Source organism: Euphorbia lathyris, chromosome 6, assembly GCF_963576675.1.
Source record: "Euphorbia lathyris chromosome 6, ddEupLath1.1, whole genome shotgun sequence".
Classification (NCBI taxonomy): Eukaryota; Viridiplantae; Streptophyta; class Magnoliopsida; order Malpighiales; family Euphorbiaceae; genus Euphorbia; species Euphorbia lathyris.
Genome location: NC_088915.1, coordinates 46,045,408 through 46,117,496, shown reverse-complemented (window position 1 = coordinate 46,117,496; position 72,089 = coordinate 46,045,408). Strand labels below are relative to the sequence as shown.

General features: G+C 35.5%; 2 protein-coding genes across 2 annotated transcripts; both read left to right on the top strand.

The window, feature by feature from the left end:
• Positions 1 to 28,239: 28,239 nt before the first annotated feature.
• LOC136233476 (alkane hydroxylase MAH1-like) lies at positions 28,240 to 29,930 on the top strand. Its single transcript, XM_066023146.1, has 2 exons — positions 28,240 to 28,962; positions 29,039 to 29,930. The coding sequence occupies exons 1-2, from the start codon at positions 28,252 to 28,254 to the stop codon at positions 29,843 to 29,845; spliced, it is 1,518 nt and encodes a 505-aa protein (XP_065879218.1). The 5' UTR covers positions 28,240 to 28,251; the 3' UTR covers positions 29,846 to 29,930.
• Positions 29,931 to 66,658: 36,728 nt separating this feature from the next.
• Positions 66,659 to 68,245, top strand: LOC136233842 (alkane hydroxylase MAH1-like). Its single transcript, XM_066023534.1, has one exon. The coding sequence runs from the start codon at positions 66,659 to 66,661 to the stop codon at positions 68,180 to 68,182; it is 1,524 nt and encodes a 507-aa protein (XP_065879606.1). The 3' UTR covers positions 68,183 to 68,245.
• The last annotated feature ends 3,844 nt before the right edge of the window (positions 68,246 to 72,089 follow it).

The window sequence follows — 72,089 nt, the reverse complement described above, 5'->3', positions numbered from 1 at the left end:
CTCGCCCACAGAGCTTTTTGTCGCCCCTCGGACTTCTTCGCCTAGTATGGTGCCTGCGAGGGATCATTGATCTGGAATACCTTTGCCTAGGTGATGAACTTAGAGAAAAGGCCCTAGGGGTTCCGGAGGACTCCCCAATAGATTTTACCTCTCGGGTGGGATTTTTCCTTTCACCCTCATTGGCCTTCCACAATTGCTGCCGCAGATTGGCCATCTCTAGCTCATGAGTGGCTTTCACGTCATCCATCTCTTTCTGCATGGCCGTAAAATTTTGGGCGAATTTGCGGGATACTTCCTCCACTAGGAGCTGGTTGCGGGTCTAACCGGTGCTAGTGCTCTACATGCTGGTCAACCTTTTTATCGTTCCTCCGGTGGATTTCTGAATGGACTTGGCCGGATTGAGCCATTGCTGAATATTCTAACAGTTTATGGATAATTTCGATCCACGCTCACCGCACCAATGATAACTTGCTACCTGAACTTGGTCACGTGATTCGACCGTGATGATGATCCGACATCGTATTTGAGCCTATAAAACAACAAGCAAGTTAGATGGGGCCGGAGTCCGGTAAACTCACTCCGATGTCTAAGTCAGTTTATGATCAAGGATCAAATGGAAGGGAATAGACTAGTTTAGAGATAATAGTTAATATACCGAACCTTGTGTCCATACCTGTGTATTTATAGTGTATGGTTAGGTTTAAGGTTTGTCAGGTCCTTAGGAATCCTTACAAGCTTAGAATTTCGTATCCCTCAAGGATTCCGAATCCTGGAAGGAATCCTTTGTCTTGTAGGATTCTAGAAGGTCCTTTGATGTGTTGAGGGTTGGAGCCTTTGGTGATGGGCGCCACTTGTTTGGACTTTGGCCACATCAATGGTTTCTACCCTGTCGGGGCTGTTTGGGCCTTGTTACGCGTGGGCCTGGGCTATAACGAGGGTGGTGATGACCTCACACATGCAATATCGTTTAGCCTGATATCATATAGGGTAGATGAACATGGGTAATCATTTAGGGCTAAGAGGGTAATTACACATTCAGTGGGCCCCATTTTCTTAAGAGATATGTTAAAAATGGGTGATGGATAATTACCGGTTGTATACTTTAATGGGAGGTCACTGTAATATTGTAGAGTTTTGTGTACAAAAATGAAAGCTGTACAATAAAGTGTGAAACATGATAAATATTGTATACCTCGTATGTAATTTTATCCCAACTAAAAGGTGAATTGGGAATTACAGAAAATTAAGTTTAATGAAGTGCGTAGTAATAATAATAATAATAATAATAATAAACTTAATTATTTAGTCATCTGTATATAGGGATGGCAATGGGTAGGGTACCCGCAGGTAATGTCATTCCCAAACCCTTACCCTTTTATTTTTTAATTACCCGTACCCGTCCTATTACCCTAACGAGTATACTTTTTGCATCCCATACCCTTCTCATTGAATTCGCGGATACCCGCGGGTACCCTTACCCGTTAAGAATCAATAAATAAAAAAAAATATTACAAATTTAACAAACTATAAATTTAATAAGGCCTAATACACAAATAACCCCCTGAACTTGTCCAAATGTTGCAACTGCCCCCTCCAACTTTCAATTGTAACAACTTACCCCTCAAACTTGTCCAATTGTAACAACTTACCTCTTAAACTTGTCCAATTGTAAAACACAACCCCAAATTGCTGACATGGACTGCAATTAAAGAAACACGTGAAATACAAAATTTGCAACACTCGTGGAGTATGATAATCAGATCTTTGGCGTGATACGAATCCGGAGAAACTTTTTTACGGTTGCTTCAAATACCGGGTACCCTAGGGGGTATTCCCGTACCCGTCCCATTACCCTAACGGGTAATGGTTTTGATCATATACCCGTCCCATACCCTTTTATATAGGGTACGGGTAGTCCCATTAGAGTCGAGTAGTGCCGGGTACCCGCGGGTACACTACCCGTTGCCATCCCTATCTGTATAACATAAAAATCTAATATGATAAGTAGACCGTAATGTTTAGTGATATGTGCAACAAGAATTAAAGAAAAAGGATAAAAAATCTTGTATTGTAGTATGTGATATTTCCAATCGTAATCAAGAATTGTGGCAGGAGATGAGATTATATTTTTGTAGTCATTAATCATGTATATAGCATTGTAATATGCAAGTATATGCACATTATAAGAGTGCATACAAAGAATAAATAAGATATTTATGTGTTGTAACTTTTATTCTTCAGCAACAAAAAGGGCCACATTACAAGTCGAGCTCATGAAATTTGCAGTCACAGAAATTAGTTATATAAGAATATCATTTGAAGTAATAAATTTGTAGGTTTTAGGTTGTAGATATCTAATTTCCTTCTCTCATTTTATAACTGGTACCAAGAAAAACAGATTGAATAGAGTATTAATATATTTAGTATTAATGTAATTATACAAATGTATAAAGGGGTAGAATAGTAATTAGACATTGTAAATGACACTATAAATACATGTAAATACTATCATAATGAATAAGAGTGTTTTATTATATTTTACAATTGTCTCTCTTCTCATGGTATCAGAGCAATTGGTATACACTCTCAATTCTAGTTTTTAGTGGATCTATTATGTAATTTTACATATTGGATTCCATTATTAATCGATACACTCCAAATCAAACGGTTATCTCTGTTTTCTACGCGTGTTGGAGACCGAGATTTTGGTTGAAAATCGATCTAAGCCCTAGGACTCGCTGTATGCTGTATATTTCGAGAAGCATGGGCTGAATCACGGTCTGCTTCCTCTCTCGTGATCTCTGTATGCTATATCGGTTTCTACTATATCATTGGTTCCTGCAATTTTCTTCTGCAATTTTTTGTCCTGTTTTCAATCGGTAATATCTTCCTTGGCTGAATCGGTAATCTCTTTCTCACTTTACTGGCTGAATCGGTAGTCTTCAATATCTCCTGTTATTTCATTGATTGCTTTGTCTCTGATATTTCAATTTCCTGAATCGGTAATCTTCAAGATCCGGTTATCCGATTTAATACTGCTCCTTCATTTTTGGTTTAAGACTTCTGTATTTCCTCATTCTTTGGTTCTGATTTCCGATTTCATCTTGCTCCCTCACTGTTGGTTTCCGATTTCTGCATTTTCTGTACCGATTTCCTATTACAGACTGCTCCTTCATTTTCTGTATTACAATTCCGCCTTCTCTGATTGTCATATTTGATCAGTAATCTTTGCTTACTCTTGTTTCATCTCCGATCTATTGTAACTTCTTACTTCTCTACTTTCACTAAAATGACTGAACCCGGATTCATTGACTTCGAAGTTTCTTCGGACTCCTCTCCATCTCCATCCGCCATGGCTCAATCACCAGTACCTCCACCAGAATTATTCTTACCGAAATTACCTGTCTCTGCTCCGATTCCTCCAACAACGAGACGTGTAACTTTCGGTCAATCATAAAACATTGATTCTATGTCTCAACTGAACTCCAAGATACATCAACATAATTTTTCTGATACTGTTATATCTCCTACACCATTACATGAGATGAATAATAAACAGTTTCATGACGGAAATACTTCTAGACATCGATCCTCTTATGTTCAAGATGATCATACATACTCTCTACAGCTTACTGCAGTTGATAATCCAGGCACTGTGCTTGTTACAGTTCCATTGAATGGTTCTAATTACGTCACTTAGAGGCGAGCTATGTTATTGGCACTCTCCACTAAGGAGAAACTTGATTTTGTGCTTAGTGATGACTTTACCCCTGTTAAGCCCAAAATATACCTAAAATATCATTAATATTTACATCATTTTTATTACAAATCTGTGTTGTTTATATCTGTTTAGATTACTTTTACTTTCGAATATCTTTCTTTCTTGCAAGGTACCTAAATATTTGGTAAAATCCAAATAGGAACGAAAAAGGATCTAAAACAGAAGAAAAGCCCTACAAAAGGAGTCAAAGACGACGTAAATCAAAAGCGCCAAGTCAAGGACACGAACGAGAGCAAAGAAGTAAAGAACGCAGCATGCCGCGACAGCGAATCCCCCACCCGCGGCCGCGACACGCGTCCTTCAGCTACTTCCTCCCTTCGTCCAAAGCTCAACTTGATGCTCCCCCATTCACGGCCGAGGATTCCCATTCTCGGTAAGTGCAGAAATATTAATTCTGCCAAAGTACAATGAACACATGTTAAAATCCAAGAAACGCGTTCGTTCAAGTGGATAAAGACGTCCTTTCACAATGGACATGACTCTTCACAAAGGACACATCACTTCAGTCACAACCCTTCAACATCTATAAATAAAGAGTTGATATGGAGAAAAAAGAGGTGATGAAAGGTTATGAAATGTTATGAAATGTTATGTTATGTAACATGTTATGTTATGTTATGTAATGTAATATTGATAGAGAGATTAGTGCAGAGTTTATGTAGAAACTCTGACTCAAAAAAGAGTCAGAGTTTAGATTTTATTTCTGTTCAAAGCAATATGCTGTACACACATTGTTTACTCAATAATAACAAGTTTAGTAGCGTTTAGACATTGTTCCAGTTTAGTTTTGCATTTTGGTAGTGGCCGACCGAATCCCTATTACGAAGTTACAGCGAGAAGAATTAGTAAAAGGATCCGCCCCTGAGCCTGACAACCTCTAAGGAAACCCAAGGAAGGGACTGATCATCCGTTCACTTGCACGCCCTCGAAGGGTCCATGCGATTTCACTCTGTAAACTTGTATCAATTTATATTTCATCTAATAAAGTCCGTTCTATTCGACAAATCGTTATGCAGCACTTATGGTAACCAATCCAATATAAGTGAGGCTGGTGTTTTCATTAATACGTAGTTAAATTCAAAATCATTACAAGGAAACTTTGTTGAACACTTAGGCAAATTATCATCTCGAAAGAGTTTTAATTTGGTTAAGGGCAACTATCCCGAAAGGGTTTTGTCGCGTTCAAAGCCAATTAATTAGAGGTTCCGTCATTTATTTCATCATTATAATTAATACAAAGTTTAAAGTTGTTTTCTTTGCTCAATGCAAACGAATACATTTATTTGTTTTTCTAAAAAGTTCTAAACGTTCCTGTCTTGCAAATTCACTTTTAAATCATAAATAATTTCTAACATCTAAATACTCTAACCTAATTCTATTTCTAGCAATTTCAAAACCAAATCCAATTTCAAATAATGTTTATCTATTTAATAAACCTTAAGTCGTATTTAAACTAAATTAATATAAGTTTTCGTTAAAAAGCGTTCTCTGTGGGATCGATATTTTTATTACTACAAGCGAAACCGTGCACTTGCGAAAATCGCTCAACAAGTTTTTGGCGCCGTTGCCGGGGAACGCCAAATTTTTAACAAAAATTTATGTTTTTCGTGTTTTATTTCGAACTTTGGTTTATACATCTATTTATTTATTTATTTATAGTTTTTATTTATTTATTGAGGATGGTCACTAGGACTAAATCCTCGTTGTTATTTAACGTTTGCAATTAAATGTTTGCAGATAAGAAAATCCAAGTTTTTTCAAAGATAAACTGGAGATTTTGATCATCAGCATAAATTCACAGAAGGAGTCTACAGAAAAGAAATCCAGTATACAGATACATCAGAAAGGAAAGGAAATTTTTGAACCAGGATGTCAGACGTGACAGATATAATTTTTCCATAAAATTTACCTTTTTCCCAAACACCTTTACCTCTTTTCTATACACTTAACCCTTCACCAAAATATCATATCTCTTTGTTAAGAAATTTATTCAATTCCTACACTAAACCCAAATAATTTCCTTTTTATCATTCCATTAAAACACCTACATTTATCTCTCTAAGAAATAGCTAATCAAGAGTAGGATGAAATTATCTTATCCGCCAGGAAGAAATTGTATACTTTTAATATAGTTTTGAAAGTTTCGGTTCATGTGCGAAGTTTTTGCTCATGCGCAGAACCAGAAGTTCGGGCATTCAACCGAAATCATTAGATCCTTAATTTGAGAAAACGCTAAAAAAAAGGCCTAAAAAAAAGAAAATACCAAAAAATAAAAAATCCAAAAGAAACAAAAATATAAAAATAATTTCAAAGTTTGGGATGCAGTTCTACTTTTTGATTCCAAATTGAAATTATTTCCAGGTAAGTTTTCAAACCTTTTGTTGTTTATTTTTAGTCTTGTTTGTTGTTTTATTTTCATCTTTACTTATTTTAAATTTAATTTACATTTGTTTATGATTTTTTAATTTTTAGGTTTTCGAGTTTTAAATCAATAAAAATTTATTTAAGTCATGTTCTAAGTTTGTCCAAGCAAAAGGAAGAAAAAAAATAAATTTCTGAACTTACTGAGAATGTAAATTCTCAGTTGAGAATTTTACTTTCTTTGCCTTATAAATTTCTGAACTTACAGAGAATCTGAATTCTCAGTTGAGAATTCAGAATTTCAAAATTTCAAGAGAAATGAAGAGAAAATAAAAATTTCTGAACTTACCGAGGATTGAAATCCTCGGTCGAGAATCAGAATTCTCTGTAACATCAGCGAAAAAAAAAAAAAATATTAGCGTGCCGCGACCGCGGCTCAGTATCCTCGGTCGCGACACGGTGAATTCCTGCAGAATCAGACCTGTATTCTTCTTTTCCTGCAGACACAACTTTTCAGAAACCAAAAATTGAGTTTCCTCATCTTTAGGAGGTTTGATTAACACCTTTTCGCATCAAAACAACACCTCCTTTCATCCTATGATTTTATAAATAAGTTATTGAGGATCAAAGTTCTGTTACATTCTTTTCATCTCTGACAGAATAAATTTCTAATATTCTTATATCTTAATTAACCAGAAACTAAGTTCAGAGAACTTTGCTTCCTTACCTATTTTTCAACACCATGACTTCTCTTTCAGACAATAAACGTCCTGACTTATCAGCACGCTATGGTTGTTTCTTTCCGGTGTATAATCATGATGAGGGACGCCGTTATTATCAATTTCGATATACAATGCCCGTCGGGATGTTATATATGGACGAGTTCTTGAATGATGAACTCGGAATAAGCGACGATATGAATCGCTATTTGGAGAAATTGGGGTGGACTAAGTTTGCTCATATGAAATTTCCAATAATTAAAGATTGGATTCTGGAATTTCTCTGTTCTGTACGTTTTGTTAACAAACGTCGGATGCGTCTTAGTTTTCGCCACGACGGCAAAACTTACACATTTGGCTACCCAGAGTTACATGCCTGGTTTGGTTTTCCCCTACGGGATACATCCACACATCGTCCTGGCAGAAATATGACGTCTAGAGACATCTGGCGAATGCTAACTGGTTTTTGGCATTTCAATCCTAGTCTAGCCTACAATAAACGTATCAAATCCAATTCTATGGTTTATTTACATAAATTCTTGTGTCACAGTTTGTTTGGACGCACTTCTAGTAGTATGGTCCAAGACACAGACCTGTATGTCTTAGGCGACATCTTCCGAGGCAATACCGTGAATTCATCAAAGATTTTGATGGACGGTCTGGTTGCCGCTTCTAGGTTGAAAGGGAGAAAGTCAACGGGATATGGGAATATAATCTGTGGCATTATACTCGGAGCGAAAGGCTTAGTCGATGTTCCGTGGACCGATCCAAAACCCTTTCCATTTATGGATTATGAATACATGGAAAATGAGGGCCTGGTTAAAAATGTTTTTAGGATTGGCCCACAATTTCTTTCTGCAGAAGAAAGACAGATCTTTGTGCAAGCGAAGATTGATCATTATCGGGCTATGCGGATCCCAATTCAATGGATGACGCTTTAATTTGCCTTTGTGTTGTTTAGTATTTTTGTTTTCACACAGTATGTAAGTAGGTTTGTTTGTTTATAATTAAATTCATATTTATTTCATGCAATTATAATAAATACATTCTTTTTATTATTTCGTCTGAGTACTAGTTTTATGTCTGTTTAAATTTTATCAGAGATAATTAATCGATGACGATACTTCTCAGTTTATATTTGATATCTCATAAATCTATTAAATAAGACATTAATAAGTACATGACTAAATTAAATGTAAATGACTAAATAAAGATTCATCTAACTTACATTAATAAATGAACATAAATGCTTCAATTAATTTTAGTTCCAAACCTTTCCTATTCTTAATTTAACATCCATTAATTAAAGCATTTACATTTATTTTTCCATTAATAAGGATAAATCTTTGGTTTTCCTTATCATTTAATGTTTTACATTTATGTTTTTAAGTACAGATTACATTTTCAAGGAGTTCGGGATAGAATTTATCAAGAAATTACACAACATGGAGTTAATATGCAGAATTTGGGTGACCAGGGGGTGATCCGCGGCCGAGAATGTCAAATTCTCGGTAACTTCAGCAAGCACCGTAAGAAAATTCCGAGAAAAATTCTCTGAATACCGCGTGCCGCGGCCGCGGATGGGTATCTTCGGTCGCGACCAGCGGCCTGTAGAGCCACCAGTTCCGGATTTTTGACTTCAATTGAGCCAATTCCTATTCCTTCCATAACTCATAAACACCTATATTTTACCCCTATATGTACCTATCCCTTACACAAACCTAACATTACTTTCCATTATACCCAACTTACACAATCCAAACTCTTCCCCGTACAATTAAATCCACACCATATCACCTTTACTTTTACCAAATTTTTTATAATTCTTTCCCAACAACATTCGTAGCTTAAAATGCCTAGACAACGCAGATTACTCTTTCCCATGCTACCAAGGAATGGGAGGATTACATTTAGGGATTTAAGTTAATTTATGAAGTTGGGGATGAAGAGATGCGTATTCAGTTTGGACATATTTTGCCTCGTTTAGCCGAATTTAAAGTACACTTGTAGCAAACTCCTACAGAATAATAGTCCATGCTTCCAGTTTCAACACATAAGCATGTTACTATGCGTACTTTGATTACGGTTTTGCAAGTTCGATGTTGGTACTACAAGTTCACAGGGCAATGGTATTAAAGAGGATGGTATTGAGCAGACCCATTTTTTTGGGGATGACGATATGCATTATGATGATGGAAATGTTGAGCATGCAAAGCACAAAAGGCATGTTGTTTCCTACACACAAGCACAACAGTATGGTTAGATGATTTTGTTACAAGCATTCCAAAGATGATCCGTGGTGGGCACCAATATCATACTTTAAGGAGAGAACACACGTCAACCCGACGCCGGTTATTATCATTTTTCCGTCGTCACGGCGTAGTGACCACACCATCTCCACCGGATTCACGATCACGTAATCAGGTTATATCTACTCTTTTCTTTACTCATTTATTTTGATTTGTTACAATACTCCTATTTTATATTATGTTTGGTACAAATTTTAATATCTTAATTTGGATACTTTAATTTCATACTTTTTCTTTCTTCATTCGTATGATTTATTTTCGTATCATTTTTCGTGTTTTATCAATTTTGCACCAATGAGGACATGGTCCAATTTAAGTGTGGGAGGAGATATTACATATATCATTTTATTTTAGTACGAATAAATGCAACGAATAAAGAATAATTTTTAAGCAACAAATACAAATGCAACGTATATTGCAACACTTTTATAAACTTAACATTTTTATACATTTATAAATTAATCATAAGTTAAATTTTTTTTTATGATTATTTTTAGGTTATCATTATCGATAGAAATAATATATTTCTATACGGGTAATATTTTCAAATTTTTCACAAAATCTTCAACACGATTTTAAGTAAAAATTGTCTCGAGTAAATGTATTTAAGTAAAAATTCTTTATTTTTAATCTCTATTTCATATCATGAAATTCATGATACAATAGATCTTATTTTAAATTTTCAATTAGGTTTATAGACATTAAATTGAACTAACAAATTTTTAGCTCGGTTTTGATTTTGTCTAACATTAACACCAATTGAAGTTTTTAAGGAAACTATAGCCATAATACATGTTGAATTTTAAATCAATATAGGATGAATGTGCTAACTTTCTTTTTCCCAAGTTACAATTTACAATTCATAATCAATAAATCGTATTCTTAACTTTTGGCCACGATTGAGACCAACCTTATCACAGTCGAGGTATGAAAGGGAAGAAATAAATAAGTAAAGCGTACTTTTGGCCACGGTTGCGACCACCCTTATCACAATCGAGGTATGGAAGGAACGTTTAAATAAGAAAAAATTAAGCGTGTTTAAAGTTTAAAGTAATGATTGCATCCACCCATGGCATGGTCGGTACCTCTTAAGCGAACACAAATAAAATGCATATAAAGTTACGGTCGAGACCACCCTTATCACGGGCGTAACTAAGCAAATAAATTAAACTTAATAAATCATATATAATAATTCAAGTTTGGGAAAGGAAATTTGGTGCTTTGAAATGCCTTGAGATGAAAAACTCAATAACATGCGTGCTTACATCGTCCCGAATACTTCAATTTAAACATTGAAATACAAGACGAATGATATATCGTATTTATACTAAGTTAGTTTGATATTTTGCGTATAAATTTGCCATGCGAAGTTAGTCTTTTCGGCTTAACTAATTTAAAAGGTAAACACAAAGATATATGTTTTATTTTCAAAAAGAGATTAGTTAAGGAATAAAATCAGTGAAATTTTGCTCGGGACTAGCAAAAGATTAAGTGTGGAGATTTGTTAATCCCAAAATATACCTAAAATATCATTAATATTTACATCATTTTTATTACAAATCTGTGTTGTTTATATCTGTTTAGATTATTTTTACTTTCGAATATCTTTCTTTCTTGCAAGGTACCTAAATATTTGGTAAAATCCAAATAGGAACGAAAAAGGATCTAAAACAGAAGAAAAGCCCTACAAAAGGAGTCAAAGACGACGTAAATCAAAAGCGCCAAGTCAAGGACACGAACGAGAGCAAAGAAGTAAAGAACGCAGCATGCCGCGACAGCGAATCCCCCACCCGCGGCCGCGACACGCGTCCTTCAGCTACTTCCTCCCTTCGTCCAAAGCTCAACTTGATGCTCCCCCATTCACGGTCGAGGATTCCCATTCTCGGTAAGTGCAGAAATTCTGCCAAAGTACAATGAACACATGTTAAAATCCAAGAAACGCGTTCGTTCAAGTGGATAAAGACGTCCTTTCACAACGGACACGACTCTTCACAAAGGACACATCACTTCAGTCACAACCCTTCAACATCTATAAATAAAGAGTTGATATGGAGAAAAAAGAGGTGATGAAAGGTTATGAAATGTTATGAAATGTTATGTTATGTAACATGTTATGTTATGTTATGTAATGTAATATTGATAGAGAGAGATTAGTGCAGAGTTTATGTAGAAACTCTGACTCAAAAAAGAGTCAGAGTTTAGATTTTATTTCTGTTCAAAGCAATATGCTGTACACACATTGTTTACTCAATAATAACAAGTTTAGTAGCGTTTAGACATTGTTCCAGTTTAGTTTTGCATTTTGGTAGTGGCCGACCGAATCCCTATTACGAAGTTACAGCGAGAAGAATTAGTAAAAGGATCCGCCCCTGAGCCTGACAACCTCTAAGGAAACCCAAGGAAGGGACTGATCATCCGTTTACTTGCACGCCCTCGAAGGGTCCATGCGATTTCACTCTGTAAACTTGTATCAATTTATATTTCATCTAATAAAGTCCGTTCTATTCGACAAATCGTTATGCAGCACTTATGGCAACCAATCCAATATAAGTGAGGCTGGTGTTTTCATTAATACGTAGTTAAATTCAAAATCATTACAAGGAAACTTTGTTGAACACTTAGGCAAATTATCATCTCGAAAGAGTTTTAATTTGATTAAGGGCAACTATCCCGAAAGGGTTTTATCGCGTTCAAAGCCAATTAATTAGAGGTTCCGTCATTTATTTCATCATTATAATTAATACAAAGTTTAAAGTTGTTTTCTTTGCTCAATGCAAACGAATACATTTATTTGTTTTTCTAAAAAGTTCTAAACGTTCCTGTCTTGCAAATTCACTTTTAAATCATAAATAATTTCTAACATCTAAATACTCTAACCTAATTCTATTTCTAGCAATTTCAAAACCAAATCCAATTTCAAATAACGTTTATCTATTTAATAAACCTTAAGTCGTATTTAAACTAAATTAATATAAGTTTTCGTTAAAAAGCGTTCTCTGTGGGATCGATATTTTTATTACTACAAGCGAAACCGTGCACTTGCGGAAATCGCTCAACAACCCCTAGCAAAACCTCACCAGACTTTCATAGATGGCAGCGGGCTGACTGCATGGTAATGTCCTGGATCTTAAATGCAATTTCTAAAGATCTAGCAGATGCTTTTGTGTTCTCTTCTTCTGCTAGAACACTCTGGAAGGAACTTGAACAACGTTTTGGAGGCTCAAATGGTCCTCTTCTTTACCAACTGAAAAGGGAGATTAATGCATGTAGACAAGGAAATCTATCAATTGCACTATATTTTACTAAACTTAAACGTTTATGGGATGAGTTAGCCTACCTATGTCCTGTTTTTATGTGTTCATGTGAAGCTTCTCACATCTGTACTTGTTTAGTTATGCAGAAGATGACTGAATCACATAATACAGATAAGCTAGTGCAATTTCTTATGGGCCTTCACTCTGACTATTCTCCTGTTATACATCAATTGCTGCTATTAGATCCTTTACCAAGTTTACACAAAGCTTATTCAATGTTGCAAAATGTTGAGAAACAAAGGGAGGTCCATTCTGATCATGTTCAATTGGAGATTGCTGCTCTTGCTACAAAATCCTCTGTTCCTACTACATCTAGTAACTTACATGGTCAGAAAAGAGATTCAAGCAACAAGGCTGATAGGTTTTGTACTCATTGCAACAAGCCCGGTCACGAGAAGGATTCCTGTTTCAAACTTCATGGGTTTCCTGAATGGTTTCAGGAGTTTAAAAAGAAGAAGAACAAGAACTCTAAGACTCGTGCTAATCATGTTTCAATCCCAGGCGATACACCTATAAACGGATCTGACTCTGAAAATAAGGAAAACATGTCTTCTAACTATACCATGCCTCATGGCTTTGCCCAACTGGTTCAGACTGAAGTTCAAAGAGTTATGAAGAACAAAAATCCCTTATCATTTGGTGATGAATATCCAGTAAACTCCTCAATGCCTTTGGCAAACTTTTCAGGTTTTGCAGGTATATCTTCTAATTCACAATTAAATTCCACTTATTCTTCCAAATCTACTTCTCCTGTTTGGATTATAGATACTGGAGCTACATCGCATATGTGTAATATGCTTAACATTTTTACTTCTATTACTTCTAATAATTGGGTTCATTTACCAGATGGATCCAAAAATAAAATTACACATGTTTGTTCCATTACCATAAATTCTGATTTTATACTTCAGAATGTTTTACATATCCCTACTTTTACTCATAACTTGTTATCGGTTGGACGTTTAATACATGATTCTCATTTCTTTCTCCATTTTTTTCCCTCATTTTTGCTTATTTCAGGCCCCTCGGTCTGATCATGCTGTTGCTGTCGGTTTCTTTCAAAGAGGCTTATACTACCTTACAGCTCAATCTTTTAATCCTACTACTATAGCCACTTATGTTTGTAATAAAGTTGACAATACTCCATCTATTTTTCCTACTTTACCAATTACTAATGTTGTTCATGACAGTGATTCTGTTTTTTTGTGGCATCATCGACTAGGGCATGCTTCGGCATCCAAGTTAGCACATATTTCCGTTGTTCCTCCTGTTTCATATACTATGTCATGTAATATTTGCCCTATGGCTAAACAACACTGTCTTTCTTTTTCCCGTACTGATATATCTACTACTTTACCATTTCAATTGTTACATATGGACCTTTGGGGACCTTATAAATTAGCTACCCTTATAGGAGCTAAATATTTTCTGTCCATTGTTGATAATTACACACGTGCTACTTGGACTATTATTTTAAGTGATAAAAGCCAAGTTTTTAATGCCATTAAGTCATTTCTTGTCTTAATTGAAAATCAATTCAACACCAAAATTAAATAGATTCAGACCGATCACGGAACAGAGTTTCTTAATCACAATTGCCAAGTTTTTTTTTCAAATCAAGTAAATTTTCATCAGAAATCTGCGGTTTATACCCCTCAACAAAATGGGATCGTTGAACGTAAACATAAACATCTACTTGAAATAACACGTGCATTATTATTTCACGCATCCCTTCCTAAAAAGTTTTGGGGTGAAGCACTTTTAACCGCTACTTATCTCATTAATCTACTACCAACTCCATTATTGGATTGGAAATCTCCTTACAAAAAATTACATGGCACAAAACCGAATTATTCTTTTCTTAAGGTTTTTGGTTGTCATTGCTTTGTTTTTAATCTTCAACCATCCCGTGATAAATTGGATCCTCGAGCATTTCCCGGTATTTTTTTCGGTTACGCCTTGGATCATAAAGCGTATAAAATTTATAATCTTCAAACACATAAAATCATTATCTCCCGTGATGTTGTGTTCAATGAAATTTTTTTCCCACATGCTTCAACTCCTTCTAAACCTATACAAGTTGAATCTACCACATTTCCTATTACCAATATTATACCTTGTATACCATCTAATATTACCACCATAACAATTCCCAGTACCAATCTGTCCCCTACACCTATCAATTCATCACCCACTATTCCTCCCATTGAGACCACCATTTTACCATCTGATGTCTCTCCTCCTAATTGTCCATCTATTTCCTCTTCTCGTCCTTTATCTCCTCCCAATTCTACATCTATTCAACCCATTATTTCTCCTTCACAAAATTTGGAGCCACATAATTCTCCTACTTTTCCACGACGTTCTCACTTTGAAAGACCAATTAAAACCCCATCATGGCTTCAAGATTTTGATACAACTTCCCCTAATTCCTCTTCTCATATTTCTTCTTCTCCTGTTTTAATTTTACCTCCATTTAGTCAACCACATTCTGCTTTTATTTCCACACTCCACACATCTATTGAACCTACCAATTACAAACAGGCTGCTTCTAATCCACAATGGCTTCAAGCTATGGATGATGAATTAAAAGCATTAGAAGAAAATAATACTTGGGATATTACCTCTTTACCTCGTGGAAAGAAAGCTATTTCCACTCGTTGGATCTTTCGAATTAAACATAAACCTGATGGATCAATTGATCGATATAAAGCCTGTTTAGTGGTTCGTGGTTATAATCAAATTCAAGGTATTGATTATTTAGAGAGTTTTTCTCCGGTAGCCAAAGTTGTCACCGTTCGATTCATGATTGCCATTACTGCCGCCAAAGCTTGCCCATTCATCAAATTGATATAAATAATGCCTATCTCCACGGTTTCGTGGACGAAGACATCTACCTCCATCCTCCAGATGGATATCTAAAGGTTAAACCTGGCCAAGTATGTAAACTCCGTAAATCTCTCCATGGCCTTAAACATTCGGGTCGTCAATGGAATAAGGAATTCACATCTCAGATTCTCACTTTCGGTTTTACCCAAGCTTCTTGTGATCATTGCTTATTCACTTATACCCAAACAGATATTTTCATTGTACTTATCGTTTACGTTGACGATATACTTATTACCGGTAACTCCGAGGAGGTAATTTGTCACGTAAAAGATCACTTACATTCCCTTTTTACTATTAAGGATATTGGTCCTGCTAAATACTTCTTAGGGATTGAACTTGCTCGGGATAAACCGGGCATATTTTTATCCCAACAAAAATATATTTCCGACTTGCTTTCTGATACAGGTTTAGCTTCCGCCCACCCTTCTCCATGTCCAATGCAATCTTGTACTAATTTGGACCCCTCTCTTGGCACACCCATTCCCGCTCCCGATCAGTATCGAAAGCTTATTGGACGACTACTTTATTTAAATTTTACTCGCCCTGACATTGGTTTTGCAGTTCAACAGCTTAGTCAGTTTATGCACCAACCATGTTCTCATCACCTTGAGGCATTATTCTATCTTTTGTGTTACCTCAAAGGCACGCTTCATTATGGTTTATTCTATGGCGTCAATTTGGATTTTCGACTCACATCTTATTGTGATGCCGATTGGGGCAGGTGTAAAGAAACACGCAGATCCATCGGTGGTTACTGCATTTTTTTTGGAAAAGCTCTCATTTCCTGGAAGGCAAAGAAACAACCTACGATTAGTAAATCTTCCGCTGAAGCTGAATATCGTAGTATGGCAACCACCAGTTGTGAACTTAAATGGATCTCCTATTTATTTCACGAATTTCAAATTTCGCTTCCCTTACCTATACAACAACATTGTGATAGTCAAGTCGCTATTCACATTGCTTCTAATCCGGTCTTTCATGAACGAACCAAACACTTGGATATCGATTGTCATCTTGTTCGTGATCACATTACTTTTGGTTTTCTTTCTACCTCACATGTTTCTACCAAACTTCAACTCGCTGATTTGCTTACAAAACCTTTATCCGCAGCGGCGCTTCATTTCTTTCTTCCCAAACTGGGTCTTGTTTCCTCACAGCCTCCAGTTTGAGGAGGGGGTATTAATGTATTTAGTATTAATATAATTACACAAATGTATAAAGGGGTAGAATAGTAATTAGACATTGTAAATGACACTATAAATACATGTAATTACACAAATGTATAAAGAGGTAGAATAGTAATTAGACATTGTAAATGACACTATAAATACATGTAAATAATATCATAATGAATAAGAGTGTTTTATTATATTTTACAATTGTCTCTTTTCTCATAGAGTCATCTCATCTCATGGTAAGTTAATAACCAGAACAATCCTTGATCCATAAGAGTAATTCTTTTCATTAACAACTATTTCATAAAAATATTTAGATTTTTAATAATAATTTAGTGCATTTATGCATTTAATGCGATCATGCTAGAAACTATTTTTTGTTTAAATTTCAAACATGTGATGCATTAAAATGAATAAACTAACTATTATCTTCAGGAATGTTCACATGAACTTTAATGACCAAGTGAATTTGGTCATTCACTGTTAAATCTAGGATTATTAAATCTAAACCGTAGGATATGCTTTGAATCTCCACCTTAAAATTCTAATAAGCCTAGATCTAATGGTGAATGACCAAATACTGCATGGTCATTAAGGTCCATGTGATCAAAACCGAGCTTAGCAAACATATATATGCAAGCGTTAAATGAAAATCATGAAAACAAATTGAATTTACAATTAATTTTTGAATATCAGGAATTATAATTAGAAATAATTGTGCGAAAACACGAATTTGCTGAGAATTGTAGAGCTGAGAAATACTTAGACAGGCTCGTAGATGGGCCTGTGCAAGCAGGTCTACAGCACAGGTCCCCTAATTTAAAGAGGGCCCAATTTTTTTTTTTTACTTATTATATATAAGTTAGTAGCCCAGCCCAATTGCCCAAGTTAGTAACCATATATACATTTTTTACTTAAAGAGTTAAAGTTAGAGAAGAAGATGAAGAGTTTTGTTTTCTAAGGATTCTTTTATTAATTTATTAATTTATTAACGTTAAAAAACGGTAATTTTTTTTAATTACCATTAAAACAACCTCTCTTATTTAAGAATTATAATTTCTTTCTTCTCTTATTTGTTTGATCTTGTATCGAAATGTTATTGTCGATTCATATATAATACTTCGTATTTTTGGTTTATTATTACGTTTTGCACAGGGCCCCCAAAATGTCTAAGACGGGCCTGTACTTAGAAAGTTGGTTTAAAAAAACAATTATATATTTTGGAATTTAAATTAGAAGAAATAAAAAGGGAAATCAAAATGAGAATTTTTGGTGAGTTATGTTGTTGGTCCTCTTGAAATTAAATTTTAGGGAAAAGTGTCAGATATAAGGTGGTGTCCGCTTTTACATTATCGAAAATAATAAAAGGAAAGAAAATGCAGAACTAACAAAAAAGAATACATAAAATGAAAAATGGAAATTAAAAAATGGTAGTACTAGTAGTAAGAGCCATATTCATTTATTTATGAAGAGAAAATATGTTTTATAGTTAAAACTTAAAGCAGGAGAACATTATAAATTCTCTATTATTTTTTCTTCTCTGAATCGTAATAGTGTATCATTGAATGGCATGCGATATTTGGAAAATACTAAATATAGCAACTAATATTTCAAACAACAGTTTACATGTGGGGTGCCTTCACATTCTTTTTCTTTGATTTATTTTAAGAATATGATTAACAACTCACACCAACACTAAACATATGTGATTTTATTAGCTATTTCTCAGACCGTCGTTGTTTTTGCATTTTTATTGATTGCAGACCTTTTAAGATTTGAATATTGCTTCATATTTATATCATACAATAGCTTATATCATAGGGGTAAATTTATACTCACATATAATCTTTTTTGTGTGTAAAAGATAAACATGTCCGTAAAGAGATGTTTTATGTTACAGACTGTGTGTTGAATTGGAATTAATGGATATGACTTTGTATCAAAACATATAATAAGAGATTAATAGTAACTCAGAATTCTCTATTTATTTTCCTTGTCTAGAAAAGGAATTACTCTTATTGAATTGCTATTAATAGTGTGGAAGCGATACTTTGAAAAATTGGTGAAATAATAAGTATAGTAATTAATACTTCAAACAATGACCTATCCTCTTTCTATTACCATTCCTTTTCTTTTAGTAACATTTGGGTAGAGAAATTCCCTATATGTGTTTTCATAGGTAGGATAGGAACAAAATTATACTCTTCTCCAAAATGGGTTGGAAAAGGTAACAACTTTTGTCAGGATGACTATTTTTATAATATATTTTTAATTTCTAAAAAATAATATTATATAGTTTAATTAATGGGCGATTCTCTTCGTGGTTAATGAATCCCTTATTATTCAGTGGTTATAAAGTTTAACCATTGTAATTACTAGTTTAATAAAATGAAGTTTATTAAAAATGTTTTATAATGATGATGTGTCTTGTATATTGAATGATTATGAGTATGAACCATTTTAGTTGCTCTCTAATTACTTTTTGCTATAACTAATTTGATTAGCTATTTGTGTAAATCTGTTTAGTAAACCTTATCTTATTACTAATAGTTGTTTGTGTAAAATGATATATATATATAATCTTGAACAGTGGCGAATACATGATTACTCGGTTGGGGGGCCGATTTTACATGTGCGTTCCGAATTTTTTTTTTGTATATATGCGTGTTATAATTTGAATGGTCAAGAACCAATTTTAAGTATTAATGTACAATTTCTCAAAATTAACCTAGATTTCGTTTAATAGTCCTAATAGTAAAAAAAAAATGGATTTAGGGAGGGCCGAACATGTAAAAAAATTTAAAAATTTGATTTCAGATGGCCTACCAGGCCAAAAAAATTAATAATTTGGATTTAAGGAGGCCTAAGAGGCAAAAAAAAAATAGAAATTTGGATTTATGGAGGCCTAACAAGCCAAAAATATTAGAAATTTAGATTTAGAAAGACCTAACAAGCCAAAAAAATTAGAAATTTGAATTTAGACAGACTTAACAGGCCTAAAAATTTAGAAATTTGGATTTATGGAGTACCTAATAGGTCCAAAATATTGAAATTTTAAATTTTGGACAACCTTAACATACAATATATATTTAATTTTTTTATTAGTTCAATACTAGTTTCTAAAAAAATTATAACATTTTTACATTTTTTTTAATTTTTAGTTTTAAAATTTTAAAATTTAATTTAGAAATTCAGTTGTTTAAGTCTAAAAAATAAGAAATTATTTTTTTAATAGAAAAGACATAATAAAAATGAGTTCAAAAGTGTTATGAAATTCAGTTGTTTGAGTCTCAAAAATAAGAAATTATTTTTTAGTGAAAAAAACATAATAAAAATGAGTGCAAAAGTGTTATGAAAATAAATAAATTAATAATGGTAACATAGTTTTATAATGATTGAAAAATAAAATTTAAATAAATAAACACTTTCTAAAATAAATTGAGGTTGGGGAATTGAACCTAGAACCTTTTAAAAAAAGCAAATTTTTTTAACAATGAAATATTACTAAATAAACTACTCGTATATTCCGCTGGTAAAACGCGTTTTTCTTGTAGTGCATGGAAGTTCCGGCGGCCGGAGGGGCCCGTGCCCCCCTGTATCCGCCCCTGATCTTGAATAGATGTGGGGCATTGATATTTTATGGCTGTTATTTCTTTGAAAGAGAATTTCATTAATGTTGGGAGTCACTACAAAAAATTCAAAACAGAAAGCGAAACAAAACTCGAAATGACATCGTGATAAAACGGACTACGTTATTATTTTCTTTTTTAATAATTTATATTCTTAATAACCTTCTAAAAATGACCTATACATAAGCTATAATCTTAGATTTTTATAACGCATAAAAATATATTTAACCAATAAGATTATTCTAATTTTGCCCCAGATCTCTCTTTGCCAAAATTGCCAATCACTATCTTATCCCATAGAGATTTTAGACCTTTCACCTTTAGGATTAAATATAAATATAACCATTCATATATATAATTTATAATTTAATATATTAATTATATTTTAAAATAAAATATATGTTTCCATTTTAAAATAATTATCACATTTTACTAAATTATAGTAAATACTAAGAAAATAATTAATTTGTAATAAATATATAGAAAATAGACTAAAAATACTCTTATTTATTTTTTTTTGAAAAATGGAACCAATATCATTTAAGTAGAAATATCACAGTACAATGCATCAAGCAGAAAATCAGGAGGTCGAGATGACCAAACTGAAAACTCAGCCAAAGAATAAGATATACCCACTAACTGATGGGCAACCTTATTAGCAGAGTGACTAACATAAGTGACACTAATGTCATTAAAAGAATTTAACAGACACTTACATTCATCAAGAATAAGGCCATAAGGAGATATAAAAGATTGTTGCTGTAAGTGTTCAACCACCAAGGCGGAGTCCGTTTCAACTTCGCAACTGTTCAAGCCAAGGCTTTTTAACCAACTGAGTGCTTCCTTTACTCCCAATGCTTCCCCATCCCTAGGAGTAAAGTTGCCCCGTATATGCTTGGAGAAAGCATGGTGAAAAACTCCAGCTCTGTCACGAACAACGCCCCCTAACCGAGCAGCCCAGAACCTGCAACAACTGATGCATCAACATTAAGTTTGAACTCAAAATTGGTTGGTTTCAACCAGCGAGCCGAGGCCCGACGTTCATCCCCCAGAGAGCCATTCACCCATCGAGAAGGCTGCTTGTTTTTCCGACGCGCTTCCTTCCATTCATGAATCCCCAAGCATCCAAGGCGAAAGACAGTACTTGGCGGTAAACGAGTCCCCTCCCAAACGAACCGATTCCGATCAAGCCGAATTCCCCAGACCATCGTGGCCCACACAGCACACTGATCCAACGTTAACCTTCCAAAGACGAAATTCATCCAATCCAGAAAACTATCAAACTGATATCCGGTGAAATTGATTTCATTGGATTGACTCCAAATATCCACAACATGGGGACAATAGCATAGAGCGTGCAAAATAGATTCGACCTCACTATTACAAAGCATACACATGGGATTAATATTAACTTTCCTCCTTAGAAGTGTTACAGCAGTAGGAAGAATACCTTTCGAGGCCCTCCATAGCAGATTACAGACCTTTGGGGGAGCCTTCAACTGCCATAAACGGTTCCAACACCAATTAAATGCATCAGAGGCCAATCTCATCAAGCACTTATACGCACTTTTTACGGTATAGAAACCGTGATGCTCAGGTCTCCAATACCAGCTATCCAAGTCGGAGACGTTAGAAATAGGCGTACTGAGAATATTATGGCTGTCCTCTTTATTAAAAACATCACGGACAACTTCCTGATCCCATCTCCGACAATTCACCTCAAATAACGAAGCTACAGGTGCTGCAGCAATATCAGGATGGACCTCGGAGGTAATTTGTCCACTCGCATTTCCTTCCAACCATGGATCAAACCCAACACGAATGTTCAATCCACTACCCACTCGCCTCCTACAGCCTTCGCTTAACAGATCCTGCGTATTACGAATACTCGACTATACGTAGCTCAGATTTGAGCCCTTAGGAGCAGCAAGAAAGTCGCAATTCTTAAAATACCGGGCTTTAAACACTCGAGCAACAAGTGACGAAGGCGCAGACATAAACCGCCAACCCTGTTTACCGAGCATGGCAAGGTTAAATTCACAAATAGTCTTAAAACCCATCCCACCATACTTCTTTGGCTGACACATCAAATCCCATCTCATCCAACGGATACCCTTCCCATTAGAACACCACCAAAACGAATTGAAAAGTCGTTCAATCTCCTAGCAGAGCTGTATCGGCAATAAAAAGACGTTCATCGCATATGTAGGGATAGCTTGAAGGACTGATTTGAGAAGGACTTCTTTGCTAGCCCGTGAGAGAGTTTTAGAACGCCATGATTGCAATCTGGCCCAAGTTTTATCCTTGATGAACCGCAAAACATCAGTTTTACACCTGCCCACAAACGAAGGAAGACCCAAATACCTCCCCTGATTCTCTGTTTCAGCCACCCCCAATCTGTCACAAACATCTCTCCTGTCCTCCAATTTAACACCACTACTGAATAAGATAGCATACTTCTGGTAGTTCACCACCTGACCTGAGGCTAATTCATACTCATTCAATACATCCTGAACTACCACGCTTGCTGTATCCGAAGCCCTAAAAAACAGAAAACAGTCATCAGCGAAGAATAAATGGCTAACGGAAGGAGCGCCTCTCGCTATCCGACACCCCATCCACAGAGCTTCTGTTTCTTTCCTTCTAATTAATGCATATAAGATAAGAACAAACTCATTAATAATAATAATAAAAAAAGAAAACTAAACATGAAATAAGAAAATTTGGTCACCAGTATTTTGAAATGGAAAGACTAATCTATTTTACACAAACACAAACCCGAAGTTTCTATAGAAAAAGCCCAAAATTTTGGAAAACTAATTTACTATAACAAGCACCTAATTTAATATTGAAAAAATTATAAAACTGGATAAAAAAGGAAGCCTATTTACATATTTAGACCAATTACACAAACCATTACATATGTAGATTATATATTTGTGACTTTCTCAAAATATGCCGCGGGGCTAAAAACTCTAGCCGCTCAATCGATTGTAGGAGATAGTCTTCGATGGTCTCTCCAAAGTCACACGATGTGTGAAGAAAAGCCACACTCTGTGTGAATTATCACAGAATTCCAGGAGCTCAGCAAACCATTCACACGCTGTGTGGATCCATCTTCATTCCTTCCTTCATCCAACACCTGGGTCATACGGCGTGTGGCTGATGTTACATACCGTATGAGGTATTCCTCCATCTTAACTTGACTACTTTTAGGAGATGCCCACGATACCGATTGTCCCATGTGGCATCACTTTGTTTGGTTGAATTCTAGGTTTTGATTTCTAATTTTTGGTTAATATTTGATATTTGAAAATTTTGTTTGACAATTAAAAGTCTAGCTAATTAAAAAATTATTTGATAATTAAAAGTCCAAGGGGTTGAATTCCATTTGTTTTGTCTTTTATTGTGCAATTGTATTGATTGTATTTCTTTGTAAGTTTTAAAAGCTTTCCTCCAAATTAAAAGAAAATATAATTTAACTTTAAATAAAAATCCCATTACTAAAAATTAATATTTTATTTATTTATTTATTTGAATTATTAGATTTAATAAAGAGGTTGGGGTAGGTTGGCTAGGGACCAACCGAAATTTTTGAAGGGGCCAATGCTATATACCCATCATCATGATGAACTTTTTGGACGGATTAGAGAGACATATCCTAGCCATAGTCGGTTGGTCTCTATATACATTAATATTAGTGAACCAAGTATTATCACAGGGAATCAACTATTTTCCATTTACATTACAATGTAGATTTTTTTTTTTTTTTTTTTTTTTATAGTAAACCAAACACCCTCTAAGGTTTTTTCTAAAAATCCACGAAAGAAATGCTAAAGCTAGCGATAATCACAACATTTTATAGGCATGTTGCAATTGCGAACCCCATAATACAATTGTAATGTTGTAGAAGAGTTGTTACGTGAATGTTGTTTGTAAACATGCACATATGCAAATAAATGGTTATTACATCAAAGATTTGGTGATTGGTGATTGAATCTGGAATAAGAGTGATTCCCCATGGAAACTTGATAATTTAAAGGGCCTTGGGAAATTGACTTTTCTTGGATCTTAAGAAACTAAGCACTTGGATCATGAGATTGCTGGAAAATAGAGACATCATCAGGTGCCAGATGACATTTTCCAGCTAAAGGAGGAATAAGAAATACACTTGATAAAGTACCAATGTTCCGGATCTTGATAAAGTACCCATTTCAAGCTAAAGGAGGAATAAGAAATTGATCAATTCTTCAACTCCTTTTAAATATTACCAATCATAAAGCTCTAATACTCCTATTGTAGAGCTATTAATAATCCTCACACTCAATCAGCTCCTTTTCAATATAAAAATAATACCTTTAGAGACTGAAATCGTAAATTTTATATTGGGCCAAATGAGAAATTAAATTCTTTTCGGGGTTTCAATGAAGTTATAAAGTTTTGTGGAAAGAATTAAATTTTTTAGGTTAAAAATATTATTTTGATCTCATGAGAGACCAAAACTGATACAAATCGAATGTTTTTACTTACAAAGTTCATTTGGGAAACTACATACATATATGCATAAAGCAAATACTATTAAAGCATAATTTATATATCAAATTGATTTTGCAAGTATGAAAAATAAATAAATTATCAAAGAGTGAAGGATTTTATATCTCAATGAGTTACTTTTGGAGCGTGCCTCCGGTATCTAGTGTAGATTCAGCATCATGAGTCCTTTTGAGCGCTCCATATGTCGAGATTCAAAATGATTAAAATTGATTAAAAGTACATATTTTATTATTTCTTATTGATTTATTGAAATATATGAGAAAATTTAATATTAAATTTAATTATTAGCTCAAGAATAAACGATAAATTATCCTAAAATATAGGGTACACGTCTGTATCAGTATCCATTTAATACGAGATATTGAGGGCAAAACAATATGCATGGATTTACTAGAGACGTAATATGAGTGATGGTATGAATGGACGAAATGGATATCTGTTAGGCATGAAATTGACTAAGTTTAGCACAATATTTATACAAGAATTGGGGTGTTTTTCTGTTATATTGCAAGAATGAAGGGCTGATTAATGTTTTTTTGCAGATAAGTAAAGATTAAAGCCAAACATGCTGGAAACAGCTTGTTTCGCAACTGCCAAAGAGGAGTGGAGCCTTTCTATGATCCAGCGGTCAAACGCCGGATAATCTGATGACGGACAACGACAGAACAGAGGTGGGCGTGGTAGAGGCAGCATGTGGAAAGGTGTTTCAGTGGCGTTACCTAAAGTAGCATGATGACAAGAAGTTTCGACCCTTGAGTGTTCAAGGGTCAAAAGGATCCATAATCATTTCAGATTGTTTAGTTTTAGGTGGAGTTGACTTATTTCTGTATTATTTTGTAAGGATACTTTCGGGTACCAATATTGGCCCCGGTCTTTCTCCTTTAAATATAGGTAGCAAAGGGAAGACTGGGGAGATGGGATATTTTGTTTAGAACAGAAAAGTCACTGTTTAGGCGATAGAAGAGAGCTCCAATGGAGTTTCTGAATGTGAAAAGAACATCTGATTGCTCACTGCTTGATATGAGTGAGTAATCCACTTTGAATGGGCACGGCCAGTCCGGGCCGGTGATGTAAGTCTTATAACTTTTGCAATGAATATGTAGTATTTTACCAATGATGTGTTGATGAGGGTTTATATTTCTGTGCTTCGGCATTTATGCATGTGATAGATGAATGTTAGGACATTGCTTGCATCTTCACTGATATCTCTATCAATCTCGCAACCTCGAAGCAGACATGTTAGATGGTTGTGTCAAAGGTTTTCTTAACAGAAATGCAGCTTTGATCTTAATGCAATAAAGAATGTTTCTTTAGGACTCTATTGGTTCTAGTAAATCTTAGAAACTTAAGAACACACGAAAGTTGACTTAAGTGGGCATTAAAGCTGATACTTTGACTTCATTGGTATTATCACTAATTCGTTGGATTGTTGTATGACCTTGCACTACCTGTTCGGCAGTGCTTAGCCTGTTCTATCTTTTAAACTGTCATCTAGTTGTCATATCTTTCATAGAATTAACACTCTTTTGTCTTAACTGACCAACTCAAACAACCAACCTTACTAAGAAGATACCTTTATACACACACACTGTTCAGCAACGATTTTCTAATATAATTTTGGATCTCAATCCCTGTGGAGACGATACTTGACATATCACTTTATTACTTGTATCTAGTACACTTGCTAGAGTCTCATCGGAGGACAACAAAATCAAAGATTTATTTGAAGCGAAAATAACATACATGGATGATGAAACGATATACACGGGATCATTTGAGGCAAGGGACTTGAATAATGAAAATAACATTTTGGGATTTATAGGTAGTAAATTGTTGAATAAAATAGATGAAGAGACTAAATTGTTGAATAAAATGAAATTTAGGGACCTTATAATATATTATTTCTAATATAAAAGCTAACTAATGCTTTAAGTAAAAAGTTAGGGATCAATAAATTATTTATCCATTTTTTTAGGGTTATTACAAAACTAGACATTAGGAGAAATTGGTTTACATTTTTAGACTCATTTAGACATATGTTACTAAACTAGACTCTTCTAATACATTTTTTTTTTCAAAAATGCACTTACAAACTCCTCATCTTCTTCACCCTATCTTCTTCAATCTCATATTTTTCAACCCATCTTCTTCAACATCATCTTCTTCTTCAACCCATTTTTTTCTCAATCTAATAGGCAATTTAAACTAAAGAAGATCAAACAACACTCTAAAGAACAATGTTTCAATCTAAGAACAAAGAAGAAAATAAAAACAGAAACTAATAACAATGAAAAATAAGTACAAGTAAATTTTGAATGTTTAGAGTAAATTTCTTCAACCTCATATTTTTATTCTTCAACCCATCTTCTACATGATTTTGAATGTGTAAAGTACATTTAGTTAGCAAATATGATATGAGTTCATGTTTTATGAAATGAGAACTCATTTAGTGTTCTTATTTCATAAAATGTGAACCCAAATTATAAAATGAGAACCCATTTCATAAAACGCGAACCAAAATGATAATTTGCGAACAGTAAAAAAATTCTTACTTTTTCTACCTCAAATTCATTATCTGAGCTATAGATGACTAAAGTCGAAGTTATCGCGCACTGAAATTAGCTTAACATGTGGGTATACAAGTTGAAAGTTGGAGAAATTCTTGCAAAATTCAATGATATGGGAAGTTGGAAAAATAGGAAGTTGAAGAGTCTAAGAGTATTTTGGGTAGAAGGGTTAAAAGTGTCTAATTTGGTAATATATGTTAAAATAAGTCTTGAAAATATAAGGCTTAATACATCATTTGCCTTCTGAACTTGTCCAAAAAGCTTGATTGACCCATTGAACTCTCAAAGTGTTCCGATAGCCCATTGAACTTGCGTAAAATGTAATCAATTGATCACTCGGTCGTAAAAAAAGTAAGTTAAATGCGGAAGATGTGTTCCACGCATCTTAGAATGTTATTACATAATTAAAAAATAGATTAAAAAGAAAGTTATTGCTTGCTCAACTATACAACTTGTCTTCCCTAATATTAGAATCATCACTCCGATTTTGGTCGTTTTACTTTTTTTAAGACTCGTGGAATACATCTTCCACATTTAACTTACTTTTTTTACGACCGAGTGATCAATTGATTACATTTTATGCAAGTTTAAGGGGCTAACTGAACATTTTATGCAAGTCCAGGAGACTATCGGAGCATTTAAAAATTCAAGAGGCCAGCCAAGCTTTTTGGACAAGTTCAGGGAGCAAATGATGTATTAAGCCAAAATATATTGGAGCTCCACAAATTCATAGTTTTGTAAATTTCCTATTATTTTATTATTAATTGTATGAAGACTATATTGGATTAGTTTATTAATTATAGTTACTAAAAGTTGCACTTATGGCGTTGTCACCTTCATGAATAACCGTTTCCTAACCTCTTAACAATAGGTGCTCATTTGATCCTTGTGTACTAAATTTGCAACTCAAGTTGAGACAAAACAACATGTATATATATAGCAACAGTGAGAGTATGAGTGAGAATGAGGAAATGGCAGCAATAGGTTATGCAGGGATGCTCATAGCATCTTTTTCCATTGTTTTCCTTTTGATTATTTGGTCAAAAAGAAAGTCTGTAGTAATCAATTGGCCTGTTTTTGGGATGCTTCCAGGCCTTGCTTGGAACATTTCTCGTGTCCATGACTTTGCTACAGATCTTCTCATGCAAAATGGGGGAACATTTATGTTCAAAGGCCCTTGGTTTACCGGCATGGATTTTGTCTTAACTTCCGATCCCATGAATGTCAATCACTTTCTAAGCAGAAACTTCTCCAATTACTTAAAAGGGAATGAATATAAGGAGATATTCGAACCTCTCGGAGACGGAATTCTGGCTGTTGATTCTGATATTTGGAAAATTCAGAGAAGGATAATTCATTCATTATTTCACAACAAGAGATTCAAAGCTGCTGTTGAAAGAATATTGAATCACAAGATATCAAATGGCCTATTTCCAGTTCTTGAAAATGCTTCAAAATTAGGCAATGTGGTTGATTTACAAGACATAGTGCAGAGATTAACATTTGATAATATATGTATGCTTATAGTTGGATTTGATCCCAAATGTCTTTCAGTTGAATTACCTCGTGTTGCTATTGAGAAAGCTTTTCATGATATGGAAGAAGCCGGTCTTCATAGGCATTTAGTTCCTTCATCCATTTGGAAATTGCAGAGATTTCTTCAGGTTAGCTTTCATTCATATTTATTTATTTATTTATCATATGTTTTCCCTAACTAAGTAGAGTAGTTGGTTTTTCTAGGTTGGGAAGGAGAAAACATTCCGCATAGCTTGGAAAGTCCTTGAAAGTTTCGTTGTGCAGCACATTTCAAGCAAACGACAGCAGCAACTAAACCAGCTTGAAACAGACGATTTCAATGTGCTTACCTACTTCTTGTCAGAAGTTGAAGAAAATGGCATCAATATTAAATCAGACAAGTTTCTGACAGACATGGCTTTTAATCTCCTCGGAGCTGGGAGAGATACAATAGCAGCAGCTCTTGTGTGGTTTTTCTGGGCAGTAGGAACACATCCACTCGTGGAGAAAAAGATTTATCAAGAGATGAAAGATAATTTACAGATGAAAGAGAACCACACATTCAGTTTTGAGGAGCTCAACAAACTTGTTTATCTTCACGCAGTAATATGTGAAGTATTGAGGCTTTATCCAACTATTCCTTTCGATCATATGATGTCCATTGAAGAAGACACTCTTCCCAGCGGAATTAAAATTCCTGGAAATCAGAAGCTTATTTATTCCTTATATTCAATGGGAAGGATGGAAGAAATATGGGGGAAAGATTGCTTGGAATTCAGGCCGGAGAGATGGATATCCAAGAACGGAGAAATAGTTCATGTTCCGTCCTACAAGTTTATAGCATTTAATACAGGACCTAGGAGCTGTTTAGGGAAGAACTTGACATTTATTCAGATGAAAGCAATTGCTTCGGCTGTTATTTCCAATTACTGTTTTCAAGTTGTTCGAACTTATCCGGCCAAACCAACTCCATCGATTGTGCTTTATATGAAAGATGGTTTGGAGGTTAGGGTTTCCAAACGACATAACTAAACCACACTTTGTTTTCTTAATTAGACAATAATTTACTGTTGGAAAACGAATCAATTTCGTCTTTCTTGTATTACTTCTCTTCCTGCATCCATAAATATAATAATAATATTTGTTCCTAACAAGCTTGCCTCAAATAACATAAAATAAAAAAATAAAAATAAAAACTCAAAGGTCATCATTATATACCACCACATAACAATAAAAGTAGGCATTATAAATACCTAACTTTTCTCATACTTGTTTCAAAGGGAATTTATGGAAATTATTAGGTATCAAATGGCAGCCGGACATCTTCCTCCGTGCAAATTATTAGATATTAATGAAGGGAGAGGGAAGAACTCTCCTCCTCAAACCCGTCAGAATCTTCGGGCGTCAAGTAATATTCAGATAGATTTTGTGGATGACAATCCTTTACACCCTAGAGTGGCCCGGAACTAAAACAGAGATTGATATGCGTTGATAATCAAACTTTTGGGGCGAAATCTGGGCTATATATATAACACTACAGAGGAAAATGATTGAACTTTGGAATCCTATTGCGGGTTTCGAGATGATGGACCTTAAAGGCTTCCACTTAGTGAAATTCGATAATAAGTTGGATCGTGATCATGTTATCAATGATGGACGATGGCTAGTCTAGGGGCACTACCTTACTGTGCGGACTTGGTCGTCATCTTTCAAACCCTCTGATGCATTTATAGAAAAGTCATTGGTTTGGATTAGGCTCCCCTAATTACCCATGTTTTATTATGATGAAGATGCTCTGTTAGGACTTGCTGGAGTTGTTGGGAAGCTTGTATGGGTTGATGACAATACTGCATTGAAAGCAAGAGGAAGTTCGCTCGAGTGTGTAGAAGTCGATTTACAAAGGCATTTGATTGATCATTTCGACTTGGAGGGTTCAGAACAATGTTTGGAGTATGAAAGGCTCCATATAGCCTGCACGAACGGCGGTCGCTATGGTCACATAAAGACATCATGTGCCTTGCCTAGTGTCATTAAGCCAAAGCCCCTGTAGAACAATGTATGCGAATTTGGCTTCTGACCTTCCTATGCACATAAGCCCCCGAGTGAGAGTACTGACGGAGCAGTGGATCATGATATTCCAATGGAGTGGATGATAGTTCCGAGAAGAAAGTTTGCTAACAGGGGGCGAGGTTAAGGGAGAAGAATGTCTATCCAATCAAACAATGTTGTTGATCCCCGCATCCCTAATCCTTTTGCCACTACTAAGAGTGATGATTTGAGGGCCTCTACATCTTCTTCGAAGGGGATCAATAACACTGGTGGCAATGGACATGTGGGTACTAAAACTCCAATGCATGGTAACATGATAGGAAAAGGTGTTGCTCGATCGATATCGGGAGGAATTGTCGCTTTTGCTTGGGTCTGAATATATGTATTCAGTCACAACAGTTTTGCAAACCTTGCCTTTGATCACCAATATGAGGATATGAGGATTGACCCTGGGGATTTTGGTTCCAACTCGATAAGTGGGAAGGAAATAGGCCGAGGAGAATGTACTCACACCGAAGCCCCCTCATATCCTGTTCTCCAGCAAATTGACATGAACTCAAGCTGAGGGTAGAAAATACTCACTTTAGGACCAATGGACCTCAAAAGGGAGAGACTGCTTCAAGCCGAGTTAGTGAAGAAGTGGTTAGTGTGGAGGACTTCTATGCTACTGCTTAGGGGGAATATGTTGATTCGTGTCGATTTGTAAAATATTTTTTATGAAGTTTCTTTCTTGGAACTGTTCCGGTGCAGGAGGGGTTGAGTTTCATAGAGCCTTACATCACTTAGTTGGGGTCCATAATCCTAGTTGTGAGCACAGACCTTTCCGACCCTAATGATGAATTTAGGTTGCTTGTTCTCGGTATGTTATAAGGATTCCGCACTGCTTGTTCTATCTATCTTAGAGCTCAAAGTCAACTATTTTCCAATTTGAGCCTTACGCACTTTTCCGAGCTCAATTCGGGGGTCAAATGAAAGAGTTATGACCATCCTAAGTTTCCGAACGAAAACCCAATATGTAACTAGGGAAATAACATTAAATTGGGACAATTTTATTCCTGGGCCATGGGACAGTAAAGTGTCCGTCTCGTCTAGATAATTCTAACGGGATAAGAATCGTCGAAGTTGAAGGTCGGACAAGGCGTTAGAATGATCCGGGCCTCATTTGGAAAATGGGCATTTCTTCCCCTAACCATATGGTGGCCGATCAGCCACCAACATAGCCGATCAGCTACATTGTCAGTTGAGGCAGAAATTCCCCCTAACTTCCCTGTTTTGTGTCCACTCCTTTGGCAGTTGAAAGGAACGACTGATATATGATTAAAGAAAAAAATGGCAATTTAGAGGGGGAGAACGACATTTAAGAGCTCCAGGAAAATACATAGATTTCTAGGCTCCGTTTGTTTGGGGGAAAATATTTTTCCAATTTTCCAGTGTTTGTTTGGGCAGGAAAATAAGTCAAAGGAAAATAAGTTACAAGTCAATGGAAAAGCAATGAAGAAATAAGAGAAAATGTTTTACCCTTTTCAAAAGGGTAAAACATTTTCCCCAAAACATACGCGTTCAAAGAAATATTGGGAAAAAGTTAAAAAATGTAAAAATATGAAACACGAAAAATATAAATAATATGAAAACGTTACAAAACACGAGAATATGACAAAAAAAAACTCGCAAAAAACATGAAAATGTGAACAAATGCGAAAAATACAAAAACGTTAAAAAAAACAAACACTTGAAAAGGCACAAAACATGAACACGAAAAAGTGATAAAATACGAAAAATACAAAAACATGAAAAATACAAAAAACACAAAAACGTGATAAAATACGAAAAATACGAAAACCCAAAAATGCTAAAACACAAAAACGTGACTATACGTGAAAAACACGATAAACATGAAAATACGAAAAATGCAAACAAAACACAAAAACGTAAAAAACACAAAAACGTGAAAAATACGAAAAACATGAAAAAAAGGTGAATAACACGAAAAAGCAACAAAATGCGAAAAATAAAAAACGTAAAAAAAACGTGAAAAAGGGAAAAACCGAAAAGCTAAAAATGAAAACACAAAAAAGAAGAAAAAGTTGCAAAAAAACATAATAGCGTTGATAACACGAGAAAACATACAAAAAATACCGAAAATGTGAAAAAATGCTTTCGTGTTTTTATATTTATTTTTTTTCAACTTTTTTCCATGTTTTTAATATTTTTTTACTTTTCGTAATTTTCGCATTTTTCCACTTTTTGTGTTTTTAATAAATTTTTATAATTTTTTTTTTGTTTTTTCACGTTTTTCTGTTTTCCATATTTTTTCATGTTTTCGTGTTTTTAACGTTTTCGTGTTTTCCATATCTTTTTACGTTTTTTGTGTTTCGTGTTTTTTTTACATTTTCTTGTTTTCATGAGTTTTTTTACATTTTTTTTCTTTTTTTTACGTTTTCACAGTTTTCCACGTCTCTACATATTTTTTGTGTTTTAATATACAACTGAAAATAAAAAAAATATAGATAATCTATATTTAGTGGTTGGAAAATATTTTCCAGTGTTGTTGCCAAACACAGGAAAATATTTTATTTTCCTGCACAATATTTTCTCTGCATAAAATTTTCCAGAACACAATATTTTCCCCTAAACAAACGGGGCCCTAGAGTGAGAAACTAGAGAAAGAAAGCAAGAACAAAGCCTTGCTCTTTAATTTACCAACCCAAAACACCAAAGAAAGGTTTCAAGTCATTCTAAACTTCATAAAAAGGTCAGAATTGAGTGAATTAAGATCTTAGAGGGAGTTTCTAGAGAAACAATCTGAAAGTGAGTGAAGGTCATTAGAAGTGAGCGAAATCCTAGGTTTCCCTCACTGATTCTTCAGGTAAACACAAAATCAATCATCTTAATCCTTCTAATAAGTAATGAAAGGGTTCAAATCAATCATTTGAAATCAATTCAATCCAGTTCGAGTCCAGATTCATAAATTTGGGATTCTGTTCGTGGGTTTTGTTCGTGGTCCTATTCATCTGCATTCGTGAGTCTACATCCACGCAATGTCGGATCATATCACCATAGGTAACACCCTGAAGGGTTTAAAAGCCTTAGTTTAAGTGTGCAATTTGATTTCAATTTGTATTTGTCTATTATGGTTTCGAGAACAACACTCTACAGCAGGTGGCCGAGCCACTCACTAAGCTTATCAGCCACTCACTATAGCCCATCAACTCTAGTGGTAAAAATGTGGAATTTCTATCTTTCATCCATTTCATCAGGTTGAGTCTGTAATTTCCAATTTCGATAAATTTACATTCCGGTAGGCATAAATAGATGTTTAAATGCTTAAACACGTAAAAATGTAATTAATTACGGGTTAAAAGGTATTTCCGGAATAAATAATATATCAACTAGAATATGTAGATATAAATCATAGATCAAACTACATACTGATGTGATGAGTCCTACTTGATCGAGTCCGATGTCGTAGATAAATTCGAAAGACAGGCTCCAGTTTCCTGCAACTAATGTTTATCTATCTTGTAGGTTTAGTAGCTTTAATTCTTAGGTCTAGACTGGTTGTATAGGCTTTTGTGCAATGTTAATTTATTATTCAATATTTATTTATCACTTTCATGTGATGAATGACTATAAACTGAAAATGAATTAGATTATATGATGATATTCTAACAGAAGTCAAGTCAAGTCTATGCATTTATTTAAGGATCCGCCCAAGGTAACTGAAGAAGAATGGACAATGTATATGGATGGAGCATCCTTAGCTGAAGGAGCATGGATTGGTGTGGTCATTAGAGGACCCGAGTATATCAAGATTCATTATGCAGCAAAACTTTATCTTCCAGCCACTAAGAATGCGACAGCATACGAAGCCATGATATCGGGCCTACTTCTGCTGAAGGAGATAATGCCAAAACGCATTATAATTGATAATGATTCGCAACTGATCCTCAGTCAAATCACTAAAAATTATACGGTCAAAGATGAAACCTTACTCCAGTATGTGGAAGAAGTTCGTCATATCCTTAGCATCATGGAAAAGAAGGAAGTAAAATAGCAGATCAAACACCGAGTGGACCATTTGGCCAAAATTTCTTCCAGTTGGGACCAGCAGAAAGATCTCACATATTCGTTCGAGGTAAGATCAAAACCTACTTTTATCAAGGAGATTGTGGCAATAATAACACCCGCTATTGGGGATTGGTGAATCCCTCTTTCCCAATACTTAGAAAACGGAGTCTTACCCGAGGACAAGGAAGAGGCAAGGAGATTAGTAAAAAAGGTAGAACATTATGTTGTTATGAATGAACAGTTATACTGAAGATCATTCAACCAACCTTGGTTGAAATGTATTATGACAAATGAAGGTGTCCAAGTGTTACAAGAGTTGTATGAAGGCATATGTGGGGCTCATGAAGTGTCCACCATTCTCTTCAAGAAAGCCAGACTATTAGGATATTTCTGGCCCAATGTAGAAAAAGAAGCCCATAAAAATTATAGAAGCTTACCATAATTGTCAAATCCATGCTAATGAAAGCCATGTGTCTAAAGCCCTCCAATGACCCATCCTGGAAGGGTGGCCATTCCCAACAAGGGGAATAGACATAATAGGGCATTCCCAATAACGACCAAGCAACACAAGTTTGTAGTAGTAGTCATATACCACTTCACAAAATGGGTAGAAACAGACATAGGGTCATCCATCACTATAAATTAGATCATTGATTTCATAATGGCAAGTGTCATAGCCAGATTTGGAGTCACCCCCATGTAATCATCACTGATAACGGTACCCAATTCAACTGCATGGAATTCAAAGACTTCTGTAAATAATTGGGCATAAAAAATAGGTTCGCATCTGTTTATTACCTTCAACCCAACAAAATAACAGAGGTCACCAACCAAACCATTATCAAAGGAATGAAGAAAAGATTGGGCGAACTCAAGAAAAGATGGGCGGATGAACTAATCATTGTGTTATGGGCGTATGGAACCTCTACTCGAATGGCCAGCACTACAAGAAAATTGCTTTTTGGTAACAAGTTTTGGCAACAACAAAAAAACGTTGTTGCTAAAAACAAACTTTAGCAACGTAAGTTTCTAGGTCGTTACAAAATTTTGTTGCTATAAATTTCTTTCTGGTGGTGGTGATTATGGAAAAAATGTAACAACTTTGGCAATAATACATTCGTTGCTGTAAATTAAAACGTTTATAGCAACAACTGCATGTTGTTGCTGTAAATGAAAGCATTAACAACAACGACTCCATGTTATTACTGTAAATAAAAGCATTTACAACAACGACTCCATGTTGTTGCCATAAATGTAAGTATTTCTAGCAACAACTATATGTTGTTACTCTAGATTAAAGAATTTACGGCAACGATTACATGTTGTTGCTGTAAATGACAACATTTACAACAACGATAAAAACTTGTTGCATAAAAATTCAATATTTTAGCAACAAAAGAAGTAGTTGCAAAATTATTTTATTAACCTATTTGAGAAATTAAGTAAATACGTCTTTTTATAATATAAAGTAAATTAAATACTTAAAATAATATAATGAATTATATAATCAAAATATATAACATACTTCTCAAAAATATATACAATATACTATTTTATTTTATAAATATTAATGATAATAACTAATTTCTTTAAAACTTATATTCTATATTATGAAAGAATCATTTTTTCCAACAATAATGTTTTGTTGCCATTAAATTTTTTTATTTTCCCTCCATAAATATTTTTGGTGGGAATTGTTAAATAATCATTTTTCGTAACAATAATTTTGTTGCTAAACATTAAACCATTTATAGAAACAACTAAATGTTGTTGCGTTTAAAAGAACTATTTTAGCTACAACGTATGTTGTTGCCAAAGAAAATCATTTGATTAATCAAAATAATTAAAATATTTTAATGTATATTAAGCATATACATACTTTAATTATTAACTAACTATCAGTTAATGATTTATTATGAATAATATAAGTATAATTTTTTTTATTATAAATTATAAATTATATATATATATATATATATATATATATATATATATATATCATAAATTATAGGGTAAATAATTTATTAGTCCCCTAGTTTTTACCTAACACACTGTTTAGTCCCTCTATTTTGAAAAACATATTTTAAGGTCTCTAGTTTTTGCCAATATTAACTCATTGGTCCTTTTGTCTAGTTTTTTTTAAACTTGTAATCGTTATATTTTAGCATAAACAGATATATATAAAATAACAGAGTAATATGGTCAACTTGTATTGTACTGTGGTTGTCCTAAAAGCTAAGATATGTTCGGTTAAAAATCTAAAAAAAATAGATAAAAGGGCAACAAAGTTAATATTGACAAAAGATAGGAACCTTAAAATGTGTTTTTCAAAATAGGATGACTAAACAGTGTGTTAGGTAAAACTAGGGGACTAATAAGTTATTTACCCTAAATTATATAATAAATATATTATTTTAAATTTGATACATAAATATATTAAAATTTTATTATAAATTGATATTAAAAAATATTTAATAAGTACTTTTTTGGAAGAGAATATTTTATAACAGCATAAAATTATTAATAAAGAGATAAAGGGGCAAATTTAAGTTGATCAAAGATATTGAATATTAGGTGTTGATTTTGATTTCTGTCAGATTGAATCCAATCCGTTGATATAGCTTTTTCTTTTATCAAAACCCTATATGAAAATAGCACTCTCCCCGTCTCCTACATCTTCTTGTGCCGCCTCCTCTGTCTTCATCAAATCTATCCTGCCTCCTTCTACATCTTCTTGTTCCGCCTCCTTTTGTCTTCATCAAATCTGCGCTTTACTTGGATCTCAACGAATGGAATCTTTTGCGATCTCAATTTTCTTCTGCAATTAATTAGGTAATTTACTAAGCTCTCTATTATATTGAATTCTTAGTCTCTTTCTCTCACTCTCTCTCTCTCTATGTGTTTTGATCTCTCTAAATGTTGGAGAAGATGAAGTATTTTGAAAAGCTGCTAAATTACATGAGTAATCTGCGAAAGAAACATCGATAGATCGAGGAGTCGTATTTTGAATTTTCTTTCTACACAGGCGCTTGCTTAATTAATTATTTGAAATGTATTTATGAGAAGTATCAAACTGATGCTGCATTTTCTGTTTGACTTCATTAATCAACTTTAGTTTAGAATTTTCTGCTATGATGTGTTTCGGTTTCATGGACTGGATCTTTTTTCATATGAAATAGTAGTCCTGCAGTTGATCGCACTAGTTAATTTGTTCAAGTATGAACCAATCATCTTCAATCACTTTGAAATTTAATTTGATATATGTGACCTCATTATTCAAGGCAGAAAAGGTCTTTTTCTTGTTGATACAGAACAAATGAATCAATTAAAAATGATTTGAAAGTTCTCTTCAGCTTTCCTTTTTTATCATTCTATTCTCAAGTGATCAGAATCCTCAACGCTGAGCCCAAAGTGAGCTCTCTAAAAAATTCCAATGGCTTCAATCAACATACTCTTATGTTTGGTTGCATTTTTGTTTGAAATTATTTCTTCTTTAATCGTCTTATCTGATTGTAGTCTCTCAATATGTAAAAAGATTCTACCTTTGCTTGCATAATTTTTTTTGAAGCTTTTTGAAATTGAATATCAGATACGAACTTCTATTAATTGTGATACTTTGACGTGATACTAAGAGCAAATGCTTGTATGTGAATAAATATTTCCTCAGGTTACAAGTTCTTAATTCTGGTTTGAGAAGATTAGCTGATGAAAATGGGCAACTATTTCCTAAGGAATTCCTCAGGTCCCATGCAGCTTCCATCTCCAATGTATGTGACATGATTTTTCTGTTGTTCTGTATCTATCATTCTGTAACTTAAAATTTATTTAGTTAGTTTTACTAGAGTTATAATTTGTTTATTTTGATGTCACAGTTTTTCAAGACATAAATTGCTAATGCATCATTGAAATTGAAACCTAGTGGATAGTGGGTCAATTTTGAGTTGATATATGGAAATTCTATCTCCAATTTAGAAGGAAAATGTTTTATTCATGCTTAGAGACCAGATTCTGAAAAGAGCACTCTTAGCTCATGCCTTGATTCGCACTATAATTGCCAGATATATGTCCTTATTTTTAATTTTTCCTTTTCTTTTTCATTTTCTGATGTCTCATCTGGTTAATCCTTTCTTTCTTAATCATATTTGTATGCTAGTATTTTTGTTGTTTATGCATATAGTTCAAAGATCTAAATCTAATCAATCAAATAATTTACAGATAACCAATCTAATCATATTTTTTTACTCATCTATACTTTTTTAATGTGCAAAGTTTGGTATTTAATGAGTTAAAACATCATATGTAACCTGGAAGCATGCCATAACAAATTGTGCAATGTTGCTGATTGGACTTGAGCTTATTTGCTGCAATATTTTGCTTAAAGTAAATAAAGTAAGTTCTTTGAATCTTGTACATGTAATATTGTAGGCTTATACAACTCAAATTCATATCTTTAAACAAGTTTGCTTGCAAAAATAAATATTTATTTAGGGTTCAGATAGATTTGATTGTGCATTCCTTTGCTTTGAAGTCACTTTTATGTCATTATTATATTCTTGCATATTATATATATATATATATATATATATATATATATATATATATATAAGAGTTCCCTTCAATCCAAATAAATAAAAAAAACTCACATTTTTTAAATTTTTGGTTGAAAATTACTTTAGCAACATGAAGGATGTTACCATTAATATATAATATTAGCAACAACAAGCGTTGTTTCAAAACATCAAAATTTATAGCAACAACAAGCGTTGTTTCAAAACATCAAAATTTATAGCAACTATACATGTTGTTGCGGAAAATCAAAATATTTAGCAACGTTAAAGCTTATTACAATAGGTTGCAATATATAGTAACGACACCATTGTTGCAAAAGACAAATTTCATTCTCCCACAACAATTCTAAATTCGGCAACAACTAACATTTTGCAACAAGAGTTTTGTTGCTAAACATATATTTCTTGCAACAACTAAAAAGTCGTTGCGAAACCCTTTAGTAACGGAATGTATCATAACAAGCGATTGTTGTTGCAAAAAATGCAATTTCTTTGCTAAAAACATTTTTTGCAACAACCTGCTTCGTTGCCAAAAATCAATTTTCTTGTAGTGCAGCAGAGAAACTCCATTTGCCCTCACTTATAGGACAAAAGTTGTTATCCTCATGGAGATAAGATCACCCGATGACCGAGTCTCATGCTATTGTGATGAGCTAAATGAGGCGAATCTTAGAAGGAGACTTGACAGTCTAGAAGAAAGAAGAGATAAAGCCTACATCAACATGGAAGCTTACAAACAACGAATTGCCGCTTACCACAATAAATATGCCAAGCTGATTGAGCTAAATGAAGGAGATCTCGTGCTATGAAAAACTGAAAAAATCCAATCAACTAATGGAAAAGGCAAGTTGAGGGTAACATGGACGGGTCCTTATCGCATCTACTTGAGGATAGGACCCTCCACCTTCAAGATGGAAGACATAGAGGGACGAATAGTACCTCGTACCTCGAACATCCAAAAACTTCACAAATAATATCAGAAAAAATGTAACAAGTCTGAAGCACTCTTTTTCCTTGGATAGGGTTTTTCCTACCAAGGTTTTAATGAGGCTCCAAAAAGTGTATATCTATTGTATTGAGACTATTATATCAATAAAAGTCTTCCTTTTTTATAAGTTTTCTTTAATTATACCAAAAACATAAATATTTTTCCTCGAAGAGGGGAGACAAATAGAAAGCCTTCTGATAGAAGAATTATCTTCCTCAAAGATAGGAAGAAAAAGCCTATGATAGGCGAATGGTAATCCTCAAAGATAGGAAGAAAAATTAAAGTCTTTGATAGGCGAATGTTCACTACTCCAAAACCCTCTTCAGACGACGGTTAAAAACTGTTGTCCCGCGAGATATAAATCTGTCATGGGGCTTGCTACCGTCTATTGCAGCTTCAGACGACGGTCAGGTTCTGTCATGTTTCGTCATCACACATGACATTAGCCTATTTTCTTACTGTCATTTTACCCTTGTTACGATGCAACTTATTTATTACTGATGTCACCTTTAATGTCATCAAATGACATTTTTACAATTAAAACCGTCAGGTTAGTGTGTGGGAAATTGGCATATTTAATTTGAGATGATAGTTCGTATAATAATTTCTGCCGTTATAGCCTATTTAGATGGCACACGTCTTAATCAATCATGTCAAAGGATTTTTTTTTCATGTGACAGAAACATTAATTTTAATGTCTTTTTATTCCTGTTTAGATGACATTTTTAAAAATTAAAATGTCACTTTATGCCTTCTTCTTCGTTTGAATTTCTGGTTTTTATACCTGAATACAAAAACATTCTAAAATATGAAGATTAAATTCCGTATATCAATGGTTTTAATTTTATTGGAGACCAATACTCATAATATGTTTATATTTGTGCCTAACGTCAATCCATATCTTGAATAACCAATACATTTTTGAATTAAAACACAAAAAAATAACCAATCTTCCATAAGTCAATCCATATCTTGGAGTAATAATTAGGCCTATAATCCCAAAGGTCTTGGTATCTGCAAAAGCCAAGCAGGTCATTAATATTACACACAACCCTAAACTCAGTAGTAATTACGTGACCCTTCCCCTTTCACGGCCTTTCACTTACCACAATGATATCACTATAAATATATGCATCATAATTCAGAATCATACCTTCAACAGCTAGGAAACTTACCAACAATGGATCCCCTTGTTGAAACTCCAGGAGACATAATTGCTGACTTGAATAAGTTGTACATGGAGAACCCAGAGTGGCTTCTGGCCATCAATGGTACGTATGTCAATCCATAGTTGTTCTGTAACCCTTCCTGGTTTCTTCTGTGTATTTCTAATGATTCTTCTTGGATGATAACGTATAGGTCCTCTCGATGGTAACTTCTTCACATGGTCGATCAGGATGAAAGGCCCCCAATACACCCCATATGAAAGGGGTGTATTTGAAATCAGAATCAGCTACCATCCGGATTTCCCAAACAGACCTGCAAGAGTAATATTAACTCAGATCAGTAAGATATAATCACCTACATGAAACATACACTAATAAATCTCGCCTCTTATTCTCAGTTTTGGTTCCAGAATAGGATATATCATCCTAACGTGGCTCCTCAGGGGTCGATTCATCTTCCCCCTATCCTTAATAACCATCGCTTTTCCACTGCCACGGTTTAATGCAACCATTTATCTATTTCATTTGATAAACATACAACATCATATTTTTGTTCTAATTATTCCATGCATTTTGTAGTGTCTGTGGCACATATATGATCTACTTCTACAGCCCCACAGTGAGGAGCCATATCCTGGGCAAGAAGCAGTTGCTGAGCAATACCGCAGCAACAGGGAAGAGTATGAAGGGATCGCCCGGATATAGACTGAGGAGTATGCAAAGTGGATATGAGGGTTTTCAAATCTCCTAAACTATCTTGGCTAAGAGAAAGGAGAATCAGAAGGCAATGTGAGCTCCAAATGTGGTTCTCATTCCAATTCCAAATTTCCTTTCTATAGTCAAAATAGTTAAGGAGCTTTGGACCTTTAATCCCCCCCCCCTTTTGTAATATATAATGTAGAGCTTTGTGCTCCTAAACTGACCCTTTTATAATGCTCCTTCCACTTGGTAATGAGGGTTATGATGCTGTGACCACAAGGGACTCTGTTTGTGTTGAATATGAAGGGTGTTCAAATCTCCTAAGCTGTCATGACTAAGTGAAAGGAGAATCGAAAGGCAATGTGAGCTCCAAATGTGGTTCTCATTCCAATTCCAAATTTCCTTTCATTAGTCAGAACAGCTAAGGAGCTTTGGACCATCAATTACAATCGAAAGGCAACACTCATCCCCTCTTTTGTAATATAATGTAGAGCTTTGCTATTCAGTTTGTATGTATGTGCAAGTAGACTAAACTGACCCTTTTACAATGCTCCTTCCACTTGGGTTGTACTCGTGGTACTCTAAACTTGGTAATGAGATTTATGATGCTGTCAAAACAAAGGACTCTGTTTGTGTTGAATGCATCATAAACCTATCACCATGTTTAATGTTGTTGTTACGATATCAAACCGAGTGGAAAGGAACATAGTAAGAGTATGGCCAATGGACATACATAACCCTTTATGTAGAGCTTGTTATTCAGTTCGTATGTATATATATATATTCTATCTAATCAAAATATATCTTATCATTTGCAAGCTATATCAGTACATGCAATTAGCCTAAATTTACCCTTTAATACATGCTTCATACACGCTTCATAAACGAAGTGCATTCAGAATCCTTACTTATCATCATAGGTCATGTTCAAATAAAAATGAGCCAGTTGAGTTCATAACATTTTCAGCTTTAAGAGTATGCCTAACATGCTATAACAAGTAGACAACTTATTCAAGTAGACATGTATATTCAAGTGAACATGCTATAACAAGTAGACAACTTATTCGTGCATGTCTATTCCTTACTTATTCAAGACAACTTATTCCTTACTTATCATCATATGTCATGTTCAAATAAAAAAGAGTATGGTGATATCTTATCATTTGCAAGCCATATCAGTACATGCAATTAGCCTAAATTTACCTTTTAATACATGCTTCATACATGCTCAATGACCCTTTTACAACGTTCCTCTAATACTTGAGCATGATTAATAAGTTACATGCCCAAATGAACAATCATACACATACTCATACAGAACCTCAAACATAAACATCAACAGAACATCATACATAAACATGTTTCATACACTTACACATACTCAATCACTTCTAGCAGTATAACTCATAGGTGTAAGAGTAGTGCCAATCTCAATGAACATTCAAAGCTTTAGAGTATGCCTAATCAGCCACATGCTTAATGACCCTTTTACAATGTTCCTCTAATACTTGATGCATGATGAATAAGCTACATGTCCAAATGAACAATCGTACACATACTCATACAGAACCTCAAACATAAACATCAACAGAACATCATACATAAACATCTTTCATACAAATACACATACTCAATCACTTCTAGCAGTATAACTCATAGGTGTAAGAGTAGTGCCAATCTCAATGAACATTCAAAGCTTTAGAGTATGCCTAATCAGCCACATGCTTAATGATCATTCATACATAAACTCTATGAGTCCTAGCTTCCGAAACAGTTATATCTAACCAATCAGTTCATACCAATCATTTCATCATCACCCAAAACATCATACATATATGTAATCGTTCAGTTCAAACCCACATAACAATATATATACTAAATCAGGCTAGTTTCCTAAATCAATGAGTTCTAGGTTCGAAAACAGTACATCAAACATACACAATCACTTCTAAAGGCATGACCAATCAGTTCAAACCAACATAACATTAATATATATTCAGTAAGTTAAAGAAATATTCCCATATGCTAACACTATGCCATTTTCCCTTTCACATGACACAAGATACATGACAGACATTTGTTTTCGTGTCGTCTGAATATTTTTCGTGACAGTATTTTAACTGTATGTCATCTTAAGGCGAAATAAAAAATGCGCTTGATTCTCAGATGACATTACGATTACAGAATCCTGTCATCCAAAGAAAACGCGCGTTTTCGTTAAATTTGATGCGCTCAACAGATGACACTTCTAATAAATGAATGTCATTGTATGCTGAAAACGAAAAAGCGGCAAATGAAATTTCACTTACGCGGCCATAAAAAATTTTAGGCGCTCTATATCATTTGACTGAAATTTCAGCTGATACATAAACCCTCTCTCAATCCCAAACCCCAGTTTTAGGTTACACAAGCTTCATCCCTCTCATCCCTCTCTATCTCCATGGTTGATTTGAACATGCAATCACTGGGTGAGCTGGAAACACGGTACTGGTAAGCCATATTTTCTTCGTTCCTAGATGTATCATTGTTCCTTACTCTTATCTTTTTCTCATACGATTTACTTTTATGTATGTCGATTTCAGCAGCTGGTATAAGGATCTTGTGATTTTCAGACCTATCATTGAAAGGTTTAGATCTCTCGCTTAGCTACACTGATTTTATTGTATTTAGATTCACTGTTATAAAGCTTGGGTCTTTATCTTTTTTAATCTAGGGCAAGACAGTGCCTGATACAGTAGATGGTATGAACTCATCTGTTTCCTTTTTATTTGAACACTATTTGCAGGGATAGTAAGAATGCTTCAGTACATGGGACGGCTGACTGAAGAGATTGTTAATCGGTTCATGCCTTTACAATATGGGAAGATTTCTTTAACTTACTGAATATATATTAATGTTATGTTGGTTTGAACTGTTTGGTCATGCTTCTAGAAGTGATTGTGTATGTTTGATGTACTGTTTTGGAACCTAAAACTCATTAATTTAGGAAACAAGCCTGATTTAGTATATATATTGTTATGTGGGTTTGAACTGAATGATGTTTTGGGTGATGATGAAATGATTGGTATGAACTGATTGGTTAGATATAACTGTTTAGGAAGCTAGGACTCATAGACTTTATGTATGAATGATCATTAAGCATGTGGCTGATTAGGCATACTCTAAAGCTTTGAATGTTCATTGAGATTGGCACTGCTCTTACACCTATGAGTTATACTGCTAGAAGTGATTGAGTATGTGTATGTGTATGAAACATATTTATGTTTGATGTTCTGTTGATGCTTATGTTTGAGGTGCCTAATGAGTATGTGTACGATTGTTCATTTGGGCATGTAGCTTATTAATCATGCATATTAGAGGAACATTGTAAAAGGGTCATTAAGCAAGTGGCTGATTAGGCATACTCTAAAGCTTTGAATGTTCATTGAGATTGGCACTACTCTTACACCTATAAGTTATACTGCTAGAAGTGATTGAGTATGTGTAAGTGTATGAAACATGTTTATGTATGATGTTCTGTTGATGTTTATGTTTGAGGTGCCTAATGAGTATATGTACGATTGTTCATTTGGGCATGTAGCTTATTAATCATGCATCAAGTATTAGAGGAACATTGTAAAAGAGTCATTAAACATGTGGCTGATTAGGCATACTCTAAAGCTTTGAATGTTCTTTGAGATTGGCACTACTCTTACACCTATGAGTTATACTGCTATAAGTGATTCAGTATGTCGTGTATGAAACATGTTTATGTTTGATATTCTGTTGATGCTTATGTTTGAGGTGCCTAATGAGTATATGTACGATTGTTCATTTGGGCATGTAGCTTATTAATCATGCATCAAGTATTAGAGGAACATTGTAAAAAGGGTCATTAAGCATGTGGCTGATTAGGCATACTCTAAAGCTTTGAATGTTCATTGAGATTGGCACTACTCTTACACCTATGAGTTATACTGCTAGAAGTGATTGAGTATGTGTATGTGTATGAAATGTTTATGTTTGATGTTCTGTTGATGCTTATGTTTGAGGTGCCTAATGAGTATGTGTACGAGGAACATTGTAAAAGGGTCATTGAGCATGTATGAAGCATGTACTGATATGGCTTGCAAATGATAAGTGTTAGGCTTGAATATAACTACAATTAAACAGCATGTTAATAACAATTTGTGAGTGTTTTAGGCGAAATATTCCTAAATAAAGAGAACTTATAAGTGTTTTATGCAGATTTGTATTGATTAAGTTAGAGGGCTCCCACACAGCCTGTTTTACAACGAACCTTGAGGAGAAGAGCAACTTTTGATCCAGTGGATCTCCATTGCGTACCTGATGACGGATAGCGACTGGACAAGTGGCAGGAGCGGCGTGGCAGTGGCAGCAGGTGAAGGAAAGGTAGAAAGCAACATGATGACAAGATGGATCACCCCCTTGAGTGTTCAAGGGTCAAATTAGAATTATTCATTTCGTAGTATCATTAGCTGTAGAAAAACAATCTTTTTGTAATATTTGGTGGTACAGCTCATATTTCTTCCTTTATATAGACGTAGTGGGCGGAAGGAGAGGGTACACCTTTTGACTTGGGATAATAGTTTAACTAGAATTTTGGCTTCTAAAAGAGAGGGAAGCTCTCTAAGGAATATGGCTCCATCAATAGAGGTTTGTGGAACTAACTCAGGCTGTTCACTCTATACCATGAGTGAGTAATCATTTTGAATGGGTTTGGCTAGTTAGGGCCGGTTATGTAAGTCTTCTATTATCTTATTTATGAATGAATGGTGATATATTATGTTGTGCTTGATGAATCTTTAACTCCATTGCTTAAGGCATGTATGTTAGTGTTAGATGCATGATAGGAAACTGCTTTCATCTTCACGGAACTATTTGATAAGCATTCAACCCCGAAACAGAGATGTCAGGAGGTTGTATCAAGGGTTTTCTTAATAGAAATGCTGTTTCGATCGTAATGCAAGAAAGAACCAACTTTAGGGACGCTTAAGGTTGTAGTAAGTCTTAGAATCTTAAGAACACACGAGAGTTGACTTAAGTGAGCATTAAAGCAGAGACCTTGACTTCACTTTACGTCATTCATGAATAAATAGGGTGTTTAGAGACTGAAAGTAACCTGTTCCGCTGTGCTTAACCTGTTCTGCCTTTTACCATCATTAACTACTTCTTTTAATCAACTAAATCATTGACTCTGTTACTGTTTAAACAACATCTCTTAATTTAAAGAATACACACACCACGAACACCCTGTTCTACAAAGTATTTCTCATAAACTTTGGTCCTCAATCCCTGTGGATACGATACTTGACTTATCACTTTATTACTTGTATCTAGTACACTTGCTAGAGTCCATTCAGGAGACAACAATAAGATATATCCATTTTTATTTGAAATGATAAGTAAGGATTCTGAATGCAATTCGTTTATGAAGCATGTATGAAGCATGTATTAAAGGGTAAATTTAGGCTAATTGCATGTACTGATATGGCATGCAAATGATAAGATATATTTTGATTAGATAGAATATACATATACATACGAACTGAATAACAAGCTCTACATAAAGGGTTATGTATGTGCATTGGCCATACTCTTACTATGTTCCTTTCCACTCGGTTTGATATCGTAACAACAACATTAAACATGGTGATAGGTTTATGATGCATTCAGCACAAACAGAGTCCCTTGTTTTGACAAAACCATAAACCTCATTACCAAGTTTAGAGTACCACGAGTACAACCCAAGTGGAAGGAGCATTGTAAAAGGGTCAGTTTAGTCTACTTGCACATACATACAAACTGAATAGCAAAGCTCTATGTTATATTACAAAAGGGGGGATGAGTGTTGCCTTTCGCTTGTAATTGACAGTCCAAAGTTCCTTAGCTGTTTTGACTAGTGAAAAGAAATTTGGAATTGGAATGAGAACCACATTTGGATATCACATTGCCTTTCAATTCTCCTTTCACTTAGCCAAGACAGCTTAGGAGATTTGAACACCCTTCATATTCAGCACAAATAGAGTCCCTTGTGGTCACAGCATCATAACCCTCATTACCAAGTGGAAGGAGCATTATAAAAGGGTCAGTTTAGGAGCACAAAGCTCTACGTTATATATTACAAAAGGGGGGGGGGGGGGATTTAAAGGTCCAAAGCTCCTTAACTATTTTGACTAAAGAAAGGAAATTTGGAATTGGAATGAGAACCACATTTGGAGCTCACATTGCCTTCCGATTCTCCTTTCTCTTAGCTAAAATAGTTTAGGAGATTTGGACACCCTCATATGCACTTTGCATACTCCTCAGTCCATATCCGGGAGATCCCTTCATACTCTTCCCTGTTGCTGCGGTATTGCTCAGCAACTTCTTCTTGCCCAGGAAATGGCTCCTCACTTTGGGGCTGTAGAAGTAGATCATATATGTGCCACAGACACTACAAAATGCATAGAATAATTAGAACAAAAATATGATGTTGTATGTTTATAAAATGAAATAGATAAATGGTTGCATTATACCGTGGCAGTGGAAAAGCGATGGTCATTAAGGATACATGGAAGATGAATCGACCCATGAGTATCCACGTTAGGATGATATATCCTATTCCGGAACCAAAACTGAGAATAAGAGGAGAGCTCTATTAGTGTATGTTTCATATAGGGGATTATATCTTACTGATCTGAGTTAATATTACTCTTACAGGTCTGTTTGGGAAATCCGGATGGTATCTAATTCTGATTTCAAATACACTCCTTTCATATGGGGTGTATTGGGGGCCTTTCATTCTGATTGACCATGTGAAGAAGTTACCATCGAGAGGACCTATATGTTATCATCCAAGAAGAATCATTAGAAATACATAGAAGAAACCAGGAAGGGTTACAGAACAACTATGGATTGACATACGTACCATTGATGGCCAGAAGCCACCCTAGGTTCTCATCATACAACTTAGTCAAGTCAGTAATTATTTCTCCTGGAGTTTCAATAAAGGGATCCATTGTTGGTAAGTTTTCTGGCTGTTGAAGGCATGATTCTGAATTATGATGCATATATTTATAGTGATATGATTGTGGTAAGTGAAAGGCCGTGTTAGGGGAAAGGTCACGTAATTACTGCTGAGTTTAGGGTTGTGTGTAATATTAATGACATGCTTGGCTTTTGCAGATAGCAAGACCTTTGGGATTATAGGCCTAATTATTACTCCAAGATATGGATTGACTTATGGAAGATATGGATTGACGTTAGGCACAAATGCATTGGTTATTATTTTGGTGTTTTAATTCAGAAATGTATTGATATGGATTGACGTTAGGCACAAATGTAAACATATTATGAGTATTGGTCTCCAATAAAATTAAAACCATTGACATACAGAATTTCATCTTCATATTTTAGAATGTTTTTGTATTCGGGTAATAAAACCAGAAATTCAAACGAAGAAGAAGGCATAAAGTGACTTTTTAATTTTTAAAAATGTCATCTAAACAGGCTATAACGTCAGAAATTATTATACCAACTGTCATCTAAACAGGCTATAAGGTCAGAAATTATTATACGAACTGTCATCTCAAATTGAATATGCCAATTTCCCACACGCTAAGCTGACGGTTTTAATTGTAAAAATGTCATTTGATGACATTAAAGGTGATGGCAGTAATAAATAAGCTGCATCGTAACAAGGGTAAAATGACAGTAAGAAACTAGGCTAATGTCATGTGTGATGACGAAACATGACAGAACCTGACCATCGTCTGAAGGTGCAATAGACGGCAGCGAGCCCCGTGACAGATTTATATCTCATGGGACGACGGTTTTTAACCGTCGTTTGAAGAGGGTTTTGGCGTAGTGTAAAAGCATGAACCGATTGACAATCTCTTCAGTCAGCCTTCCCATGTACTGAAGCATTCTTACTATCCCTGCAAATAATGTTCAAATAAAAAGGAATCAGATGACTTCATACCATCTACTGTATTAGGCACTGTCTTGCCCTAGATTAAAAAAGATAAAGACCCAAGCTTTACAGCAGTGAATCTAAATACAATAAAATTAGTGTAGCTAAGCGAGAGATCTAAACCTTTCAACGATAGGTCTGAAAATCACAAAATCATTATACCAGCTGCTGAAATCGACATACACCAAAGTAAATCGGATGAGGAAAAGATAGAGTAAGGAACAATGATACTCTAATACAGCTAGGAACAAAGAAAATAGGGCTTACTAGTACCATGTTTCGAGCTCACCCAGTGATTGCATGTTCAAATCAACCATGGAGATAGAGCGGGATGAGAGGGATGAGAGGGATGAAGCTTGCGTAACCTAAACTGGGGTTTGGGATTGAGAGAGACTTTATATATCAGCTGAAATTTCAGTCAAATGATATAGAGCACCTAAAATTTGGTATGGCCGCGTAAGTGAAATTTCATTTGCCATTTTTTTGTTTTCCGCATACAATGACATTCATTTATTAAAAGTGTCATCTGTTGAGCGCATCAAATTTAATGAAAACGCATGTTTTCTTTGGATGACATGATTCTGTAATCGTAATGTCATATGAGAATCGAGCGCATTTTTTATTTCGCCTTTAGATGACGTACCGTTAAAATACTGTCACGAAAAATATTCAGACGACATGAAAACAAATGTCTGTCATGTATCTTGTGTCATGTGAAAGGGAAAATGGCATAGTGGTTCTTCCATAAAGATAGGAAAAAAAATTATTGTCTTTGTGAGGCGAACATTCTGCCTCAAAGATAGGAAGGGAAAAAAAACCTAGAGAAATAAAAAGGATAAGGCTGGCCACCTATATATTTCCTAAAATCTCTTTATCAAAAAGCATGCAACTACTAAAAGAAATAAGATTCATAAAAATCCAATGTATGTTAAAAAAACAAAACAAGCATGTATGTTTTTTACAAAGGGAAACACCTTATTCTAGAGTCGCATCCACATCCACTTGAGAAGGGGCAGGCAAATCATTTTGGGACGCTAGCACACCTACATCTTGCTGGGAAGGAGTAACTTGTTCGTTCCCAATGGGACTTACATCCACTTCTATATCCAAAATCCTTTCTTCCCCAGCCAATGAATCATCAGCAACCTCAGTTGAAGGCAAGATGGTCCCGAATATCTCATTCCAGATAACCGCAGAAGCATCTGCCAAGGAGTCATAGTAACGAGATTCCTCTGAGGTAGGAACTTCAACTTCTGGCTCAGTTGGATCCATCCCCCGGATGGTCTCTCTTGAAAGCCATGCAAATCCTTTCACCATAATAATAGGAGTGAAGGCCACATGAATATTCAAGGCCTTTTTGTTATCTTTCTTGTGCTCCTCTTCTGCTGTCGCTAACAAACTCTTGGCTTCAGCTAGCTCATCTTTAACCTTCGCTAGATCCGCCTTCTCCCTTGCCAAATATCCTCCAGCTCATCATTCTTCTTATCATGGGATTGGATGACTGCATGGGCAACACTGTTGCTTGCTTTCTCCTTCACAAGATCCACCTCCAACTCTTGGTTATGAGCCTCATTGTCCACAACTTCAATCAAAGTGGATTTCACAGCCTAGAGATGGTTGAAAAGCTGGAAAAAGGGAATAAGTGTTAGAATAGAGGTAAATACCATTAAGATATCAAAAAACAAAGAAGGATTCAATTGAGCACCACTAAAAACTTCTGGATAGCATGAGTAATATGTCTTGTAGGCCGATACTTGATCTGACTCTCTGCCACAGATGAGATTTTGAGGATATCCTCCTTAAAGTCATCCACAACCTTGTCAGAATCCTCAAAGTAATCGCAAATTTGGGGCTTCTCCGGTTGTATCAAAATAAAGAGAATTAGGGAAAGAACCTAGTAGATAATGAAAATAAGAATAAAAATATGCTTAGAGGCGTGTATGTGAAGGGTGAATGTATGACCCTGAACGTCCCGCCATATTGGCCAATGGTGTAGATGCGTGAGGTGTCGTACCGCCTATGGTCAATATGCCAGATTCGGGCCTCTTGGAGAGAGGAGTCTCCTCCTCACTAGCCTGGTGTTTACCCACCTGTTTATCTTGAGCCGCCTTAACTTTCTTATTGTTCCACCGCTCTGCAATCATATGAGACACATTAAACTCCTCCCTGCAAAGGGATAAAAAGGTTACATCAGATGTCAATTGAAATATGCCAAATACCTTTAAGTAAAGAGGAATAGGCGTGATAGTGAAGGGTATTTTCGCATATCTCCACCAGAGGAGCACCCACCAATATACACTCTAGAACTTCGCCGAAAGTCCAAGAATGTTGTTTGATGGATGATAGGGGTCGAAAAACCCTATCTTTAGGTACAGTTTTTAGGATAGTTTTGATTAGTTTTCATTCAATAAGCGAGCATTTCTCGCACTTTTATGCATGTGCGTGTGATTATTAGTTTTAGTATATGTTTAATTTACTTTTGTAGTTTTTAGCCATTTTCTGATTGTTTTTCGGCAAAATATTGCCAAAAGAGCACACATGTGAACTATTATTTATTGTTTTGGCTAATTGATCCACCAAGGGTCGCACCAAATGAAGTTTTTACTCAAATCTAACGACTGGTGGGTCAATTTAGCCTTTGGACTAACATTGTTTGGATTTTATGTGCATGTGCAGGTTAAAACGAGATCAATTTCGGGTGAAAATCGCGTCTCAGGGACCCCGACAGTCGCTCAGTGAATTGGGCATGTTCAGACCACCGAACTGGCCTCTATAGGCCAGCTCGACAAGCTGGAAGTGGCCAGCTCGACGAGCTGGCCACCAGAGGCTAGCTTGATGAGCTGGCTGCTAGGGGCTAGCTCGACGAGAGCTAGCCTGCGAGAATCAGAGTTTTGATTGATTCTTGGCCCTGCGACTTCAAGATTTCACCCCCACTCTTCCATCTGCATTGGGAAAAAAAGTCATATTAGGTTTAAGCACGAAACTACAACTATAAATAGGACTTTGTATCCTTATTTTTAGATATCCTTGAAGAATCCACCCCTTTCTTCCATCAGCCATTGAAGAACCTTCAACCTCCGTGCTCCCTGAGGATTATTCAAGGCTCCATCCTTCAAGTCCTAGGAAGACGTCTGCATTGGTCGACAGGTTCCCTAAAAGGGATTTCTTCTCTTTTATATTTTGTTTGCCTCTGATCCATTCTATGAATCATAGGCTAATTGTATCATCGTGACAAACATATTCTTCATCTTTAATATTAATTCAAGTTTTGTTTTGTTCAATTTATTGTTATTGTTTTTCTAAGTCTTACGCTTTGCCTTTCTGGGTTAATTCATCCATAAATCCAAACATTAACTTCGCAGATATTGCGAGCTGAATTTGACCTAGTCAAGGCCTATAAGATTGACAACCTTATGGAAGATTAAGCCCAAATTTCTGAGCCTTAGAGCTAGTTTCGGCCTTACAATGGAATCACGCGCTAGGAACCATAAAAGGATAAGTAGGGTTAATCGCATTAGGCACAAGTGACTCGGATTAGTTTAACAATTGAATGATAAAATATGATTGAATTTAGTATTATCGTATCACCCCATATCATTCCAGGTTAATTTACATTATTTAAGGATCACTCATGAGTAGATTTAACTTAATTAGGAGTAGTTTAACTTAAACAACATCAATCTCAAACCCCCCCATAGCCTAGATAACATTAGAAGCCTAGTAGTTTGGTACTTACGGTATAAATCCTGTGGATTCGATACCCGAACTTGTCCAAATTATTACTTGGTAGAGATAGGGTACACTTATCCCTTAGTGAGTCCGTTGGGCGGCAGTCCGCGGGCGCACCAATGGATCTAAGAAACTTCACCGCCTTTGCTTCCTCGGGATTTAGTATGAATTTAAAATTGTGCTATGTCTTTGGATTCCAATTCCATGACTGGGGGAACCCAAAGATACGCCATTCGCTTCCTTGATAAAAAAAGTACTTACTTACCCAACCATGAATGTTGGATTCCTTCCCATAAAAGGGTCTATATCCCTTCTTTCGCTGAAACAAAGGTGAACCTCTACCTTCCACTTGGTCACTAAATGTAGTGAAGGAAAGACCTGAGGGCTAAAACGAACCCCTACCGCCAAGTAAGAATCACATAGTATATCCAGCCATCTTTGAGGATGAAGCTGGCCAATGGGTATCCAAAATGAGTTAAATATATTGCTTGTCACCTTGGGGATCGGATATTGGACTCCCCTCTTGATGTGACTCATGTAAACTATAAAACACTAGCTAGGTGACTGTGTAGGATGATGTTTGGGACCCGACACCACACACTCTAGGTCTTTTAACTAGGGACTTTTACCCCCTTTCTCTTAGGGGCCGAACAACTGGTTTCTTCCCTTTTCTCAGAAACTTGGCTGAGGGTTTCGATGATGGTAGTAGGGGTGGAAGAAGGTGGGGGTACCAAATGAGTTTGGAATTCTAAATGGGTTTCTTCGGAGCCTTCCCCAGATAATTCCCTAGTAATACTTTGACTCAAATTCTAAAAATGCTTCAGAAAGATATTCAAAGAAGCTAGGGATGAGAGCACTTACACGTGATAAACTGGAAATTTGCGATGAAAAGCTTCAAAGAGGTGGAAAATAGCTTCAACCCGAGAAAATCGCTAGAACAATATAGAGAGGAGGAAGAACAATGTCAAGAATAAGTCACCGAAATGAGAAACAACCCCCTTTTATAAGAAAGGGCGTCATTGGCACTTCGAAAGCTGAGCCAAATGTGCCCTGCATTTATACCTATGTGGAAAGGAAAATCGTGCCTAATAGAGCAATAAATGCCCTAGACGCGCCTCGAATATGAACAACCCTAAAGGGTTTAAATTTCTTTTTAGGAGGGCTTCTGATAACATCTGCATTATCCTTGGCGAGAAAATATAATAATGAAAAGAAAGAAGGATTTACTAGCATAATATGAGGCCACGTGGCTTGAACCCAGATCCGCCTTGGACAGGCATACGCCTAACGGAGTCAATAAGACTGGATCCGCCACCTAGTAAGGATTCGTCCCGATATCCTCTTGAAACGGTCTCAAGGATAACCAAGGGTTAATGCTATTAATGCTATTAATGGCAGGAACGGACGAATCCCAAGAATGAATAATTAATATGATAAAGAGTATTAGTGACGTGATTGATCGAGTACTACACTATTAATGCTCTAAGGTTACAGAAATCTACATAAATACGTCAATCACAAGGTATTCAAGGTATGCTTTCTGATTTACTAAAAGAGTTCTTGTCAATTACTATTATTCATAATCTCGATACTGACTTTGGCATCGGAGTGTCACTGTCGATTCCAACAGAACCTCACAGGACAGGACTCCGGCTAGAGCTGCATTTGACAAATAATCACACTTATAATCAAATGAGTCCAAAATAAAAATAAAAAGTATTAACTTAAGAAATTTGAGACATGTAAAAAGGAAAAAAGAGTCACATACATGCATGTTAGTTATAACTGATTTAATTAACAATAAGTGTGGTGGTGAAAGGTTAAGTTGTATCTAAAGTTCATTTTGTAGGAAATTAATGATGGTATTGAAGTTGAGGTTTGATCCATAAGAAGACATTAGATGATTGATTAGTAATAGTAATAGTATTATTATTAATTATTGTTTGTTGGTTGTGAGAGGACAAAAGAAATTGGAAACAATTAATAAGTGAAGTAAACGAAAGTGTTTAGTACAATATTGTCATGAACATGGGGTGAATGTATGATCATCAGTTTTTAATGTTTTCTGTTTGTAATGAGTGAGTGAGATATATGCATCTATCTTTACTTCTTTACACGATTGTTATTCTGTCTTCCCCTTTCTCTTTTTTCATATATACAACCATATACGTGAGGATAAGGATAGGATACCATACCATATACTATATCATCACGTAACAAGTTATTGAAAGAAACTCTATCTGTTCAATGTTCATTGAGTTTTTAAATAATTAAATAGGTGTACACTATTTCGGATATACAAATATGCTTAAGAATAGGTCTAACTATTTAACAACTTTACAAATATCAACCAGCTGAAACGAGATTTGGACATTTATGAAAATGTTCGCGGTTTGATCTAAGGTGGAAATGACACCAAGGTATTCTTTTTCGCAACTTTTATTGTGAATAAAGTGAAAACGAGTTCCAAATGCTTGATAAGTAAACTAGATTTAGAGTACACTATGCCATTTTTCCTTTCACATGACACAAAATACATGACAGACATTTGTTTCCACGTCGTCTGAATATTTTTCGTGACAGTATTTTAACTCTATGTCATCTGAAGGCGAAATAAAAGATGCGCTCGATTATCAGATGACGTTACGATTACAATCTGATGTCATCCCAAAAGAACGCGATTTTTATAGAAAAGTCACTTAACCATCAGACGACACTTCGAATAAATGACTATCATTGTTATACGAAAATAAAAAAACGGCAACCAAATATTAGAAAAGCGGGGAGCAAAAACTCTAACTTTCATTTTGCACGCTTAAAAAAAACGGGGTATATAAGGCCAATTTAGCCTAAACCCAGTCTTTCGAACTGCTCTTCTCCTTCGATCTTCACCTATGCAAAAACCCTAAACACAATTCATCTTCTCCTGCTTGCTTTATCTCTGTCAATCGGGTGAATCGGCTTCTAACTCGTGAATTCTTCATCTCGGTAAGGTTCTTTTTAGGGTTTATTTAAGACATTACGCTATGTTCAAACGATTGTTCTTGAAATTATTATACTGCATGTTAGTTTTGACCTAATCTACTGCATATTCTTTCTATATTTCAAAGTTTGTTTGCTTAAAATTAAGTATTTACATTCTGAAATAAGGGTTTTATCTAGTTTTAGTATATCTGTTTATTTTTTATGTTTATCTGGTTTTTTGGCAATTATGTTCGAATTGGATGATTCTTTCATGTACTTTTGATGCTGGGTTTATAGTCTTGCAGATACATTTACATATACATATTGGGTTTCTTTGTTGTTTGTTGTTTGTCAATGTAAGTTTTTCTTGTTATTAGTTAGAATAAAACTGATTATAGATTATGTTTGTTCAAGATGGATAAATCATGGATGGTGGCTGATAGGAGATCACTGCAGTTTAGAATAGGCTTATAAGAGTTTCTGAAGTTTGCAACTGATAATGCTACAAACCCAAACTATATTTTCTGTCCTTGTGTCAAATGTTGTAACCTCAGATGTGGTAGTATTGACTTCATTAAGGATCATTTAATCTGTAATGGAATTATGAAAACATATACAACTTGGGTATGGCACGGTGAGTGTTCTATTGCAGACTCAAATCATATAAGTGAGGGTTCTGAAACAGTTGAAATGAACCATGACTTAGGGAGAGATTTAGAAGAAGATGGGTGCTCAGTAGAGTCAGATGAATTTATGCATTTCGTTCATAATAGAGACAAGCCTTTGTATCCTGGTTGTACTAAATCCACCAAGATGAATGGTTTAATACAAACCTTTAATCTGAAAGCTAAACATGGTCTGACCGAGTATTGTTATACTGACATTTTATTGTTGTTTCACACCCTTCTTCCCGATGGGAATGAAATGCCAATGTCTGCCAATGAGGCAAAAAAAACTCTTCATGCTTTAGGGATGAAATATGAGAAGATCGATGCATGACTGCATTTTGTATAGAGATGTTAATGAGGGTGCTACACGATGTCCATCATGTAATGTCTCTAGGTGGAAACTAGCTAGGGATAATACAGAGAAGGTAGGGGTAGCATCTAAGACTTTATTGCATTTTCCACCAATCCCAAGGTTTAGAAGAATGTTTCAGTCCACAGTTACCGCTAAGGAACTTACTTGGCACTCGACTGGTAGGAAAAATGATGGATTGATGAGAGATCCAGCTGATTCCCCAACTTGGCAAATGATTGACACTAAGTGGCCAGATTTTGGTAGCGAACCTAGGAACCTTACGATAAACTATCTTCAGATGGTTTTAACCCATTTGGCAATCTTAGCAGCACCTACTCGTGTTGGCCAGTCATAATGGTTGTTTATAACCTTCCACCATGGCTATGCATGAAAATAAAGTACATGATGTTAACTTTGTTAATTTCCGGACCCAAGCAGCCTTGAAATGATATTGATGTGTACTTGTAGCCTTTAATAGATGACCTAAAAGTCTTGTGGGATGATGGAATTGATCGGGTGTATGATGCAGTGAGAGGAGAATACATTAGGTTGAGAGGGGTCTTGTTATGGACTATTAACGATTTTCCTGCTTATGGAAACTTATCAGGGAGCATTGTTAAAGGGTACAATGCATGTCCTTTATGCATTGACCAGACCAAACCGACAAGGTTGAAGTATTCTAAAAAGATGGCTTATATAAGGACTCGTAAGTGGACTGCAAGAAACCATCCTTATAGGAAGCAAGCTTCTGCTTTTGATAATACTGTAGAAAAGGATGATCCTCCTAAACCATTAACTGGGGAGGAATTATATGAAAGAGTTCAATGCTTGCCCAAAGCTAGTGGGAAGGGTGAGAAATATGTTCCATATAAAGGTGACCCTGAGTCTAGACTATGTTGGAAGAAGAAGTCTGTATTCTACGAACTAGAATATTGGAAATTCCTTCCAGTCAAACATAATCTAGATGTAATGCATATTGAAAAGAATTGTTGTGAGTCTATTATAGGGACACTATTGAACATATCGGGTAAAAAAAAGGATGGAGTTCCATCTAGAAATGATATGATTGATATGGGAATCCGTACTGACTTGAAAACTGCATCTGATGAAAAGAGAGACAAGTTGTCTATGAGTCAGATCAACTTGTATGCGGAAGAACGAAAGATTGTCTGCAATTCATTTTTCAATATGAAGACTCCCTCTCGCTTTTCATCTAATGTACGGAACCTAGTTTCGTTAAAAGATTCTAGAATAGGTAATTTAAAATCTCATGATTGCCATGTTATAATGCAATTGCTCCTGCCCATTGCATTGCGTTCAGTGTTGGACAAACCTGATAGAATTGCCATCATTCGATTCTGCTTATTCTTTAAATCTGTTTGCACTAAAGTAATCGACATATTAGTCCTTCACAAAATCCAAAGTGAAATTGTCAATACCCTTTGTTTGCTTGAAAAAATTTTCCCACCCTCTTTCTTTGACATAATGATTCACTTAACCCTACACCTTGTAAGAGAAGCTGAGTTGTGCGGTCCGGTATTTTATAGATGGATGTACCCCTTTGAGAGCTATATGAAAGTGTTTAAAGGAATGGTTCATAATCGAGAATTTCCTGAAGGTTGCATTGCGGAGTGCTACATTATTGAAGAAGCTGTAGAATTTGTTCAAGAGCATATGAGTAATGGAGATGTTGCAATTGTGGGGTTTCCTAGAAGAAACATGAAGGGACTAGTAAATGGATGCAAGTCTTTATTTGCCCCTAGCATTGTACAGGTGGACACAGAACAACTGCATAAGGCTCATTTAACAGTTTTGCAAAACTGTGAAGATGTACAACCTTATTTTCTGTAAGTACTATCGTGTATACCTTGTGAATTTGCTTTATTTTTGTTTGTTTGTAGAATAAGTAATTATTGTTTATCTATGAAATATGCATGAATTGCAGGGAGCATATGAAGTTCTTAGAGTTGAGTTATCCCGGCCAAAAAAAAGACTTATAAGTGGATGAGAGATAAACAAAACAAGACATTTCCCGATTGGCTTAAAAACAGGGTAATTTTTACATGAATTCAATTGCTGATATTTATGCATATCCGATTGAAGTAATGAATTGTTGTGTACTAACTATAAATGATTTCATTTGTCAAGTTTCAAATGAAATAAGAGTTAACAAGTCTATCGTTTCTGAGACCTTGAGGTGGCTTGCTTCTGGACCGAATAGTCACGTTCCTACATATCAGGGTTATTGCAGTGGATTAGGTCACAACTAACATGCAGATAGTATAATAATTTCAAAAACTAATCGTTTGAACACAACATAATGACTTAAATAAACCCTAATAAAAACCTTACCGAGATGATGAATTCACGAGGTCGAAGACGATTCACACGATTGACAGAGGTAAAACTCGAAGCAGAAGGTGAATTGTATCTAGGGTTTGCAGAGGTACAACTTGAAGGAGAAGACGAGTTCCAAAGAATGGGTTTATGTAAAAATGGCCTTATATACCCCTTTCTTTTTTTAAGCGCGCAAAATGAAAGTGACATTTTTTGCTCCCTCGTTTTTCTAATATTTGGTTGCCGCTTTTTTTTTTATTTTCGTATAATAATGACAGTCATTTATACGCAGTGTCGTCTGATGGTTAAGTGACTTTTCCATCAAAATCACATTTTTTTGAGATGACAGAAGACTCTAACCGTAACGTCATCTGAGAATCGAGCGCGTTTTTAATTAAGCCTTCAGATGATAGAATGTTAAAATACTGTCACGAAAAAAATTCAGACGACACAAAAACAAATGTCTATCATGTATCTTGTGTCATGTGAAAGAGAAAATAGTAGATAATTGATAACAAATACACTTAGCGCTTTGGACATGAAAATAAATATATTCATTCCCATAACGAATGGAAGGCAAGAGGTTCTTGAGGTTTCTATGAAAGATTAAATTAAACTATGATTATGAACAATCTATATATATATATATTTGATAAATATTAAAGAGGTTGAGTATTAACGCATGAGCTCCCGGCTCCATTTGTGGATACGTAACAATTAAAATATGCCCAATTGGAAACATGTTGAACTATACTTCGAACGATCAATCAACCACACAGATAAACAAAGTTCACAAAGATCACAGATTGGATCTTGAAACAGTAATCAAAAGAATACACACAGAATTTACCCTGGTTCGGCTTAACTGCCTACATCTAGCAACTTCACTAATCAATGGAGATTACAACAAGATTGAAACAGTTTCCTCTCTAGAAACTCTCGTGTTTTCCCAATCCCCAACTCAGTATATCACAGTGTACACTAATGACTTAGTCTAAGAATAATCTCTCGTATCGTATGAAACTACTTCCCAACCCAGACCTTTTATAGCCTTTACAAGGTTGTGAAAATACCCAAAATATCCTTACTCAAAATGTACTAACTCAGCAAGACCTACTGACCAGTATTAACACCTCAGTACCATGCTGACCACAGCCATGCTGACTTGATAACTCAGCATTATACCGACTTGTTGAATTACTTCTTGCTGACTTGATTACATACAATTATGCTGACTTGATAACTCAGCACCATTCTTGTAATAGAAAACAACGACGACTTACAATGCTGACTTATTGACTCAGCATCATCAGCAAGTGATAGAAAACAACGACTTACAATCTCCACCTTGTCTTTCTAATCACTCCATCAACTAGTGAAGAAAATACACTCAAGGACCACTGACCATCCTAACCAGTTTCGAGCAATGTTCAAATTTATTACTTGAAACAGATTTGGTCAGTATGTCGGTTGGGTTATCCTCAGTTCCCACTTTCACCACCTGAACAGTACCAGTGCTAATCACATCCCTGACGAAATGCATTCTCACATCTATGTGTTTGGATTGCTCGTGAAATACTTGGTGTTTTGACAGATGTATAGCTCATTGGCTATCACAGTAAATATTCAAACCATCAATCTGTGTCACTCCAAGTTCCGTTAAGACTCCTCTCAGCCACATTGCTTCCTTTACTGCCTCTGTGACGGCAATAAACTCAGCCTCAGTTGTTGACAGAGTCACAACTGACTGTAGACTTGCCCTCCAACTTATTGCTGTTCCAAACACAGTGAATACGTACCCGGTTTGGGATTTTCTGGTGTCAATGCTACCAGCATAATCAGAATCAACAAAACCTGCTACATCATCCACTAGGGCTTCAGCTCCACCATAACTCAAACCTTTACTCAGTGAGCCTTTGACATACCTCAGCACCCACTTCACCGCTGACCAATGTGCTCTTCCTAGATTTGCCATGAACCTGCTAATGAGACTCACAGCATGAGCCAAATCTGGACGTGTACAGACCATCGCGTACATTAGACAGCCTACAACACTAGAATATGGAACCCTCTCCATGTCTTCCTTTTCCTCATCAGTTTGAGGACTCTGCTTACTGCTCAGCTTGAAGTGACTTGCAAGTGGAGTGAGAACGGCCTTTGAATTCGTCATACCAAAACGTTCTAACACCTTGCTCAGATAAGCTGACTGACTTAGGAACAGCTTCTTTTTTCCTCTGTCTCGAGAAATTTGCATTCCTAAAATTTTCCGTGCTGACCCGAGATCCTTCATCTCAAACCGTGTGTTTAGTTGTGCCTTTAACTAATTTATGGCTGCTTTGTTGTGACAAGCTATAAGCATGTCATCAACATATAACAAGAGATAAATCTTAGAGCCATCACTAAGGTCTCTACTATACACACACCAGTCATAACTAGACCTATGAAAGTCCTGACTTATCATAAACTCATCGAACTTCATGTACCACTGTCTATGGGACTGTTTCAGACCATATAGAGACTTCTTAAGCAAACATACCCGCTGGTCTTTATCTCCTATTTCAAAACCCTCTGGTTGTTGCATATATATGACCTCATCCAGGTTTCCATGAAGAAAAGCTGTTTTGACATCTAACTGTTCTAATTCTAGATCAAAACGAGCTACAAGAGAGAGAATAATCCTTATAGACCTATGTTTAACAACCGGTGAATAGATTTCATTAAAGTCTATACCTTCCTGCTGAGTAAACCCTTTGGCCACCAACCTAGCTTTAAACCTAGGTTTCTCTACACCAGGTATCCCTTCCTTTCTTTTAAACACCCACCTTGAACCGACCAACTTCTTATCAGGAGGTTTATCTACCAAAATCCAAGTTTCATTTTTATCAAGGGATTTTATCTCATCCTTCATAGCGTTAAGCCACTGTTCCTTGTCAACCGAATTTACAGCTTCCCTATAGGTTACAGGTTCAGATTCTTGTACTTCCTTAGCAACACTAAATGCATAAGCTACAAGGTCCTCAAAACCATATCTAACCGGGGCCCTAGGGACTCTTCTTTCACGGTCTCTAACAAGTCTATAGCTTTGACTGGACTCAGTAGAATTACCATCACTGACTTCTTGCTCGGTTTTACGGGTGTTTTCACTATTTTCTTCAAGCTCCACCTCATTCTTAACACTCTCAAGGTTTTGAAAGGACTCAGGACTACTCGGTTCTAACTGAGTTTTCTCTTGGTTTTTCTGATAAGGAAAATCCATCTCATTGAACACAACATTTCTGCTGACTATGGATTTCTTATAACCAGGTTCTAGGCACCACAACTTATAGCCCTTGACTCCTATAGGGTAGCCTATAAAAACACATCTTAGAGCCCGAGGTTCTAATTTTTCCTGTCTAACGTGTGCAAAAGCTGAACAACCAAACACTCTAAGTTTTTCATAATCCTCAGGGTGATCAGACCATATTTGCATAGGTGTTTTAAAACCTATAGCAGACGATGGGCACCTATTGATTAGGTAACACGCAGTTTGCACTGCTTCAACCCAGAAAGACTTTGGGAGACTGGATTGGATTAACATGCACCTAACTCTTTCTAGGATAGTCCTATTATACCTCTCTGCTAGGCCATTCTGCTGTGGAGTTCCAGGAACGGTATGATGTTTGGTTATACCGGACTTCTTGCACAAAGTGATGAAATCTTTGTCAAGAAACTCCAAACCATTGTCGGTTCTCAACCTTTTGATTTTCTTTCCTGTTTGTTTTTCCACTAACACTTTCCAATCCTTGAACGTTTGCAAAGCCTCATTCTTATGAGCTAGAATATAAACCCATACTCTTCTAGAGTAATCATCAATAAGGGTCATAAAATAGGTCCTTCCACCATGAAACTTAGTTCTTGTTGGCCCCCATAGGTCAAAGTGAATGTACTCAAGAATGTCCTGGGTTCTATGTATTGCTGACTTAGGAAACTTGACTTTACTTGACTTTCCTAAGACACAGTTCTCACAGAAATCTATCTTTCCTATGTGATCTTTACCAAAACAACCCTGCTTCCTAAGTTCATGTAAACCAACTTCACTCACGTGACCTAGTCTAAGGTGCCAAAGATTGGTTCTATCAATTTTAGACTCGGTGAGATTTGCTGTAGAGACTAACACAGTACTACCTAAGAGTGTGTATAGGCCATTACTCATGGTACCTTTCATAACAACTAAAGATCCTCTAGCTATTCTTATGATACCCCCTTCGGCTCTATAATTGTATCCTTGTTTATCAAGCGTACCCAAAGAAATTAAATTTCTTTTCAGTTCTGGCACATACCTCACACCGGTCATAATCCTTTCTTGACCATCGAACATCTTCAGCCTAATGGAGCCTTGACCCAGTACCTTGCACAACTTGTTGTTGCCTAGAAGAACCCTCCCACCTTCCTCTTGAAAGTCTTCGAACCACGTCCTGTTGGGAGTCATATGGAACGTACATCCGCTGTCCAAGATCCAGTCAGTGTTTGGATCTTTATCAGTGACAGCAAGGACCTCAGCGCTCTCATAACCTTCTTCTACCACAGCGGCTTCGCCTTGATCTTTAGGCTGACCTTGACTCCTGTTCCTCTCAGGACAGTTTTTCCTGAAATGTCCTTCCTTATGGCAGTGAAAACACTTGTAGACCTTGCCTTCTTTATTGCTTGAGGATGGAGTTTTGGACTTTTTCACGTTCTTGTTCTTTGGCTTGTGAGAGTCCTTTTTCTCAGACCTTCCACAAACAAGCAATCCTTCTGCAGCTTCAGTGTTGGTGCTGGCCTCAATCTGTTTTGACTTTAGAGCCATAAGAACTTCTTCCAGACTTAGTGTTTCTCTAGCGTACTTCATGGTTTCAACGAAATGACTGAAAGAATGGGGTAAAGAATTCAAGATCATTATGGCCTGATCTTCATCTTCAATCTTTACCTCTATGTTCTCTAGGTCAATTATGATCTTTGAGAAATCATCAAGATAGTCTTCAACTGGCTTGTCCTCGTTCATCTTGAAGCCGAAAAGCTTTCCCTTAAGATAAACTCGATTGGTGAGTGTCTTCGTCATGTACAACTGTTCAAGCTTGAGCCAAACCCCAGCAGCTGAGGTTTCCTTCGAGACTTCTCTCATCACCTTATCGCCAAGATACAGGACGATCGTATTGTAAGCCAATTCAAGAAGATCTTCTTTCTCCTCCTTCGTCATTGTCGCCGGAAATTCCTTCTCGCCCTTCAGAGCCTTCGCAACCTTCATTTGAACCAAGATTGCTTTCATCCTCTGTCTCCATAGAGCAAAATCTCCCTTACCATTGAAACGCTCGATCTCGATCTTTGTAAAACCCATTGCTCTGTTCTTGATTAGCTCTGATACCAATTGTTGAACTATACTTCGAACGATCAATCAACCACACAGATAAACAAAGTTCACAAAGATCACAGATTTGATCTTGAAACAGCAATCAAAAGAATACACACAGAATTTACCCTGGTTCGGCTTAACTGCCTACATCTAGCAACTTCACTAATCAATGGAGATTACAACAAGATTGAAACAGTTTCCTCTCTAGAAACTCTCGTGTTTTCCCAATCCCCAACTCAGTATATCACAGTGTACACTAATGACTTAGTCTAAGAATCTCTCGTATCGTATGAAACTACTTCCCAACCCAGACCTTTTATAGCCTTTACAAGGTTGTGAAAATACCCAAAATATCCTTACTCAAAATGTACTAACTCAGCAAGACCTACTGACCAGTATTAACACCTCAGTACCATGCTGACCACAGCCATGCTGACTTGATAACTCAACATTATACCGACTTGTTGAATTACTTCTTGCTGACTTGATTACATACAATTATGCTGACTTGATAACTCAGCACCATTCTTGTAATAGAAAACAACGACGACTTACAATGCTGACTTGTTGACTCAGCATCATCAGCAAGTGATAGAAAACAACGACTTATAAAACAATATGTACTTTTAATTATTTTGTAAATATTTAGGTATTTATTCGAATTACGGAATATCCAGATTGCAGTGGAACCAACCGAATTGGATTGAACCGAACTTTTAAGACAATTTAATTTTGGAAATTTAGTTCTTCCAATGCAATTTTAAAGATTTAGTTTATTAAATCCTCTTACATTTAATCTATTTATACTGAAAATTTCTAAATCCTTTGAATTGAATTCAACTGAAGTAGAATTTGGATTGAAAAAAGCCCAGGCTCACTAACTTAGGCTATAAAAGTGTAGCAGTGGAGGCTTAGAAAAAGCAGAGAGAAATAAAATGACAAGACTGGATTATGTTTATGTAGGGGCAATTATATTGAGTATTTTGGTTTGGATATTTTGGTCAAATAGATGGAAGAAAAATTATGGCATGAAATTGCCAAAAGCAATTAGGAAGATTCCAGGGTTTTCATCGAGTGTATACAACTTTCATGAAATGACAACTCGTCTTCTTCGGAAAAATGGTTGTACATTTCGGTTCAAAGGTCCTTGGTTTAGCGGCATGGATTTTCTTATGACCTGCGATCCAATCAATCTTAACTACTTTCTTAATACAAACTTCACCAATTACCACAAAGGCAATGACTTCAGGGACATGTTCGAACCTTTAAGAGATGGAATTCTAGCTGCTGATTCTGATAATTGGAGAAATCAAAGGCGAATTGTTCACTCTTTGTTTCTTGACAAGAGGTTCAAGGCTTCCATTGAACGAACTCTCCACCATAAAATATCAAATGCCCTTTTCTCACTTCTTGAAAATGCCTCCAATTCAGGAAATGTTGTTGATTTACAAGACATATTCCAGAGATTAACATTTGACAATATATGTCTTATTATTTTCGGATTCGACCCAAACTGCCTTTCTCTCGATTTTCCACAGGTTGCAATTCAGACAGCTTTTCATGAAATGCAAGTAGCTGTGCTTTATCGCCATTTGCTTCCTTCAACCATTTGGAAATTGCAAAGATTTCTTCAGATTGGGAAGGAGAAAAGTTTCAGAAAGGCATGGAAAGTTGTTGACCAATTTGTCGCACTGCACATTTCAAAAGAGCGACACAAATTGTTAACCCATTTGGAAACAGATTTCAATGTACTCACATATTTCTTGACTAGTATTGCAGATGAAGAAAATGGCATCCGCATTAAATCAGACAGATTTCTCTCAGACATGGCTTTCAATCTCTTGACAGCCGGGAGAGATACCATAGCTTCTGCTCTTGTTTGGTTTTTCTGGGTTGTAGGGACACATCCTTCTGTAGAGAATAAAATATTGGAAGAGATGAAAGCAAATTTACAGACGGAAAGCAATGGTAAGAGATCAACAAGTTTTAAATTTGAAGAGCTCAACAAGCTTATTTATCTTCACGCAGTAATATGTGAAGTCCTGAGGCTATATCCAAGTCTTCCTTTCAATCACATTGTTTCAATTGATGAAGATACTCTTCCAAGCGGTCATCATATTCCTAAGAACTTAATGGTGTTGTATTCCTTATATTCAACCGGAAGAATGGAACAAATTTGGGGAAAAGATTGTCTGGAATTTAAGCCAGAAAGATGGATATCAAAGAAAGGAGAAATTGTTCATGTTCCTTCTTACAAATATATAACATTCAATGCAGGACCCAGAAGCTGTTTAGGGAAGAATTTGACATTTATTCAAGTAAAAGCAATTGCATCTGCTATTCTATGGAATTATTGCATTCAAGTGGTTCAAAATTATCCAGCTCAACCAACTACTTCTGTAGTGCTTTACATGAGAAATGGTTTCAAGATTAGACTTTCTAAAAGATTTGCTTCTTGACAACTACATACTCATCTTTTTCTGTATGTTTATCTTTAGAGACAGACAATATATTCCGTTAACGTCTCAAACTCTAGAGATGCTAATAAAGTTTAGTGTTTGATTTTTAACACTAAATGTATCTATATATATAAATTACATTTGTATGTTTAAGTGCTTCAAACTAGCTTCTGAGGTAGGCTTATTTGCCGTAAGATAATGGTTTTTGTTGCATATATCTCACTTCAATTTGATTATCACTATTGTTTTTGGAGTCTCTAAAGCTCGTTTGAGCTTTTTCTCGAATTTCTAGACGAACAGTCGATTGCTTATCGCTCTAGGCGATCACCTGTTCATCTGAAACCTCTAGAGCCGATCGCCTGTCAACCATAAGCGATCTGCCACCCCTTTATTACCCACTTCATTATTCTCTCATTTTCACTCCCTGAAACCTTTAAACCAGCTTGATCTATGGATTTCAATGGAAAAGACAAATCTTGGGCACGTATAGAACGTTTTAGTAAGAAGAGGCACATATAAAAGGGGTCTGTTTTTCAATATGCAATTTTTACATATTTGCGGCACATTCATAATCTCAAGAACCTCTAGTGCATCACCTTTGTTGTATTTGAGTGGTTAATGATTATCAGTAGCATTTTGTGTTAAGAGATGAACAAGTAGTCTACTTTAAGGTTCTCATGTTCCTAAGGATCATTTCCAAGCTCGTTTACATCCTAAACTATGTAATTGGGACTAGAACAAACGATACCAATAGGTAAAAGGGGCCATCCATGCGTTTTGAAACTGCTGTAAAGATAAAATAAGCAAGGCGGTAGAAGAGAACGTAGGCCGAAACCATTTCAAGGATGTTAGCCGATAACCTAGACGCTATGGGCAATCAGCCATCACCTCAAATCTTTGGTTCTTTAGTTTTAAGTCATTCATTCGCACTCCATCCTTTCGTTACAGTTTTTGCTTGAGTTGAGATCAACATACACACCCCTACACAAGTTAAGGACATGCATATGTACATTATGATTAACAAAAACATAAAACGAACCACGTTTGTTTACTTTCTAAAGTTGAATTCACTCTTAACAGATATACTAAATGAAATCTCCATTTCCACGTTTAGCCTACCACCTTGAAATGGTTTAGAGTAATTCTACCACAAATAGCCTAAGATATATCTGTAATCTATAGAGAGTGATAAATGCCCAATCTATCAAACAACTACCCTATGATTACTTCATGTGATACTCAAAAACATCCCAAGACACACCCATATAGATTGTGCGTGATAATAGAACCAAAGCATAGCATTACATAACCTAGAATACTCTTGATGATCCTTTGGGTCTGAGGATGAGTTATATCAATTATCATATATAATGAGATAAAACATATGACATCTGAAAGATTTATCCATTATGTTATCTCATGGTGGATCTCCAATGCATATGAACCATTGATATCATCCACGTAACTGCCTAGATATCTCCATATCTAAAGTTTGTGAGATCAGCTCCATGTTTCACAAATAGGAGACACTGTTACATGCAAGTCTCAACGACATTATATCAATCCTATAATATAATTCTTGACTTGGGATGTTTAAGTTTATTATCATTTAATTAGTTTAATAAAATACAGTCTCACTTCACCTTGTATGAACACTTTATTTATGATAATAAATTATGGGTTCTTTTATGGAATAAAATATAGAATGCCTTTATATAGTCAGTTACTATATATAATGAATCAAATAATCTCAGTTGAACTATTCATTTATTATAACAAAAGTTTCCAAAACTGTTGTCTTTAGGACACAACACTAACAACTGGGCCTTTTCCCTCAAGCGTCTGAGTAAAGGCGATTCATAATAGTAGCCATTAATCACTTCACCAAATGGGCTGAAGCAGAATCACTCACGAAGATAATAATGGAAAACACTATCTCATTCCTTCAAAAGAATAACCTTGACCACTTCGGAATCCCTCAGTTATTTATAATAGACAACAGTAAGCAGTTTGACTGCTCTATGTTTGAGGAGTGGTGCACCAATGGGAATAAAACATTGGTTCACATTAGTCGCCCATCTGTAAAGCAACAGCATAACAAAGGTTACCAATCGTACCATCCTCTATAGTCTCAAATCAAGATAGTACGACATAGGTCTCTCATAGGCGTATGATCTAACCTCAGTACTCTGGTCATACCAAATCACCCCCACATCAATAGGGAGAAGTCCTTTCTTCCTAATGTATGGAGAGGAATCCATGGAACCAGTGAAAGTCACCCTCCAATTCTCTATGGTCCAAACATACGAGCCGACATCAAATGAGTAAGATCACACTGATACAAATGATTGTTCGGAAGAAGAGCGACCCAAAAAGGCAGCAATTGCCACCCCAAAACGAATAGGTTAATGAACACATCAACTTTGTGCTGTGTTCGAAACATTAATTTCTTTTAATTAAATTAAAAACCTTTAATTTCAAATTATATATATATGATCATAAACTAATTTATATTTATATATATAACTATTTTCTAATATATATCCATAATTGATCCATTCTAACCATTTTATTTAAATCGTTTAACAAAATCAAATTTTCAAAGATTAATCTAATTAACTGTTTAATCAACACGGTTTATGATCACATATACAAACATTGTTTTAATCAACCGTTTAATACTACAAACTCATTTGCTAATTAACCGAATCATAAAACATCTTAATCTCGTCTTAATCGTTTAATATTTTCATATATGAAATAACGGATTTAACGCTCGCTTTGATACTGTTGGATTGTGAATCCCTTAATTTTCTATTAATCATGAAAGGGGTATTTATACAATAGTATGATTCCTATAATTATGCTAGAGGTAATTATAATAGGAAATACAATACAATTATGGTATAATTCCTATAATTATGCTAGAGGTAATTATAATAGGAAATACAATAAAGAGAGAATATTAACATATATAACAATATCTAATACACCCCCGTAGTCGAAACGGGAGGAGGACGCACGTTGAGACTAGCCCGAAAATCATCAAACAATACAGAAGGAAGGCCTTTGATGAAGATGTCCGCAAGTTGATGTCGAGAAGGAACATGAAGAACTCGAACCTCGCCTTTGGCGACTTTTTCCCGTACAAAATGTATATCCATCTCGACATGTTTGGTCCGCTGATGCTGAATAGGATTCTCGGACAAATAAACGGCACTGACATTATCACAATAAACCAAAGTGGACTTCCGAATGGGACAGTGAAGTTCGAGTAGGAGATTTCGAATCCAACAAGTTTCGGAGACAACATTTGCGATGCCCCTATACTCGGCTTCGACACTCGAGCGAGAGAGGGTTGGTTGCCTCTTGGCGGACCAGGAGATGAGATTGTCCCCAAGAAAAACACAATAACCAGAGGTGGAACGTCGGGTATCCGGACAACCTCCCCAATCGGCGTCAGTGTAAGAGACCAATGAACCAAGAGATGATGGAGTGAGAGTAAGACCGAGATCCAATGTACCTTTGATATACCGAAGAATGCGCTTTATGGCTGCCATATGCTGTGTTTTTGGATCATGCATGAATAAACACACTTGCTGAACCGCATAGGATATATCGGGACGAGTAAGAGTCAAGTACTGTAAGGCGCCTGCTAGGCTTCGGTATTCCGAAGGGTCATGGTATGAGGATCCGGAGGAGATGCTAAGCTTCTGTTTGGTGTCAACTGGAGTGGCACAAGGATTCGAAGAGCTGAGACCAGCTTTCTCTATCATTTTTGAAGCATATTTCTTTTGAGAAAGGAAGAGAGAGCCAGGTGAGCGAGTGATAGAGATCCCTAGGAAGTAGTTCAACGGCCCTAAATCTTTCATGGCAAATTCATTTCCCAATTTAGTGATGATGGAGG

What these genes read in the sequence shown, in the direction of transcription:
- LOC136233476 (XM_066023146.1), top strand. Translation starts at nt 28,252, where the DNA reads ATGAGTGAGAATGAGGAAATGGCAGCAATAGGTTATGCAGGGATGCTC. An exon ending in AATTGCAGAGATTTCTTCAG is followed by an intron (nt 28,963 to 29,038) that starts GTTAGCTTTCAT and finishes TGGTTTTTCTAG; the next exon opens with GTTGGGAAGGAGAAAACATT.
- LOC136233842 (XM_066023534.1), top strand. Translation starts at nt 66,659, where the DNA reads ATGACAAGACTGGATTATGTTTATGTAGGGGCAATTATATTGAGTATT.